The sequence below is a fragment of the Stenella coeruleoalba genome (assembly GCF_951394435.1).
Source record: "Stenella coeruleoalba genome assembly, chromosome: 11".
Taxonomy (NCBI): Eukaryota; Metazoa; Chordata; class Mammalia; order Artiodactyla; family Delphinidae; genus Stenella; species Stenella coeruleoalba.
Window position 1 is genome coordinate 11,507,431 of NC_137157.1, and position 58,552 is coordinate 11,565,982.

General features: G+C 48.4%; 2 protein-coding genes and 1 long non-coding RNA gene across 5 annotated transcripts; 2 read left to right on the plus strand and 1 right to left on the minus strand.

The window, feature by feature from the left end:
• Positions 1-5,089: 5,089 nt before the first annotated feature.
• On the plus strand, positions 5,090-21,952 carry EIF3D (eukaryotic translation initiation factor 3 subunit D). Its single transcript, XM_079937552.1, has 15 exons — positions 5,090-5,213; positions 7,556-7,688; positions 7,983-8,028; positions 8,905-9,041; positions 10,112-10,197; positions 10,737-10,809; positions 11,774-11,886; positions 13,068-13,200; positions 13,719-13,866; positions 14,627-14,757; positions 15,495-15,580; positions 15,674-15,803; positions 18,575-18,717; positions 18,913-19,196; positions 19,633-21,952. The coding sequence occupies exons 2-15, from the start codon at positions 7,566-7,568 to the stop codon at positions 19,644-19,646; spliced, it is 1,647 nt and encodes a 548-aa protein (XP_079793678.1). The 5' UTR covers positions 5,090-5,213; positions 7,556-7,565; the 3' UTR covers positions 19,647-21,952.
• A 1,422-nt stretch (positions 21,953-23,374) lies between these two features.
• On the plus strand, positions 23,375-40,243 carry FOXRED2 (FAD dependent oxidoreductase domain containing 2). Of its 3 annotated transcripts, XR_013830561.1 has the most exons (10): positions 23,375-23,445; positions 24,071-24,619; positions 26,316-26,567; positions 26,701-26,964; positions 27,323-27,489; positions 30,233-30,398; positions 32,097-32,338; positions 33,455-33,625; positions 36,451-39,325; positions 40,129-40,243. XR_013830561.1 is itself a non-coding variant. In XM_079937550.1 (9 exons), the coding sequence occupies exons 2-9, from the start codon at positions 24,072-24,074 to the stop codon at positions 36,702-36,704; spliced, it is 2,064 nt and encodes a 687-aa protein (XP_079793676.1). In that variant the 5' UTR covers positions 23,375-23,445; position 24,071; the 3' UTR covers positions 36,705-39,921. The 3 variants fall into 3 exon arrangements, 2 of the variants coding, with proteins under 2 accessions (XP_079793676.1, XP_079793677.1); XM_079937550.1 differs by lacking the exon at positions 40,129-40,243 and having other exon boundaries at positions 36,451-39,921; XM_079937551.1 differs by lacking the exons at positions 32,097-32,338; positions 40,129-40,243 and having other exon boundaries at positions 36,451-36,683.
• A 2,595-nt stretch (positions 40,244-42,838) lies between these two features.
• On the minus strand, positions 42,839-51,209 carry LOC307194462. Its single transcript, XR_013830562.1, has 3 exons — positions 51,170-51,209; positions 43,929-44,552; positions 42,839-42,976 (listed from the first exon to the last, which is right to left on the minus strand). It is a non-coding gene; the product is annotated as an uncharacterized lncRNA (long non-coding RNA).
• Between the last annotated feature and the right edge of the window lie 7,343 nt (positions 51,210-58,552).

Consider the following 58,552-nt stretch of genomic DNA (forward strand, 5'->3'; position numbering starts at 1 on the left):
GGGCAGGCTTGTGACTCGCTGGTAACCCAGGGAAGGGGCGGAATTGATGCTGTGTTACCTCTGAGGCCAGATCGTAGAAGGCCACGTAGCTCCCAGATCACTAGTCAGAACACTGCCTCTGGAAGTCTTCAGCCCCCGTATAAGTAGTCTGACTGTCCTGAGACCACCACGTGGTGAGGAAGCCCAAACTCTCCATGTGGACTCACCACATAGAGAGACCCTGAGACGAAATGGAGAGAGAGAAAGAGAGAATGGTCTGGCCAGCCCCCAGCTACTCCAGCTCCCCCGACATCTAACTACCATTGGCTGAGAGACCCCAGGCCAGAACCACCCAGCCAAGCCCTTCCCAAATTCCTGACCCACAGAAACCAAGAGAGGGAATAAACAGATTGTTGTAAACCACCAAGTTCTGGAGAGATGTTACACAGCAACAGATGACCAGAACAGAGGCCAATTTTATTTCCTTTCTGCCTAGGGTGACCATACCTCCCAATTTGCGAGGAACAGTCCCCATTTACACATTTTGTCTGGCATAATTATTGATACTGACCCCTTCTCTCCCAAAAAGTGCCCCAATTTGGATGGTAAATTATATGGTCACCCTGAATTTGGCCAAGTTCTCAGAGCATACTACAGATGCTGGCAACAACCTTCCGCCTCACAGTCTAGAATATCAAAATACATGAGATGCCACACACATAGAAAGCCTTCGAGAGATCGGTGCTGTTCTCTCATCCCTTCCCCTTCTCCCAGTTCTGTCCTGTCTGGATGCTCAGCAGTTCTGCCAGGAGACGGCTTAAGGAGCAGGCTCAGCCCCCTCACAATCTCCAGAGCGCCTTCCCCAAATAAACATACAACCCCAGTGAAAGCAGGACATCTGCTATGCAAACACAGCTTCAAGACAAGCCCGGGGCTCCCCCTTTCCACCAGATTGCTCTCACTATGCCCTTCCCATGGGGAAATTCTGGAGCTGCCACTGATATCCAGGATAAGAAGGGTTTGAGTAAATCAGAGAGCAGAGGCAAGAGACAGAAGAGTGGCGAGAAAAAGAAAACCCAAACCTCAGGAAAGCCCTTCTCCACCACCGTGGATGGGAGCTTTTTTTTTTTTTTTTTTTTTTCTGCGGTACAGGGGCCTCTCACTGTTGTGGCCTCTCCCGTTACAGAGCACAGGCTCCGGACACGCAGGCTCAGCGGCCATGGCTCACAGGCCCAGCCGCTCCGCGGCACGTGGGATCTTCCCAGACCGGGGCACGAACCCACGTCCCCTGCATCGGCAGGCGGACTCTCAACCACGGTGCCTCCAGGGAAGCCCGGGATGGGAGCTTTTAAGGGCACAAAACTGCTCTCATATCCTAGTGCAGCCACTTACTCACTGGGCCAAGTACCCAACCACGCTGAGCCTGTTTCTCCCTCCTGCATGAATGTCTCAGAGAACTCTCAGAAAGAATTGAAGAGATGACGATTTATATAAAGCACTAGCACAGCACCTGGCATATAGTACGCACTCAATAAATGCTAGTTCCCTTTTTAAAACATTGGAGGTTCCTATTAGAAAATGCATTTGTTTTATCTGGAAGGGACAGGACAGAACAGAACAGCACAAAGGGCTGATCAGAAAACAGCAATAATGGTGCCTCTTGCTTCTAGACACAACATAAGGGTATGAATATGGAGGGCCTGGCGGGCACCTATCGGTCTCCCCTTTTTAGTTTAGAAAATGCTTCTGCAGTCACTCCCTTGGCTAGAACAGCTCTTTGAAGGCAAGACTCTCACTATTGATCATTATATATACAGGGTCCTGCTGCAAAAGTGGTGGCTCTTATAATGCAAGCTGAATAAATGATCTCACACCAATTTTGATCCCTTTATTCATTGATTTAGTCAACAAATGCTTACTGGTCACCTGCTCTATGTCAGACACTGTTCTAGCAACTGAGAACACAGGCCTTACCCCCACCCCCTCGGGGTGCTCCATGTGATAGAAGAAACATACATGAACCCAGATTTACTCACGGCTGGCCTGGTCCCCTCATCCCTGTGTCTGCTCAAGAGTTATCTCCTCAATGAGATCTTCGACCACTCCTAAAACAGCTGCTTCTCTCTCCACCCCTCCTCGCCCTCCGACTCTGCTTCATTTCTTCATCGTTCTCCTCGTGCTCTGAAATATTTTTGTTTCCTTGTTTAGGCTCCATCTCTGCTTCTAGAGTGTCAGCTCTGTGAGGTAGAGGCTTTGCTGTCTCACCTAGAACAGTGCCTGGTGACACATATTTGGGGAATTGATGAATGAATGGATGGGGTTTTGTGAGAATTAAATGAGAAAATGAATATAGCACATTACCCTGGGCACATAAATAGGGACTCAATTAATGATAATGTATTCAATATCAATAGTAAGTTGTAATATGTGCTAAAATATAGGGGGAGATGTACTTTTGCTGAATTGCTCAGATCATGTCTTTTGTTTTTTGTTTTTTTTTTGCTGTGGGCCCACAGGCCATCTGCTGCAGTCTCTCTCTTGTGTCAAAGTTTCATCGTCTTTTCCATTTTGGCTGTGACGTCTCTGCCCACCCCAGATGGAGAAGGATTTGGAGTGTATGTCTCATTCTCAATTACGGGCCCCTGGGCTTGGGTGGAAGATCTTTCCTCCATTCCTTTCTCAATAGACGCCTCTGCTGCCTCTTTCTGCCTATCCAGTCTCCACAGGATGACCCTCCTTTACATTAGGGCATGACCTCCCTCCCTCCCCACTTCAAATCCTTCAGTAGCTTACCTTTATCCTGAGGATAAAATCCCATACTCTGCTCCGTGGCCTGCACATTTCTACGTGTCCACTTCCTCTTTCTGGGTCATACCCAGGCTCCTTCCTGCCTTGAGACCTTGTCACCTGCTGTTCGCTGGTGCCGGGAATACATCTCCCCTAGATCTTCATTAGCCTGTGTCCTCAACCAACCACCCCTCTGAGTAGCCTTGCCCTGTCCTCATTCACTCTTGCTCACCATGTGCCTGGTACCATTCCAAGAACTTACATTAACTCATTTAATTCTCACCACAGCCCTGTGGCATAAAAAGAAAAGCATGATTGGGAACTCCCTGGTGGGCCAGCGGTTAGGACACAGCACTTTCACTTCCGGGGCCCAAACTTGATCCCTGTTCAGAGAACTATCCTGCAAGCCATGCAGTGCGGCCAAAAATAAGCATGATAGCTAGCGGAGAGTGAGTATAAAATGGCAGGATATAAAGATGATAGGTAGCCAAGACCACACAGTCCACAGGAAGACATTTGTATTTTACTCCAGTACGTAATGGGAAGCTGCTAGAAGGTTGTGAACAGATTACTTTGATCATCATGCAGAGAAGGAACCCTAGAAGGACAAGAGTGGACACTGGGAGTCCAAGCATGAGGCTGAAGATGGTGGGGGAAAAGTGGTGGCATTCACGATGGGTTTTTTTTGGGGGGGGGGGCACGCCTTGAGGCTTGTGGGATCTTAGTTCCCCGACCAGGGATCAAACCCTTGCCCCCTGTAGTGAACTGAAAGCACAGAGTCCTAACCACTGGACAACCAGGGAATTTCCTCAAGACGTCTTGTTGTTGTTGTTGTTGTTTTTGCGGTACGCGGGCCTCTCCCTGTTGTGGCCTCTCCCGTTGCGGAGCACAGGCTCCGGACGCACAGGCCCAGTGGCCATAGCTCACGGGCCTAGCCGCTCCGCGGCATGTAGGATCTTCCCGGACTGAGGCACGAACCCGTGTTCCCTGCATTGGCAAGCGGACTCTCAACCACTGCGCCACCAGGGAAGCCCTCAAGACGTCTTTTGAAAGAAGAATAAAGAGGAGTTACTGAAGGATTGAATGTGGTGGAAAAGGGAAAAGGAGCTACCAATAATGACTACAGGGTTTTGCAGTGAGCACCATTCACTGGATAGCATGAGCAAAAAGTAGGAAAACTGGAAGATGAGCGGATTAGGAGAGTACTTATGGAAACAGATGCTGCTGTTAACATTTTCATTTTACAAATGAATAAGGTTTCAGAGAGATCGAATAACCTAAGTTTGCCCAACTGGTAAGTGGGATTCCTGAGTATTTTCACATACATTTATCTTTACCCTCACGGCACCCCCTTTTTATCTTCTCCAATTTACAGATAAGGAAACTGAGGTCCAGGGAGGTGAAGGCTACACAGCTAGAAAGTGGCAGAGCCAAGAATAGATATCTGATCTAACAGCAAATATATTTCCCAATAAAGGAGACACGCTGGGAGGCTGATAAGGAAACCTAAGAAGCCAGGTAGAAAAGAATCTGAGGTTTGAACAAAAATCGCGCGCTCAGATTCTCTTTCGATGTTTTGAAATTCCCCAGTAAGACTCCAGGACAAACTCCGTAGGCTGGGTTTCGAAAAGGACAGCACAGTTGCCATCGTAGGAAAGTGCTTCCTGGTCGCCACTTCAGAATCACAGCTGCTCATTAAAATGCAGATTCTGGGCTCCAGCTAAGACATGCTGGTATAACAATCTATGGAAAGGAGACCCGGAATCTGCATTTTTCAAATTAGCGCTCCAAAAATCTGTCAAATAATAAAGTTTGAGAACTGTGGAGGTATGGTTTGAACCCTGGCAACCACCCACTACACTAGTAGTCTGATCTACGCAGGTCACTTTGCACCTCCTGGCCTCAGTTTCCGAAAAACAGCGCGTCGCGACGATATACGCCTGAAACACTCAAACCTTCCCCTAGCAGTGAGAATCGAACAACACGATCGCTTAAAGAAGGCAGGAGCCGCGGGGCACTGTGGGATACAGAGGTGCCGAAGCGGCCCGCAAGGCATTGTGGGACACAGGGGGGCTGTTAGCCACTCTCGGCCTCCAGCTTCGACTGCAGAGCCGCCTCGTTCCAAGAAACTTGAAAACCCTCTCGGAGCGTCGCCGGGTGTCCCATGACGTAACTGTAAATATCCTCCAGTGTCTTGCAGGCTAATCGGAATAGCTCGAAAAGAACAGTGACGAACTTCCGGGTTGCCTTTGCTTTACGACTCGTGCGTTCTGCCGCCGAACCGGAAGGAAGCTGGGGAGCAGTTTACGACAGCGCCGGTTGTGTTTACGGCGCCGGCCGCTGCGCGCGCGTTTTTCCTGTTTTCCCAGGTCTTCGGTCCACAGGCGGTGGTGCGGTCTCCGGCCTGGACAATCTGTCGCCATCCGGCCCGTCTAAGGCCGTTGCAGGTGAGCAGTGTGTTTCGTAGCGTTTCGCGGACCTCCGGAGCCGAGTTGGGCGGCTCCTGGCCTTTGGGGGCCTACCGGAAGACACCTCCGTACACCCCCACCTGCCGCCGCTGTCCCTCCGCTGGGCGGGGCAGGACTCTGCCTTCGGGGTCCCAGGTCCGACCCAGTGCGGGGCAGAGCCTTGTGGCTGAGGTCTCTGGCCCTAGACTCCGTTTAGCGGCCACGGGCTGGGCGAATGTGATCATGTCACTTAACCCAGCTGGGTCTCAGGGTCTTTTTAAAGGGGCCCACGGCTCCCTGAACTGCTATGAGAGAGGTATTGGGGGTTCCAAGCTGAGCGGTGTTCGGCCCTCTCTGAGGAGTTCACGGTCCAAGTGTTTCCTTCCCTTTTCTGTGAAATGGGAGGCCAGGATGGAGTTGATTGATCTCTGATCTGAAACTCTACCCCCCAGGAATTGATGGGGAACGACCTGCAGTGGCTGCCGTAACATAGCCAGTACCGTGGCCTGCCAGCCGGAAGGCCCCTTCTGACTGCCCTGTTGGTGCCTCCTCATCCTGCCCCTGTAGCTAGTACAGCTGTCACTCCGTTTTAACTGAAAGGTTTAGTTTCTCCTGTTGGTTCCATTGTGCTCACTCTTATTTCACCTGCGTTGAAACCAGGTGACTTCCTCCCGCCCCCCCCCCAAAGAAATGCATGTCAAGCCTTGAGCCCGTTTGCCTCCAACTCTGATAAAACAAGTCGATTTTTTTAAGTGTGTTTGGAGATATCTTACTGTGTTGTCAGTAGGGGCTGAAACCCCAGATCTTTTCAGGCCGCTGCCCAGCTTATAATAGGAAGAGTGTTGGACTTAGGGCAGACGACCCTGGAAACCAAATCTGTTTTGAAATGATGGGCAAGTCAACTGCTTGATCTGGCTGAACTGCACATTTTTATCTCTAAAATGGGGGCGGAGTGGGAGGGTTAGTGGTGTCGCATCTGACACGTGTAGGAGCCTGATAAATATTTAATGTGAATTGTTTTGAGACCGCCACCGCTTCCCTCAGTCCGCTTCCTGTAGTGTAACTTAAGTTCAAGCTGCAGGATGGAGCTCCCAGGTCATTCCCTGTTGCTGTCACCCAAGTGTCCCCTCTGTAGGAAGCCTTAATCTCCCTATCGTTGAACAATTAAGAGAGTTTCCTAAATTTAGTACCCTGCGCTCTTTGATTGCTGTCCAGACTCCAGAAATGTTTGTGTAATGAATTTTCCCCTGGGAACTCAGCTTCTGAGCATTTGCAGGGGATTACAGTGGATGATAAATGCGTGAGTTTTTGATAGGACCTGTCAGGCGAACATCTGTCTGGAGCCAGTTTGCCTGGGTTCAAATTTTTCGTCCATTAGTGTTGTGACTTCGGGCAATTTCTTGATTTCTCTGTGCCTCAGTTCTTTTATCTGGAAAGTGGGGCTAATACTGGCCCTACCTTGGGATTGTTGGGAGGAGTTAATGAATTTATGTGTGGTAAGCACTAAGAACATGCCTGGTACTCATAATGTTTATGAACATTGGCTGTATGGCCACTTTTATGAACTAAGGTTTCTGGTGGCTTCCTCAGCCTTCTGGCGGGCCTTTTACCTGACCCTGTGTCTACTTGCTCTGCATAAGGATTTTCATTGACAGAAAATCAGAAGAACAACAAAGGAAAGTTACATTTCAGGATATATTCACAGACCCTTGTTTTCTTCTCAGCACTGTGTGTAAATGTATTTTTGCAAGACTCAGGAGTAATTGTGCAGCGTTTTACAATGGAATCATTTCCAAATACGTTAATAATACATACGGCTTTCACAATGATTCTCTGATAGAAATAAAACAAGGATCTTATGTATTTGACAGATGAAGAGACTGAGGCTTAGGGATTAAATATTGCATGCCTGGTGAAGGTGAGAATGAGAACTACAACATACTTGTTACACTTGAAAAAAAGTTACTACGTTTCATCAAATATGTGAGGTACCACTCATTTTAAGAAGCACAATTATTTCATGTAACACCAAGAAAGAAAAACTGCCAATTACGATATGACACCCCATCAAGCAGAAGGTGCAGACTCATTTCAGAGGTGGTACAGTGAAGAAAAAATCAATGAAATATGATACCTCAATTTTGTTAGCAGTCTTCTGAGTTTTAAGTATTCACAACATTATTTACAAGAAGACATTGAATGGGGAGTAGCTCAACAGTTGAGGGTTCTGTTTTGCATTTTTAATTTTGTCATTCGTGTCTTAGCTTACCTCAAATGCAAGGCTTTTTTTTTAGTTTGAGGCTTTTCTTCATGGAGCTGCTTATATTATTTGTATTTTTAAGGTTTTAGAAGATGGCAAAGTTCATGACACCCGTGATCCAGGACAACCCTTCAGGCTGGGGTCCCTGTGCGGTTCCCGAGCAGTTTCGGGATATGCCCTACCAGCCATTCAGCAAAGGAGATCGGCTAGGAAAGGTACTTTCCTGTCAGCAGGGGTCTGAATCTTTTAACCTGTGGCTGCTCCTCCAAGTTCGTTTCAATTTTACTCTCTCAAAAGCATCAGGGTTATAAGTATCCGTTATATAGTATATATAGTATCCATCTGGATACTTCCAGTGGTCATAGGAGAGATGGGCTCTTAAAAAGCCATCCTGAGCCAGTCCTGACACTTCCGCACACCGTGTCCTCACTTTGGGGGGTTTCTGAGTGAACAGAAACCCACCTGGCTGACCCGTGCTCCATGTCTTCTTCCCTTGTTGCTCTCACTAGGTTGCAGACTGGACGGGGGCCACGTACCAAGATAAGAGGTACACAAGTAAGTGTTCTCCGCCTGACTGCCCGGATCAGGGCCTTGGGGGATTGTTAGTTTTTCTAGTAACCTCCACCTGAAAGCATTCTAGGATGGGAACAAAAGGCTGATAATAATTCATAGTATTTCAGGGATATTCTGGACTGTGGAAACAATCCACATTCTTTTTGGAAATATCCTCAACTTAGACTGTTCGTTAAAGAGGTTCGGCCTATTATAGTGGGTTCCCCCCACACTTTTGGGGAGCCACGGCCCCTTTTACAAATCTGGTGAACATGTTCCCATTTTTCATTTCACTGCAATTTATTGACCCTACGAGGCCAGTCAATGGATCCCAGTTTTAAAACTCCGGGTTTTAAGATCCTGGTACAGTAAATTGGTTTCTTCCCTCTGTGCCAGTTGAGAGAGCTGGAAGTGGCTCCCTGGAATACCGAGTTAAGATTATCTGAGTCTGAGGTCAGCAAGAAAGTCAGTCATAGCCCATTAGCCACGTCTGCCTTGGGCACCTGATGATGACAGTGACGGTACTTAGACCGCATACTTGCCTCTCCTGAGAGTAGATTTTAACTCATATTCTTACAGACTAAGGCAGAGAGTGAAATGCGCTTGACTTAAGTTCCTCAGACTCTGTCTTGACTTAGAAAGTTCTTTGGACCAGAGCTTTTCAAACTTGAATGTGCGTATGAATCAGCTGGGGATCTTATTAAAATGCTGATTCTGATTCCGTGGGTCTGGGGTGAGGCTGTGAGTCTGTACATCTAAGATGATCCCAGCCGATGGGGCAGGTCCTGGGACCACACTTTAAGTAGCAGGCCTTTAGACCACCATGTATTTGTAAAATCTGTAGGCAGTGTTGTTACACGCTGTCACCTTTGCCTCCAGATAAGTACTCCTCTCAGTTTGGAGGTGGGAGTCAGTACGCTTACTTCCATGAGGAGGATGAAACTAGTTTCCAGCTGGTGGATACCGCACGCACACAGAAGACCGCCTACCAGCGGAATCGGATGCGATTTGCACAGGTAGGCCAAGAGCCAGCAATCTGACCGTCTTGGGGCTGTCACCTACTGCTAAAAATGCTACCGTGCAGTGCTGCTGAGAGGAGAGCATGTTATTGTGGGTCTTCTAGTGAATTCCAAGTAGCTATTCAGTGACAGTTGTGCTAAAATAAATGGGTACTAAGTCCAGAGATGCATTTAAATACTTTAGCTTTCTGTTGACCAGTAGCAAGGACATCTGTGCTAAGGATGGATGTTAGCGCTGGATTAACAAGGTGATCTGTCTGTTGCCTCACTTCATTACTATGTCCAGGATTTATTAAGTAGATCGTCCAGTTGGGCTGCATCTTCTTACGTAAAGAGGCAAACGCAACAACTCTAATAAGAGCCAGTAAACCTACTTCAGTAAAAACCCCATGTGGATATAAATCTAATTCCAAGTACAAACATACATCATTTTATTGTGCTTCGCAGATTTTTTTTTTTTTTTTTTTTTTTTAACAAATGGAAGGTTTGTGGCAACCCTGAATCGAGCAAGTCTTTTGGCGCCTTTTTTTCCAACAGCATTTGGCTCACTTCATGGCTCTGTGTCACATTTAAGTAATTCTCACGATATTTCAAACTTTTTCGTTACTATTACATTTGTTATGGTGATCTATGATCCGTGATGGCTAATGTTACTACTCACTGAAGGCTCAGATGGTGGTTAACGTTTGTTAGCAATAAAGTGTTTTTTTAATTAAGGTGTATACATTGGTTTTTTTAGAAATAGTGGTATCGCACACTAATAGTCTGCAGTGTAGTGTAAACTATACGTATAGCATAACTTTTATATGCACTGGTAAAGCAAAAGATTTGTGTGACCCGCTTTGTTGTGATACTTTATTGTGGAGGTCTGGAACCAAACCCAGAATATCTCTGAGGTATGTCTGTGCATACTTGTAACCCCCCGGATGTTGATTCTATAAAAGCAGAGTAAAATGTGCGATTTGGGTTTGCATCCTAAACTAAGTCTAATGGCCTCCCATTAGGCACTGCCAGTTGTAAGCCAGATCTCCAAGATTTTAACATGGATGTTTTTTCCTGCTTCCCAGCGGAACCTCCGCAGAGACAAGGATCGACGGAACATGTTGCAGTTCAACCTGCAGACCTTGCCTAAGAGCGCCAAGCAGAAGGAGAGGTGAGGTGCCCATCCTGCCAGAACAAGATATTCTTCCAGGACCGACTGCACTCTGACGGCAGGAGGCCAGAGCAGAATAGTCGTCTTCCCCACCGTTGCAGGAAAACCAGAAAGTCTTCCCAGGGCCAGTTAAGCCACTGTCTCAGCCCTGGGGTCATTCTCGAAGAGCTGTTAACAGCAGAGAGCATGGGCAGGAAACTTGCAGAGGATGTGACTACTGAAGGGAAGCAAAGGCAGTTAGGAGGCAACTTTGGAGCTTACCTAGGCTTGGGTCTGCTGTGGCACAACTCCGGGGAGCCCCATTCACGCTGGGGCCTGTGAGTCCCTGGAGCTGTGTAGGATAGTAGCCCTGCCCAAGCTGGGGCTGCCAGTGGACAGGTGGATAGATGGAATAAAATATATGCATAATACTGGTCAGTAGCGGGGGCAGTATGCCTCTCTAGCATGTCTAGTGTGCGCCCTGTTGGTCTGTTCTTTTTTTTAAGCCCCTGTTTTCCTTAAAAATCGGCACTGAAAGCACAGTTTTCCTGTCTTTCCAGAGAACGCATACGACTGCAGAAAAAATTCCAGAAACAATTTGGAGTGAGGCAGAAATGGGACCAAAAATCACAGGTAGTATATCCTTATCAGAATTCTGTCCAGGAATTTGATTTTGTTTGTTTGTTTGGTTGGTTTTATAACAGCTTTAGTGAGGTATAGTGCACACACTATGCACGTCACCCATTTAAAGTGTACATTTTGGTGATTTGTAGTGTATTGACAGAGTGCTGCCACCGTTACTACAGTCCATGTCAGAAGGTTTTCATCACTCTGAAGAGAAGCCTGGTACCCTGTGCCAGTCAGCCCCTCTCCTCCCCAGCCCTAGGCTGCCCCTTATCTATTCTCTGTCTCCAGGTTTGCCTGCCCAGACATTTCATATAAACGAATCACAGCGGAATGATCCTTTGTGACGGGCTCCTTTCACCAAGCGTCATGTTTTCAAGGCTAATCCATGATGTAGCGCATGTCAGCACTTCATTCCTTTTTATCGCCACGTTCCGTCAGATGGATAGACCACATTTTGTTTATCCGTTCACCACTGATGGGCACTGGGGCGGTTTTACTCTGGGGCATATTAGGAATGATGCCCCTGTGGGCATTCCTGTACAAGTGTTTGTGTGGGCGTGGTGAGAGTAGAAGACATGTAAGCAAGCGTGAAGGTACAACTGTGGAAGTTACATTTTGCTGGACATGGTGCTTGCTGTAACAGCAAGAATAAATAGCTGATACCCGGAGAGAAATATAAAGGAGCTGTTACAGCTCCTGTATAAAATGTAGGAATATAGAAGAGCTGATGTTCCCAGGGTGGCATCGTTACTGAGGAGTAGAATTCCCATTTGTTTCTGAGCTCTTGTCCCTTCGGTCCTCTTCTAGATTGTAAGCTCCTAGGAGTCAGGGACGCTGCTGGAAAACAGCCAGCACGTAGTAAATGTTCTGGATATATTTATTGAGTAAAAGCCTTCGTACCGTTAACCTGCCTTTTGCGTACGTTTTGCACTGGCTGTCATTTTTCCCCTCCAATGGTTTCCCCCAACAGAAGCCCCGAGACTCCTCGGTGGAAGTCCGCAGTGACTGGGAGGTGAAGGAGGAGATGGACTTTCCTCAGTTAATGAAGATGCGCTACTTGGAAGTGTCAGAGCCCCAGGACATGTAGGTGATGTCTTTTACTACTGTCCACCACACTCATGTGTGCACCAGCTGGTGACGACTGTCGGCCTAAGCCCTAGTATGTCCAAAGGTGTTGCGTAAGATTGACAGACAGGTTTTAAAAAGCAATGCCAGGGGGGAGCAGAAGGGAGCTGACTGACACGAAACCCTCACCTCCTCGGGAACTCCCTGGCGGCCCAGTGGTTAGGACTCCGCACTTTGACTGCCAAGGGCACGGGTTCAATCCCTAGTCGGGGGACTAGAATCCCACAGGCTGTACGGCACGGCCAAAAAGAAGAAAAAACTTCAGCTCTCTTTGAACTTCCTGGCATTGTGAGCAAAAGAAGAATTAAGTGGGCTTCCCTGGTGGCGCAGTGGTTGAGAATCTGCCTGCCAATGCAGGGGACACGGGTTCGAACCCTGGTCTGGGAAGGTCCCACTTGCCGCGGAGCAACTGGGCCCGTGAGCCACAACTACTGAGCCTGCGCATCTGGAGCCTGTGCTCTGCAGCAGGAGAGGCCGCGATAGTGAGAGGCCCGTGCACCGCGATGAAGAGTGGCCCCCGCTCACCGCAACTAGAGAAAGCCCTCGCACAGAAACGAAGACCCAACACGGCCATAAATAAATAAATTTATAAAAAGAAGAATTAAGTTACAGAACTCTTGTTGGCAGAAAGAAATTTGCTGTTAAACTCCAGATTTCTTTCCACTTCCTGAAATCCTGAGCAAAAGGAAAAATTAAGTTCTATAGCTCTGAGGGCAGAAAGAGAAAGATAGCAGTTCTTCAAGAGTCATGAAGCTTTTGCTTACATTTCAAAGAGCTCCTCATCTCAAAGGGCCAGTAGATGGAAATAACTTAGCGGGGACCTGGGGCACCAGACGGAGTCAGTGTGCCTGCCGTGGGCTCTGTAACTGCCGCTCTCCCTGTCTTGGCCTCAGCCTCCCTGTCTTGGCCTCAGCCTCCCTGTCTTTAAAATGGGGAGGCAGAGCAGAATCAGTTGTGTCCTCACTGTTCTGTGGAGCCACATCAGGAGCTGAGGGGGCAGGGCCCGGAGCAGGCACTGAGCCGAGTCAGAGAATGTTTTCATCTCTCATACTCTAGACTTTGGATCCATGGCTTAACAGAAAAGAAGTAGGTGGTCTTCTTCCCCTTCACTTAGCGCGTGTTGCCTGCTCTTCCCTCAGCGAGTGCTGCGGGGCCCTGGAGTACTATGACAAAGCCTTCGACCGCATCACCACGAGGAGCGAGAAGCCGCTGCGGAGCATCAAGCGCATCTTCCACACTGTCACCACCACGGACGACCCCGTCATCCGGAAGGTGGGCGCCCCCTGCCCCGCACCTGCCCGCCCACGGGGAGCGTTGAGGCCTCAGGACAGAGATGCGGGGATGCGTGTGAATCGGTTGGGCCTCGGAAGCCCCTGTAGATAAGACTCTTCTGAATCGACTTAGGATTAGATGAAAATAAGAGCACTTTGCTGGCCAGACCATAAGTGTTGATGTTAGGTGAAGCTGGGCCCGGGTCCCAGCTCTGCCGCGCTTCCTGGCTTCACCTCTCTGAGGCCTTAGCTTTCTTACCTGTAAATCGGGGTAAATGTACTTACCACGGGCCGCTGGGGTGAGGAGGGCAGCATCGGGCAGTGCTCTCCTGGGATACAGCAGGTGCTCAGGGAGCTGCAGTTCCTTGGACCCCAGGACACAAGTTTGCTGGCTGGCTTGCTGCGGCCTTGCTCAGACAAGGGTGTGGGTGTGAACGCGCCTTACAGAGGAGTCCTTCCCCTGCTGTGAATGGCCAGTTCAACCCTGAAGTAGCCTCATCTCTCTTCTGTCCTCTGCAGCTGGCAAAAACTCAGGGGAACGTGTTTGCCACCGATGCCATTCTGGCCACACTGATGAGCTGCACCCGCTCCGTATATTCCTGGGACATCGTCGTCCAGAGAGTCGGGTCCAAGCTCTTCTTTGACAAGAGGGACAACTCTGACTTTGGTAAGAAGCCTGTTTGGGAACGACACAGAGGTGCTGAGTGTCCTTGTTGGTTCAGAGCCATTCCCTGGTCTAGAGAATGGGTAGAAGAGGGTCTGTCTCCTCACAGGCGTCAACAGGTCAACAGCCATGTCAGAATTCCACTCAGCCTCCTCAGCGACAGGGGAAGGGACTGTCACCGCAGTCCCTCTTGGGGCGTCAGCCTTCGGAGGCCTCATGGTGCCCAAATACCGTGCTTCTAGTTTTTACTCATTTGAATAGCACTTTCCTGACTTCTGTCATCTCTCTGTACCACCTTTAGTACATACTTAATGTTTTTCTTTAGATTGATGCCTTTTTTACTTCAGCATATTTACAAAGGAAGAAATACGTACGCATGTATCTTACACCATACGTGTGTGTGTGCACACACACGATGAATGAAAACCACTCAGAAATAGCAGAGTGAAGCCAGACGTGATTATGTTGCTTCTCTTTGTTGAAAAACTAATAAAATCAAACATTCTCTTGAGGAATCCAAAAAGAAGGAAAAGGTATGGCTTTCTTCCACGTGATCGTGACTGAATTTAACGTTAGTGTCTCAAGTTATCCAGAAGCGCACCTGCTCCTCCCCAGTGTGTCCCACACTCAGGGGACCCACGTTAGCAGGTGGCGGTTCTTTGGAGGAAGGGTGTGTGTCTGGATCGCCACTGCTCCCCAGAGGGCCATGCACCTCTTCGGTGACTCTGTTTCGTGAGTGGTTGGCTGTGTCACGCTCTTGCAGACCTCCTGACGGTGAGTGAGACAGCCAACGAGCCCCCGCAAGATGAAGGCAACTCCTTCAACTCACCCCGCAACCTGGCCATGGAAGCGACCTACATCAACCACAACTTCTCCCAGCAGTGCTTGAGAATGGTGAGGCCCTGGGAGCACCTGGGCGCCCATTTCTAGCTTGTCGACTCCAGCTGCTGTCGACTGAGCATCTGCCGGGTCATCAGCCCCGGGGTTGTGGGATTGGTGAGGATAGACGGGGTCCCTGCCTGTCACAGAGGAGATCCGAGCTTGGGCTTTAAGATCAGACAGCCTGACTTTGAACCCTAGATCCACCTGTTTCTAGCTTTGTGGTGTTGGGCATGTTTCTTCTCTGTAAAATTAGAATACCAATAATACTTGTTTCACTTAGCTACATTGTGACCTTTTCTTCAAATATCTGTGTACAAGTGCACTCACTGTTTCCCAGCTGGGGGTACAGCAACCAGCCAAAGAAAGCTGCAACCCTTCAGAAGCTTTGTTACAACAGAGGAGGAAAGACAGTAAACCCTGGGTACACATATGTTGTGACAAGTGGCTGTGTGTGCCATGGAGAAAAACAAAACAGGAGGGACGAGATTGCTATTTAAATGAGACACCTAAAGCGCGTGGGCGACAAACATAAGCGCGGGCTGAACGCGAGCTGTTACATCTGTTGTGGTCCGCGGGCTGCTTGCTTGCGCTCGGAAGGGATAAAGGGATGCACAGCACGTAGTGATCCCAGAGCCCCCTCAGGAGCTAGGGACCTAGTCAGGGCTGTGACAGAGCAGAGGTGCAGGGTCTGGCTGATGGCCTTGGTGACAAGTTGCTGCCGTCTCGTGACACCTCTGTCATCCTTGCAGGGGAAGGAAAGATACAACTTCCCCAACCCAAACCCGTTTGTGGAGGATGACATGGATAAGAATGAGATTGCCTCTGTGGCCTACCGGTATGTCACCTCCCTGGTGCCCGTGCCCTGTGTGGGTGGTGCGTCTGAAATCCAGGGTCTCAGCTGACCGAAGGAGCTCCTCCTTCCTTGCAGTTACCGCAGGTGGAAGCTCGGAGACGACATTGACCTCATCGTCCGCTGTGAGCACGACGGCGTCATGACTGGCGCCAACGGGGAGGTGTCGTTCATCAACATCAAGACCCTCAACGAGTGGGACTCCAGGGTGAGTACCATCCTATGTCTGTCTGCTCCTCGCCTCACTTAGAGAGCTACCGAGATTTTGTCTTCTGAGTTTTTCCCCTACTTACTGAGAAAGAGATCGTGTGTTTGAGGTAATTACCTTCTTCCAGTGCTTTCTGTCCCTCTGTTCCAGTCCCACTTCCTGTTGATTTCTGCTCTTTGCAAGCGTGATTTTGATCTTTCCTTATGAGCCGGGCTGGCAGGTTTCCTGTACGCCGTGCAGCTCTTCTTTTTGACCTGTTCTTTCGCTTACTGCAGCCCCTACCTGGTCTTCAACCTTCGGACGCCCTTTTTCCAACTCCTTCACTTCCTGAAGTCAGAGATTCTCAGATAAGCCCAGATTTCGCTCTTCAGGGGGCATCTTGAAAGAATCACGTGTCCTTCGCTTTTCCTCCTCTTTCTGTTCTCTCTCAGGCTGGTGCACTATGATTATTGGGTTGTCATCCTTTCTGAAAGTACCTGGGCTACGTGCCTGAACTTGAAATGGGTGGCAGAGCTCCTCGGTGCTGCTGTGTAGAATAAAGGATTCTTGGTACAAGGACAGGAAGGCCGGGCCTGTGTTCAACGAGGGTCCAGTGAGATGGAGTTTGGGGGCCGTTGTGCTCTGCTTTCATTAGCGCCAAGGGATTAGCATTCCAGGCTGCTGAGTCTCACCCCCAGATGCTCCTCAGCCTCCATCACCTGCTGAGAGCACACCGGAAGGTTTGCTGTGAACTTAGCTCTGGGCCAGTGGCCTTTTCATAGACTTTCCACCATGCCCTCCCTGTAGCATATGGTGTTGTTGTATTTGTATGGCTGTTCCCTCTGTGTTAGTACCTTAATCTAGTCTTACACGTTTCTCAACTTCCTTCACGTGTTTCCTTTGCTGGTTCCCCTCCTTTTTGACCCCCAGTGGAGCCTTCTCTTAGGGTCAGTCCCCTTTGCAAGTCATTTTGCCATAATCACTTCTTTATATAGCATGTATTCATCTTCTTTGGCTCCATAACAAAGTAACGGAAACTTGGAGGCTTAAAATGACATCCATTAGCTCATAGTTTGGTAGGTCAGAAGTCTAGCATCGTGTGGCTTGGTTCTCTGCTCAGAATATCCAAGAACTAAAGTTAAGGTTTCAGCAGAACTGAGTTCTCAGCTAGAGTTTCTGGAAGAAAATCCACTTCCAAGCTCATTTTAGTTGGCAGAATTCAGTTCCTTGCAGTTGTCAGATTGAGGTCCCCCGTTCTCTTGCCAGATGTCAGCTGGGGCCGCTCAGCTCCTAGAGGCCACCCACATTTCTTTCCATGTGGTCCCCTCCACCTTCAGACCAGCAACATAAGATTCTTTTCGTGCTTGAAATCTCTGGCTTCCTCTGTGTCCGACCTCTACACCCAGATTTAAGAGACTCGCATGGTTAGGTGAGGCCCACCCAGATGGTCTTCCTGTCTTAAGGGACCTTAACTCCATCTGCAGAATCCCTTTTGACATGAGATAGCGTGATCGCGGGTATTTTATCATACTCACACGTTCTATCCAGACTCCATGGTAGCAGATTCTGCAAGAGCAGGGTCACCGGGGGTCATCTTAGAATTCTGCCTACCCCGAGCCTCATCCTTGAACTCTAAAAATGATTCCCAAAATCTATTCTGACTCCCATTCCATTGTTGGTTTTTTTCTTTTTTCTAAAATACCTTGTCCTTCCAACGTCCTTGTTTGTCGCTCCCTCTGGCTTGGCCGTCCGTCAGCTTTGTCTCTCCTGCTCTCTTCGGCTCAGAGCCTCAAACGTCTCCTCCTTTGCACTCCTGAATTCTGCTGTCAGGTGCAGTCTGTCTTCTTGCTCAGCTCTGGGTCTCACTGACATCATCCCCCTAGTTTAGGGCCCTCCTCTCCATGATGCCTATTGTTAGCTGACCTCCCTGACTCACTCCTCCCTCCCTTCAGTATCTCTGCCAGTTAATTGTCCGAAACACTGCTTCCTTCAGGAAGCACAGATTTGAGGAAAGGCCCTTAAAATGCCACAGCAAACTCACAAGGCTGCTGCAGGATAGTTTTAATTTTTGAAGAAAGCCCAGAGACATCTGTCAGAATACTGCCCCTAAGTGGTTTGGACCTAACTACTTAATAAAAGGAACTCTTTGGTATTTCTTCTGGCCTAGGGTTGCCAGGAACCAAGAAAGTTTAGGAGTCTCTGCCGTGTGCCCTTCAGCCGTCACTTCACTCTGAGGCCAGGTTCCCACATCTGCAGAAGAGGTGGTTGGAGAAGGTGGTGTCCGGGGTCTCTCTGCTTTTTGTCTGTCTCTGTGTGTGAGCACAGCACCAGACCCTGACCTCGCTCTCTGCGGGCCTCCACGCCCACCGGGGCTAAACCGGCCTGTCTCTCCCCGCATCCCTCTCAGATCACTCCACCTCCAGCTTCTGCCAATATCCTCCATGGGGGAGCTGCGAGGCTCCCATGCAAAACCCTTTCTCTCCGCGCAGCATGTGATAAACACGTGCCCTCACCACTTGTGTGGCGCTTGTTGTTTTAACTTGTGTGCGTGCGTGTCCTGGTCTGGATGAGCTCTTGTGAAGGGAGGAGTTGCGCTCTGTGGAGCACCTGCTGCACAAGGGAGGGACCGAGGCCCTGTCTCTTAAAAGATAAGCCTGACCTCTGCTTTACCTGTGGGCTCGCCCCTCCCCAGTCAGGCCCACTAAGGAGTTGCTTCTCTGCCAGAAGTGGCAGCAGGCCGTGGGCAGTGGGAGCCCACCTTGGCCCCTGTAACCGGGGCTCCCCTCCTGCAGCACTGTAATGGCGTTGACTGGCGTCAGAAGCTGGATTCTCAGCGAGGGGCCGTCATTGCCACCGAGCTGAAGAACAACAGCTACAAGTTGGCCCGCTGGACCTGCTGTGCTTTGCTGGCCGGATCCGAGTACCTCAAGCTTGGGTGAGATTCCTGTCTGGGAGCTCATCTTTGGGAGGGGGGTTCTGCAGGTTGGGAGACGAGGGCTGGCCTTTTCTCCTTTTTCTTGGGACAAGCATCAGGCCAGGTGTCAACATTTAACTGATACTCGACCCCAGGCGTCGCTGTGTCTCTGTGCCCGCCTGCCCGCCCCCATAATACTCCTCTTCCCCTCAATAGTTACGTGTCCCGGTACCACGTGAAAGACTCCTCACGCCACGTCATCCTGGGCACCCAGCAGTTCAAGCCCAATGAGTTTGCCAGCCAGATCAACCTGAGCGTGGAGAACGCCTGGGGCATCCTGCGCTGCGTCATCGACATCTGCATGAAGCTGGAGGAGGGCAAGTACCTCATCCTCAAGGACCCCAACAAGCAGGTCATCCGCGTCTATAGCCTGCCCGACGGCACCTTCAGCTCAGATGAGGACGACGAGGAGGAGGAGGAGGAAGAGGAGGAAGAAGAAGGTTTGTAGCAAGCCTCCCTCTGAAGTCTGGCATGAGCATGTGCCGGCTGGGGCCCAAGCTCTGTACGCACAGTCAACCTCGATGGAAACCTCTGGGAATTCCCTGAGATGTCACTTGGAGTAGCAGTCAGTCTGGCTCCAGAAGCTGCTTCCAGAGCCTTTAGATCACAAGACAGGGTCAGGGAGGAGAGTGGTCTTTTAGAGGCTAGGGCAAGGAAGAAGCATCTAGAGGAAGGCGCCGGAAGCCCCTGATGTTAGCCAGTGGTCTGAGGGAGGAAAGATGCTCCAGGTGGGCTACATGGGCTTTAAGCTCTCTCACCTGCTTCACCAGGAGGTGACTGAAGGAAATGTGAGCATCTGAAAGGGTTCACTTGTGAGTGAAGGTGATGAAAATCATAAGCAATTCACCAGTTTGATGTGGCTTTTGTATCTTTCAGAGGAAGAAACCTAAACCAGACAGTGATGTGGGGCTGGACTCTGTGATTCTGCCGAGCCTAGGAGCGCCTTGGATACCTGGTGGAATGTTTGTCTGATTGTTGCTCTCTGCAGCTTGACAGCTGGAGTAAAGTATAAGTCTGTCTAGTCTCTTACCTTCATCGCGTGCCTATGTTATGATTGACAGCCCTTCTCCGAGTAGCCCTTGGGAGAGGGAGGGTGAGATACAGCAGAGTCTCTCCGGAGTTCATAATCTGGGTTCCATCCTTTGTTCTTGAGCATTAGTAGTTTTACATTCCTGTTAGGAGGTGAATGCCCTGAATTTTTTTGTTCTTGAAACCCCTTGAAATTATCCTTTCCTGGGGAGTGTTGTCCATTGTGAGGTCCCCGTAGGAAGTCCATTTCCACAAGCACGAGTGTCTGCTGGCTGCGTGCCAGGCCCAGCTGCTGCCTTCAGAGAGACACATCACTGGTGAAACATGAAGCAGGGCAGCCTTTGAAGGTTGAGGTGGGATGGCTGCAGGTGCGGGAGGCTGTGGCGATCGTAACGGTTCGTAAATTGTTTTCAAGCTTGCCTTGTGCTGGTGACGGGATCTCAAGCTGGCACCCTCAAAGAACTGTGTCATGAACAAATCAGAGCAGAGCTACAGATGTTTAGTACTTGTAAACTTTTTATAAGCGGACAGTGTTCTGTCCGATGTACAGAACACTATGAAGTAATATACCGTGCCACATGTTATACTGCATGTTCTATAAATATTTCATCAGACCCTGACACAGAACTGTAATGCTGGTGGAAGTCATACCATTATACAGATGAGAAAGAGAAAACTGGCTCAGCTTTTGGGTAACAGTCCTAAAGTTAACAATTTCAATCAAAATAATTGAGCCTCAGAAAGCAAGCAAAACCTTGCTGGACTGTGTTATCGAGTTACTAGGAAAATAGAGCATAAGATGTGCTTCTTGGGGACCTTTCATTGTAGGTGGAGCGTTACAAAATTCACTTTAAAGTAGTGTGACAAGTGTCATGGGGTTTCAAGTTCGGGCTGGTACTCCCCGAGCTACCTCCTGCAGACCCATGATGCAACCCAGCAGGATTGGCTGGAGCAAGTGGGCAGGTGGAAGTTAATTTCAGTCTCATTCTCTCAAAACATCTTATATCAGCCTCCACATGCCTCATGTCTTTCATCTATCCCCTACTTCCATCTGGTCTTACTTGGGGCCACCAAGTTGACTGCTGTAAATAGTCCTGACTCTAAACTTTCAATCGCATCCTGTGGCCTACAATCCAGGCTCAGCCTAGTCTGAAGGCCCTGCCGTATTTTATCAGTCCTAATTTCCCAATACAAAATACAACCAGCAGCTGTTTTAAGTACTTAATTAATTGCCCACACCCATTCTCATAATCTTCACAACTATTAAGTAGACCTCCCTAACTTTCATTTTTGGTCTGTCTGGTTTCAGTGTTTATTCAACAGATTATTAAGGGCCTCCTGTATGTCAGATGCTGGTGGAAGCTGTGAGGTCACTATAGTGAATAAGATCATTTCTGCTCTAATGGAGCTTTTCTCTGATGCTGATATAGGCTAGGAAAAAAATAGATAAATGGCATTCCTTAGGGGGTACTTAGGTCTGAGAGCTCAAGGAAGACTTTTCTAGAGAAGTCCCAGTGATGACTTTGAATGAGAAGAAGCTCCAGCCATGCAAAGCTGGAAGATCACAGGGTTTTTCCACACTAGGCACGGCTGCCTTCCCACCAGAACCCTCAGCCCCATCTCACAGGACTACTTTAACACCCGCTTGAGGTTTCCTGTACTTGCGCTGTGTTCTACCCACGTAAATCTCATGCAGGATCCACATCCCACCTCTGGAAAGCCAGCCCTGGTCATGCAGTTCACTTGAATGGCAGTTCAGGGTCATCCTGTCATCCTCCATGTTGCCTCCACTTTGGCCACCGTTGCTGGGCATGGGCAGTGGATTTGTGTTTCAGTGTCTTTACACTGAACTGTCGTAGGCCACTTTGTTTACATTACCGATGATGAAATAAAAATTCACATTTTAAGGCAAGACAAGAAAAATTTCAACATAAAACCTTTTCTCTGTTTTTCAACCTCCTGCTCCCCTCTAGTGTGATTGTGCACCCACATTATGCATTGACCACATCTCCCCTACGGCAGAAATGCCTGCTCAACCGTAAGATCAAGTTTTCTTCTGGTGCCAGCAACTCCTTGGAAGAAAACATTCATTTCTCAATCCTGTAAGGGGTCACAGTGACCCTCCACTCGCCCTGTGCTCGCAGACATCTTTGGTGAACTTTATGTACAATGCCAATATGCTGTTTCCCTTAAAGGCAGTGATGGGGGCAGAACAGACTGGTCAGGTGACCTGGGGAGAGAACTGCCTGCACCTGATGAAAGTTCTTAGCTTAAATACTTACTTATGACCGTATTCATGTTGCTAGCTATATTACACATATTCTGCCTGTTTTGTAAGAGTATTGTTTCTTGCACTACCAAATGTGTGACAGAGCCTCCAATAAAAATAATGATGACTAGGTGACTTGAAACAATTACAAACGTACAATTCTATAAGATCAATGATTGTAATAGTCTAACTCTAGATATGGGAAGAAACAACAGGCGGGAACCATTTCCTGAACCATAACAGACTAGTAAGACAGGTGGTCCGGAGGCTTTTGGCTACTGTTAACAGGGCCTGGTCCACAGCAGCACATGGAGTGCCCTATCAGTAAATTTTGCCTGGCCTGGGAATGAGCATTCCTAGCACCAGGTGACAAATCAGTCACAGAATGCCTCCCAAACCTTGGTCGAAATTAAGACTGAAAGGGAAGCAATTGTCAAATAAAGAATGTAACCTACCGCCCAGTCCTACAAGAATCAAGTCATCAGCCACTGCAGTTGCTGACCTACAATATACCCTGAAGGAACTGAGGATGAGGAGGTGCTTTTTGCTCTAAAAGTGGCAGAACCAGCCTTCAGACGTATTTTCAAGAGAAAGTCTTCTGAACCCAGTTTCTTGCGTTTTCCCATACTTAGAGAAGAACTAAAACCATTAACTAAGCTGTTAATTCCTTCTACCAAGATGTGTGCTTGACTGCACATCCCCTTCATCAAAATCACAGCTATGCTGGCCTCCCCTACAGCTTCGTTACAGTCCTCGAGCTTTCTGGAAGAGCTCATAATTTGGAGTATAATGGGGGGTTTTAATGTCACACTCCACTTCTTAAGTGTGACCTTAAGCAAATCACCCCTAAATTCCATTTGGCCAGTCGGCTATTTACATTATATTGGAAACAATCCCTGGCCTTCCTCTTCTGGTGGAAGGTCCAGTCAGTCCTGTTTCTTAGTAAACAACAGACTGAATTTGTAGCGAACACACCAGTTAATTTGTTTTTCCGTCCTGGCTTCATCAACCTGGTTTCCGGTCCCAGAGTACTGAGTACCCAACCAGTCTTTGGCTACAGTAATGGAGTGGAACAGCTGCGATTATCTCCAAAAGTCGTCTGCTCCCGTGCCTCCCTTACACGTGGAAAGACACAGCTTTAAAGAGCCCCAAGCCACTTGCCAGATTTGATCTTCAGTCGGGCCACCACGCGCCGGCACGCGCCGGCCGGTGGAGCAGCACGTGCGCGGCTCTCGCGAGCGACCCGGAGCCCAGAACCCGACAGCCCAGCCCCTCATGACGCGCGCCGCCACGTGACCCCGCCCCCTGCCATGGGCGGGGCCGCCGCGGTGGCGCGGGCAGGCCGAGCGCGGGCTGACTTGGCTGCGGGCTGTCTACGGAGCGGCTGGGAGGTTCGAGCTCTGTGCGGGGGGGTGGACTGGCGGGCCGGGGAGGCGGGAGCTGCGGGCGTGGGCACCAAGCACGCGTGGGGAGCGGCTCCCGTATTCAGCGCGCCCGAAGGAGGGCGGCCTCGCGCTGCTCCGCGGGCAGGTGTGCTGGGGCTTCCCTGTCACGTGGCCGAAGAGACCCGGGTGTGGGACGGGGGCCTGCAGACCACACCTCCTTCAGGCTGGAGGCCGGAGCGCGGGGGCGTGGCCAAAAAGACGTGACCCGCGAGGGTCTGGCCTTGGAAGGCCCTAGGGGGGTGTTGGGCATCCCTGGAATTAGGGGAAAGTGGAGAAAACACCCAGCCTCTTTTTACCATGGCAATAAGGAGTCTGGCGCCCTTGGGAACTAAGGTCCTGAGGGAGATGGAGGGGCTCGGGACTCCTAGGAGGAGCCCAGATCCGAGCTTGAAACGATGGAGTCGGGGCAAATGAGTTCAGAGGTCCTTGGGTTCTGGTCCTGGCTGCACCCCTAGTCGCAGTGAGCGCTCCGGCAAGCCCCTGCCTTTCTGGGCCCCCAGTTCCTGGCTCACCTCCGCGGGCGTCAAGGGGCCTTCGTGGTCCGAGGCCTCACCTCTCTGGTCTGCCGTAGGATGGGTCTCTCCGCCGCGGCCCTGCTGTGGGGCCTCCCAGGGCTTCTCCTGACCATCGCCCTGCACCCGGCTCTCTCCCCGTGCCCCGCCCAGGCCTCCGTGCCCGCGCACCGGGACTACTGTGTCCTGGGTGCCGGGCCCGCGGGGCTGCAGATGGCCTACTTCCTGCAGCGGGCCGGCAGGGACTACGCCGTGTTCGAACGCGCCCCGAGACCGGGCAGCTTCTTCACGCGCTACCCGCGGCACCGCAAGCTCATCAGCATCAACAAGCGGTACACAGGCAAGGCCAACGCCGAGTTCAACCTCCGCCATGACTGGAACTCTCTGCTCAGCCACGACCCCCGGCTGCTCTTCAGACACTACTCCAACGCCTACTTCCCCGATGCCGGCGACATGGTGCGCTACCTGGGCGACTTCGCAGACCGGCTGGGGCTTCACGTGCTGTACAACACAACCATTGCCCACGTCACTCTGAACAAGGACCAACGGGCCTGGAATGGCCATTACTTCATCCTGACCGACCAGAAGGGCCAGGCATACCAGTGTAGGTAAGGAACCGGGCTCCAGGGCTCACCTGCTGAAGCCAGTGCCTTCCCTGGAAGAAGGAAACCCCTTGGTTGGCCCGTAGATGTGGGAGAAAAGAGGCATTTCTGCCCATCCTTGCTCCCACTGAAATCCAGTGCTAAGAGGTTCAGTTCAGCCATCATTTCCCAAGTGTTTCCTAGAAATGTATGTACTCAAAGATACTTGAAAATTCTGACCATTTCTTTCCTCCAGGATTTTTCAGACTTCAGTATCTTCACATTCACTGAAGGACTCCAGCATTGGGTGTTGAGCATTGTCTGAGCTTATGCACCCACAAAACTCTTTTTGTAGAGCATCTCCTAGAACTTGTGTTCCCCAAAATACAGTCTGAGAAATACTGGCAAGTGTCCAGCAAGTGTTAGACAGGCTCAGTAGGATTTCTGAACTGAATGAGAGGGAGGGCCAATAGGCAGTGCTGCCAGGATTCAGTTTTAACTCGCTTTGACTTGGGAGAAAGCTCAGCACAGTCTAGAGAACCCAAATTCAGAGTTATATGATATACCGTGCTTGTCTAATCCTCACAAGGATCCTTTGAGGGAGGTTCACTGATGCCCATTTTACGGATGAAGAACTGAGGCTCAGAGAAGTTAAGTAACCGGTGCCGTGTCACACGGCTAATAAGGGGTGCAGCTGCCACTTGAGCTCACATCTTCCTGACTCCGAAGCCTGTGTTCTTAACGCTGTGCCCGACTGCCTCTCCGTTCCCGGCCGTCAGCCTAGCACCTGGCTCCAGGCAGGTGCTCGATCACGGTTCATTTTCTCATGCCTTTTCCCAGAGGCTCAGCCTTGCTCCTTGCTTGTTACAGCCCAAGGAGAGAAGGGTTGGGCCAATTTGGACCCTCGCATCTTAGGCAGCAGTGCTACAGTGTAGGGGATTCAGATGTGAGCAAATGGACAGGCCAAAAAGCAAGGGGCCACAGAGGCTGCCCAGGCCCCTTCTCCAGGCCACCCGGTCCTGTTTTCTAAACTACCTTGTGATCAAACCATTCCTCTGCAGGCCGGCAGGGTCCGGCTCCCAGCCTGTCCACCACGGGATTGTAATCCCCACCAGTGGAAAGAGCAGGACTCTGGAATTAGGCTGACCTGTGGTCAGATTCTGCCTCTGCCGTCTAAGGAGCTCTGGAGGTCGTGGGCCCACGTGGAGCCTGCATCTCCTCACCTGTAGAGCAGGCGGAATAACACCAATGCAGAGCTGCTTTGAGCAGTAAGATGAGGCAGAAAGCACTTAGTACAGGGCCTCGCACAGAATCACCACTCAGCAGATTCTGCATCTGCCACGCAAGTAAGAAAGGGGGAAGCAGATGTCTAGTTTCTTTTTCATGACTAGGGTGGTACTTGGTGAGGCTGCCATGTTCAAAACTAAGTGAATTAATCCATTTCTCATGGTGTCACCCTCTCCAAAGTCAGAAAGTAGAACTAATTCTCACGTTTGGTATAATCCCAGGAAGGTGTAAAGGAAACTGCACCCACTGGATCACTCAGTGAGAGGCCAGGGTAAGGTCTCAGATGCACTGAATAAATGAACAACCTGCTTTCTTTTAGGAGCCAGCAGTCTGGGTGAGGCGGGCGAGCCAGGCGGCAGGTGCAAAGAGGGATTTTTCACTTCATGGTCTCATAGCTAAGAGGCTAAGCCATCCTCCCTCTGTCCCCCACCTGCAGCGTCCTTCTCGTGGCCACTGGCTTGTCAGTGCCCAACCAGGTGGACTTCCCTGGCTCCGAATACCTGGATGGCTATGAGTCCGTGTCCGTGGATCCCGAGGACTTCGTGGGTCAGAATGTGCTGATCCTGGGCCGGGGGAACTCGGCCTTTGAGACGGCGGAGAACATCTTGGGTGTCACCAACTTCATCCACATGCTGAGCCGCTCCCGGGTCCGGCTCTCCTGGGCCACCCACTACGTCGGCGACCTCAGGTATGCTGGGCAGGTACTGTGTGCGCTGTGCTGCCAGCCCCTGCCCCCCGCCCCACTAACCACCCTGGCCCCTGAGGCTTCCTTCCCCGGCACCGACTTCTTTCTCTCTCCTGACATTCCCCTTGGGCCCCAGGGCCATCAACAATGGCCTGCTGGACACCTACCAGCTGAAGTCCCTGGACGGGCTGCTCGAGTCTGACCTGACGGATTTGGCCATTGTGAAGGACCTCGAGGGCAAATTCCACGTCACCCTGAAGTTCCTCCTGGAGGAAGGCAACCGGAGTGCCGACGCCGTCCCCCTCCCCCAGGACGATAACGACAACTTCGCCTTGCGTGTGGGCTACGACCGGGTCATCCGCTGCCTGGGCTGGAACTTCGACTTCTCCATTTTCAGCAAGTGAGTCCGAACAGAGGGGAGGAGCTGGATCTCTCAGCAGAGCCCTCTGGTCAAGGCCCAGGTGGACAAGGAGACGCCAGAGGGCTTGAACAGATCCTCCTGTGCCATCAGGTCACACAGGGACCCAGAGCCCAGCCTCCAGTGCGGCTTGAATCCTGGCTCTGTCCCTGACCCACCACATCTTTAACGTGAACCTCAGCTACTCTGTCTGTGAAATGGACATCATCATACCTGCCTCCTAGGGTCACGGTGTGGTTTAAATTTGAGCAGGAATGTAAGCACTTAGCTCAGTGCCAAGCCTGTAAAAAGTGTTTCATACATAGCAGCGATTTTTATTCACAGCCCTTTCCATTCACAGGTCCCTCCGACTCTCTGCAGGGGGTGAGCTCAGCAAGAAGTACCCCCTGGTGAAAGCCAGCTATGAGTCCAAAGGTAGCCGGGGCCTCTTTGTCCTGGGGACTGCCAGCCACTCCGTGGATTACCGGAAATCTGCTGGGGGCTTCATCCATGGATTCCGATACACAGGTGAGCCCGGGAGAGAGGGCCGCTGTCCCCAGGGTCTGTAAAGAGACGCCTGATTCCCTTAAAGCAGCATTAACAGCAGTTGATCGTCATAAATTCCCTGCGGGGCAGGCAGCAGTGGGTTTTCGTGGTCTGAGGACACATCTAGAGAAGTACCAGTTAAGGTGTAAAAGTAAGTACATCTGGGGGTGGCGTGTTACCCGCATCACCATGATTGGCAAGGACTGCTAACCTGGGGAAGCAGCTGCGTGGTCTCAGGGGTGCGGCTTCATAACCTCCCTAAGCCTCTGTTGGCCCTCCCAGATGTCAGAGTTGTAAATGAGGTGAATTCTTCACCCATAGAGCTGTTGTAAGGACTAAATAAGGTAATATCTGGAGACCGTGGAGCTGTGAAGTATTACGTACACATAGACTCTTTGGGTACCAACAAATTTCAATAAAAGTTGCAACTAGATTATATCAGCTCTTTTTCAAAACTCTCAGTACTAAGGGCACCAATTTTCTGCGCTCTGGGTAGCCCACTGGATGGGTGCTTTATTGCATGACGAGTGTTACATGGGCCAGTTAATTTGACCATAAAAACACCATAAGGGGGCTTCCCTGGTGGCACAGTGGTTGAGAGTCCGCCTGCCGATGCAGGGGACACGGGTTCGTGCCCCGGTCCGGGAAGATCCCACATGCCGCGGAGCGGCTGGGCCCGTGAGCCATGGCCGCTGAGCCTGCGCGTCCGGAGCCTGTGCTCTGCAACGGGAGAGGCCACAGCAGTGAGAGGCCCGCGTACCGCAAAAAAAAAAAAAAAAAAACCACTATAAGGATCCTTCATCCTGATGTTTCTATATTTAATGTGATGCCTCACTTGCCTTAATGCTACTTTTTGCATCTCACTCTCCTTCCAGTTTGACAGGGAAATATAATCATGCTTTGCTGTTGATTTCCGGGCGATATATTTTATACCATTTGCATGTTGTCAGGGAAAGAAACCGAGAATGTTAGCTGTCTGTTTACCAAAATATTTGCAAATGGAACACACACACGTACACAGAATGGGAAGAGTCTGTCTCTCTAGCTGTGTCCCCAGCAAGAAACCCTCCTCACGTTCCCGTGCATGTCACCCTTCCTGCACCTGCTGTCCTGACAGGTACTGCCCCATCCCTCTTGCTTCCCTCTGTCCTCTCATCTTTCCCCAGCTCACATTCTTAATTCTCCCAACAGCCCCATAAGAGACATCTTGTTGTTTCAACTCCATTTTTCGTAGAAGGAAACTGGGGCACAGAGAAGTTAAGTCACTTACCCAAAGTCACCCAGCCAGTGGATGGCAGAGGTGGCATTTGAATCCACACCTGTCTGACTTTGAGGCTCCCAGCTGACCACTAAGCTTCAGGCAAATGGGAAACAATCCTGGATGGACAGGCCACCAAGGGCTGTGATCACTCCTACTAGCTGGGGACCCCACTAGAGGGAGGGGCAGTGTGGCTGTACACAGTACATCCTGTGTAGACAAGACAAGTGGAAAACCGCAAGGCAGAGGAAAGCAAGATGAAAGATGGTAACCTCAGAAGGTAGGGCCTGCTGGGAACCCTGCCCCTCCCCCTCCTGTCTCTCTCCAGTCCATCCCAGCCTCACTTGCCTGACTTGGGACCTCTTGGTCTCTCCTGACTGGTCTTCCTGCCATTGGTCCCTCTGGCTTCCCATCCAGCCACTCCGGTACCTACCAGAACACTGTTCTTTAAACAGGAAAACCTCCAGGGGCTCCCCAGCCAGGTCCTCGGCATGGTACCCAGAGTTTCGTGCAGCCGGCCCCAGCTCGCCTGCCCTCGCCTCCTTTACAGAATGTGCCAGTTTCTCGAGGTTTTATGTCTTTGCACCGATGCTTCTTTTGTCAGGCCCCCTTCCCACCCTTCCCGAGCTGTGTAATTCCTCATCCTTTCACAAAACGCAGCATAACCTTGTTTCCTCCAGAGAACCAGATGTCTGTCTGTCTGTCTCTTCCTGTGACGGTTGGTCGACCCAGCCTCCCATCGCGTGAGCTGTCTGTGTCCTCGCTGGTACTGGACTTGAGTGTTGTGTTGGTTCATTTCGAGGAGCAGGCACCTGCGTGTGGTGCCCCAGTGCCACCGCTGTGTAAGGGCAGCCCCAGGCACACAGAAGATGTCCCCCTGTTGTTGGAGGTAGCTGTTGCTTTTCTATCCTTCCAGAAATATACAGAGCATCTCAAAGTAGAACTCGGTAACAGATGTGGGTTTCGGCTGTGAACAAGAGAGAGCAGTCAGAGGGTTTCCATTTGGGAGTCTCCCATAGACATGGGGACTGTGGGGTGGGGAGAGATTGCAGAGGAAGGCTCTGGGTCTGGTTTGGACGCGTCACATGTGAGGTGACAGTGGCAGGACTTCCATATGCAGATGGCCTAAAGCAGAAGTGGGCATTCTCGGGCCTGGGGACCAAATCCAGCCGTGCCCGTTCATTTCGCGGTCCTCTATGACTGCTCTCCCACCAGAGGCAGAATTGAGTCAAGTGAGAGAGACCGTCTGGGCTGCAAAGCCAGAAACACTTCCCGTGCAGCCCCTTTCAGAACACACGTGAGGACCCTGCTCTAAAGGCACCTTCTTGGAGCCGCGCAATACAAGCGTGTCCTGAGTGCAGAGCTGCTGGGGCTCTGCGTCCCTCCCCCCCCACCCCCGGCCCCGCCCCGGAGGTGAAAGATAACACCTTAAGGGCAGCGTGCCATTCCTCCCTCTGGCCATTTCAGTGCGTGCCGTCCACCGGCTGCTGGAGCAGCGTCATCACGGCGTCACCTGGCCCTCCACCAAGCACCCCATCACACAGCTGGCCAGTGCCATCATCCGGCGCGTCAACGAGGCTTCTGGGCTCTACCAGATGTTCAGCGTGCTGGCCGACGTGGTCCTGTTGGAGGAGTGAGTAGTCAGCCCTCGCCTTCCCACTGCCCCTCCCCCTCCCACGCCGTCGTGCTCTTCTCTGCCTGTTGCATGTGTGGAAGAGCCCAGTGGTTCTTTCCTGAGATGAAGATGGCTGGTGGGGTGGGCAGGGAGGCTGGGGATCAGTCTATTCTGGGGAAACCAGTGACATCAACAGCACAAGCTCTGCTGACAGACAGACAAGACGAGTGTGACTGCAGCTTTGCCACTTTCCACCAGTGTGATCTGGGGCAAGTTACTTAGCCTCTCTGAGCCTTTCTCTCATCTGCAATATAGAGCTAATGATACCTACCTCGCAGGACTGTAGGAAGGAGTAAAGGTAACTGGTAGAAAAGCATCTGGTACCAAACAGATGAGCAGTGAACTGCAGTGATGACGGATCACCACCTGCGTGGATTTAAGAGCTCCTTGGGCCAGACCATGTCGGCTCCTTGTCAATCAAGTGATGAGCAGCAGATCACAGAGGACGCTCCCTGAGGAAGAAACCACGCAGAGCAGGGAAGGGAGAAGAGCTGGGGGCGGTGAGCAGTGGGGCTGGTTCTGAAAGGACACGGGGCAGGTGAGACGCCTCAGAGGGAACAGTCTGCTCCAAAGCCAGTGAGTGCAGCAGCGCATGGAGTTCAGGGACCTGCAGGAAACTCAGCGGTGCTCAGAGCAAAACCCCCATCACCCTTGACTCCTCTCTCTTTCATACCCATTCACAGCATCCGTAGGTCCCATCAGCTCTACCTTCAAACTGTGTCTAGAATCTGCCTCTCACTAGCCCCCCACTGCCACCTTGGTCTGGTCCGTGAGCATCTCTCACCTGCGCTAATACAGCAGCCTCTCACCTTTGACCTCATGGTCTGCTCTCAACATGGTGGCCGGAGTGATTGTTTTTTTTTTTTTTGGCTGCTGGTGCGTGCGGGCTTTTTCTAGTTGCGGCGAGTTGGGGCTACTCTTTGTTGCAGAGCACGGGCTCTCGGCTTGCAGGCTTCAGTACTTGCGGCACGCAGGCTCAGTACTTGTGGCTCGTGGGCTCTAGAGCACAGGCTCGGTAGTTGTGGCTCATGGGCTTAGTTGCTCCGTGGCATGTGGAGTCTCCCTGGACCAGGGCTCGAACCCGTGTCCCCTGCATTGGCAGGCGGATTCTTAACCACTGCGCCACCAGGGAAGATCCAGAGTGATTCTTTTAAAACTTGAATCACTAGAATTCAGTTCTGTTCACTATCTTCCCAAGGCCCGCAGCTTCCCTTCCCAGCCCAGATGACACCCGACATTCCCATCGTGGCACACATGGTCCTCCTCGACCTGCCCCCGCCGACTTCCCCTCCCCTCCCCCTTGCTCCACTCCAGCCACACTAGCCTTCTTCCTGTCCCTTGAACATGCCAAGGTGTTCACTCACTCCTAGGGCTTCTCCATCACTGGTCTCTCAGCCTGGCTCACCCTCTCCCTAGATACCCACTCAGGTTACTCAGCGTCTTCTGTCTTCCTCCCCAGTGTAAGTCAGGGCCCTGCTGTAACAGTAATATTCAAGGGAGACGCGCAGGCCTGATCAGCGTCTGTGCGCTGTTTGACGGGCGCTTCTAGGCAGGGGACGCACGCGCACGCACACACCACACGCACGCACGCCCACGTCTGGCACCTCTGCCGCAGCACTGAGGGTCTTACCCACGCCATGTTGCCCCTGTCCCCAGGAATGCCACTGCTTTTGAGTACCTGGAGGAGTTCCCCATGCAGGCGCTGGCCCAGCTGGAGGCAATCACGGGAAGAAGGGCAAGGCACGGGCTCTTCGTCATCAATATGGAGTACGGCCGGAATTTCTCTGGGCCCGACAAGGACGTCTTCTTTTATGACCGCTCTGTGGGGCACACGGAAGACGCCTGGCTGTCTAACTTCCTCCATCCTGTCATCTACTACTATAGGCACCTCCCCACCGGTGAGCTGGGTCTCCGCTCTCCCCCGAGCGAGGGCACTCCTCGGACCCCAGCGCCATTAAGCTGTCACGCAGCACCCTCAGCTGACAGAAGGGGGGCCTCTAGGGGCTCTGCCTAGAGCCTAAATGGGGCAGATGGTCCAAGAACGATAAATGCTATTCCCAGATCCTGGCCCACACATCGACCTGGGTAGGCCACGTGTGGAGCGGCCTGATCACCTCCAGGCACCACGTCGTCAGAGGGACACTGTTGTTGCCGTCTCCAAAGGAGGCTGACCGTGGAGTGGGGAGCGGGGATCTGGGGACTGACTCTTAGAAGGAACAGGAAAGGGAAGGGGAACTGGTTAGCACAGGAGGGGAGTGGGAGAGCTGGGCAGTGTTCCCAGGGCTGTCCTTTCCTCGCTGTGGGACCTTGGACCATTACTTAACCCCGCGGAGCCTCCGCTTGCTCGGATGTGAAATGGGGGTGGCCATGGTACCCTCCTTGTAGGATGAGGGTTAATGAGATGATACAGCACAACGCCAGCATGGCGCCCAGCACGGAGTAGCTACCGAATGATGACCAACCTGGGGAACACGACTCCTGCTTCCAAACTTGAAGGGATGTCCCCTGGAAGAGGATGACCTAAAACTAGAGGTCGTTCCAAAGGGCGGAGGTAGCGTCAACAGGTGGAAATGACAGGAGCGCAGGTTGACGTTCACTCTAAAGGAGCAGCGCATCGTGAAGGCTGCCGGGGGGGGATGGGCCACCTCCCAGAGTCTCCCGATGCAGGGATGGCCGTGGCTTGGTGCCCTGTGGCAGGGACACACAGAAGGGCACCCACCAGGTAGGAAACTGGACTAGAGGGGCCCTAAGACCCCTTGGATGCAGGACGCCGAGTCTCCTCACAGAAAGGCCAGTTTCAAAGCAGCCACAATAGACCTCAGCTCACGTAAGTCTTAGAAGCAAACCAAGTTCAAGTGACTGGTCCTAGTTCTGCCCGCTGACAGTGCAGGGGATGAGTGTAGTCCAGTCCCTCTCCCTCACGCCCACCCTCCAGACATTTGGAAGGACAGCTGAACAGGCTGACCATGGCCCACGCAGAGGCTCTGACATGGCGCCCTTTCTCCTCCCCACAGAGCAGGAGGTGAGGTTCCGCCCTGCAGGCTGGCCTCTGCCGCGGCCCACGGCCATCCACCACATCGTGGAAGATTTCCTGACGGACTGGACGGCCCCGGTGGGGCACATTCTGCCCCTGAGGCGCTTCCTGGAGAACTGCTTAGACACCGATCTCCGGAGCTTCTATGCAGGTAACTTAAGTTTCCCGAAGGACAAAGGGGCTGAGCTGGAGGGTGAAGACGACCAGGTAGATCCGTGCCCTGTGGAACTTTAGGATGTGCGTCTAGAAACCCAGACCCAAGACTTCCATCTCCTACGACAGGAGAACTCGGTGTTCGCAGAAACCCCCTCCCAGTACAGCACACCTGCAAACACTGAATAAAATGTCTTTTTTAAAAAACCGGCGGGAAAATAAGGGAACTCCCCAGAGGCTAAACACCAAGAAAAGCACAAACCCACCCCTGGATGAGAGATACCTGCTGGTTGTCAGTGGCCTAGAGCCCGGGTAACTGACCAGCACTTGGAGCTGGGAAGACGAGGCTGGAGCAGGGTAGGATGTCTGTACAGAGACCTTTAAATAGAGCTGGGATCTCAGTAGGTAAAGGAGAAGGCAGAAAGCACTCCCGAGAGAGAGAGAGGAGACGTGCGCTTTTTGGCTCTGGGTAGAGTGGGGGAAAATCTCCCTGAGAATTTCCATCCACTAGGCCTCACTCGTGTGAGTTTGGGGCCAAAGTTCACACTATCGTTGTGGTGCAGAAATCACAGAAGTCAATGTGAGTCTTCTGTGAGGACACATACCTTAAAACTAGGCCTCAAAGAATTCCCCCAGATAAAGTTCCCAGGAACATGAACTCCCAAGCAGAAATCACTTCACACATAAGGATACAAACTACCATGAGGGAGTGTCAGCAGAAGCAACACACTGTAGGATGAAACCTACAAAGACTGTGGGAAATGGAATGGTCAGAGAGAGGATGTAAAGTATGTCCAAAATCTGTAAGTAAATAAAAGAGAGATTACTGAAAATAGAATGAAAGGGCAGGACTACCAGAATTGACTGGGCAGATTTGAGAAATGTCCAATAGAACTTCTGGAAATGAAAATATAAATTTGTAATTGGAAACTCAATGTCAGGGTTAGTAGCACATTAGACAGAGATGAAGGGAAAATTGGTGAACTGGATGGAAGATAGCTCTGACAGTCAAACCCAGAGAGGGACTTGGGGAGAGAGAAGTCTCACGATCCCCAGGAAGAACTGACCAAAACAAGCCAAGTTTTTGTCTTTTTTTTTTAACCCCCTGAATTACCAGGATACCCACTCCTTTTTTCTGTCCAGCAAACCTCTGTTGAACAGTGATTGTATTTCACACACTATTCATATCAAACCAGGTTAGAGACGGTCAGTTCTCGGCCTATGGGTCAGAGAGCAAGTGTCCTTCTTTCATCCCTCAGTCTACCTTGAAATAAAAATGTATATATTAAGGGGGATGGCTTAAAACAATACTTCAAGTTAATAGTCTAAATGCGTGTAGATGCTCAAACAGGGGTAGTTCATAGAGCAGAGCTAAGCAGCTTTGAAGTACTAGCATTCTGCAGACATAAACTCTCACCATACACTTACACATGAAATTACCCACTGTAGATCTGGAGACCTCAGCTGCAAAACCTCTGTCTGTTTCTCGAGGTTTCAGGAGTACACGGAGATGCCAGTGCCTGTTAGGGAGTGTATTCCTACCCTGAGTTACGGCTCCTGCCGACCCATCGTCACAGGCCCTGCAGCCTCCTGGCTCCTACTCCCTAGATAGACTCAACAGTACAGGCCACCGAGTGTCACTGCCTCGAACTTGAAGGAATCCTCCCCACAAAGGGCCAGCTGGCAGAGGGTGGGCTTTCCCTCCACCCGGTTAGTGGATGTGCAGCCGCTAGTTCTGGACCCAGATCTGCTGGGCTTCTCCACCCCCGGCCCCTGCAGAAGGGGTGACGTATGTCATAGGAGGAGGTGCTTGCCGAAAGGCCACCTCACTGCCCCTCTCCATCCTCTCCCACGTCTGCCGCCGTCCCTGCTCAGAGAGGAGGGTCATGGACCATTCTGGCAGGGGCCCTCTGTACTACAAGTCAGAGGTAAGGTAGGAAATAGTTTTCCTGTAGCACCTCACAGCCTGATCACTCGTGTGAGCCTTACAGCGTCCTTTGGTAATGTGCCTATTCGCTGAGGCGAGAGACTCAAGTTGGTTTTCTGACACTCACTCCATCTTCCCATCCTGTCTAAATCCCTTAGAAGATTGAGCCCACCTCTGTTTCATCCTTTCTATTCTTTAGGTCAAAGTTATATAAGTGCTTGGCTAAAAGGCTTTTTCACCCACTTCCGCTCCCATTCCCCAGAAGGAATGACTTCTAGCTCTTCTGGTTGTCTCTTAATATTTCTAAATAACACGTATCCACAGCTCTTTCTTCATTGATCAGATTTGACCTACACACCAACTTTCTGCTGTGGCGCAGACGAGGGTCTAGCAGTTTTATCTTTACGTCCCCCATAGTGCTTAGAATCGTGCTTTACAAACAGTATCTGCAGCTCAGACATTGTTGAGGGGATAAATCTTTGCAGGGAACTCTGAGCTCAAAATGGAACTGACCACCAAGTTCCCAGCCCCCCGGGGTGGCTCCTGGAAGAGAAGGCTGAGGGGCTGCTCCTGGGTGGCCGAGCTCCCACCCTGCTAGCGCCACGCACAGCAGCATGCGGGCCTCCCACCTCTGGGAGCTGAGCCGTCTCTTTGGTTTGCTTTCCTTTCCTTTGGAGCCTTGTTTTTCCAAAATGTTGAGGCAGCCTCCCAGTCTTGGAACCTCAGGGAGGGATGAGATCCACGGCTACCCAGGTCAGACGTGAGATACCCAGAAAAGTCAGCTCCCAGGCTCAGGGGATGGAGGGAACCGGGTGAGGCCCCTGGGGCACTGGCACCCCCTCCCCTTGCACCTCTCCCCACACCTCTCAGCCCGGTCTCCTCTTGCTTTTGTGCAGAGTCCTGTTTCCTATTCGCCCTAACACGCCAGAAGCTGCCACCCTTTTGCCAGCAGGGGTACCTGAGAACACAGGGGCTCGTGGGAACTGAGAGCCTCCGCCAGCACGGCGTGGAGAGCGGGCTCCTGTGGGACTATGCCACTGTGGGCCGGGGGGTCAGCGGCCAGCAACCTGGCGACCACGGGCCAGGACAGCACCCTCTGGCTCCAGGGCCTCCGGTCTCGCCCTTCGACAGCAACAAAGAGGAGCTCTGATGGCCAGGCTTCTCCCGCCCAGGCCCACAGTCGGCCCTGCCCTTTCCCCACGGTTCAGTGCTCCCACCGACGTGATTGCCAGAGACACCTCAGATCATCGCAGTGACCACACCAAAGCCACACGGAGGGCACGGAAGGGCTGAAGGGCGGCCACTCGGTGGTCTCCCCTCCTGTTCGGTTCAGAGGTGCCTGGGAAGTGGGGACCAGAGAAAGCATCTTCTGCCAGATGGAAGGGAGCTGCCTTTCACACCAGACTTGTCTGCAAATGAGCTGTCACGGAGCACCAGGCTGGCCTCACTTCTGTCCCCATCAAGTGCCCAGTGGTTCCTTTTCCTTCCAGTTGTCGACTTAAAAAATATTCACAACCTAAAAGTTGAGAGTTATGTTTTATTCAGCGGGAATTCTTAAGACTTCAAACCCAGGAGGCAGCATCTCAAATAACCCTGAAAGAACTGCTCCGACGAGGTGAGCGGGGAGCCAGGTTATCCAGAAGTTTTGCAACCAAGGGCAGGTGGTCTGAACATCAAAAGATTATTGTTAATTAAAGAAAACCAGATATCCCAAGTTTAGGAACTTAGTGCCTTTCTGTGTATGGGAAGATGCAAGAGTCTGGGCTCACTGAAATCTTTCCTTTGCTATGCACCTCAGCTGTCTGGGGCCAATATCCTATGTTTTCACATCCTGAGTTTCCTCAGGGCTCACCGTGGGGAGTGGCTGCAGTCTGATGGCTGCTCAAAGGCAGGTATTCTTTCCTTCCTGAGCTCCCTCAGGGCTCACCAGCTCACATCAGTGGTGGCTGCCATCACTGATGAGTGTGGCATCCTTTGTTTACTGATGTAGCGGGAAATACTGCATTTCTCAGATCCTCCTCTTGGTTGGAAATTTGACCAATATTTGGGAGACATTTCATGACCAAATTTTGTCCCACGGCACTGGGAGGCGCATCCCAGATCGGGTGAACATTTTTGTTGATGTGTCACTCCAGGTGCTAGTTTCCAGATTAGGCCCTGTTGATAACTAAATTCTCTGGATCGTCTGTCTTACTAGTCTACTATGATCCAGGAAATGTTTTTCCTTTTTGCTCCTTCCCGTACCTAGAATCACACTGTTACAGTTATTCTGTAAGAGTCATAAATGTGATCTGTTTCCTCAAGATGTTTAGCCATCATCAATTTTGTTTGGAGGCCTGGTTACGCACTGGGTACTGTAAGAGACGACAATCTTATAAAATAGACAGGATATAAGTAATGCAGCTAGTAATATTGACAAAGTCTTAGTGCAGCAGGGAGACACGAAGTACAAACAATTTGGAAACAAAGAACAAATTAAAACAATTATTAGTATAACTAGTTGTAATCCAGTTGCAATAAACCATCAAGTCCACGGGAGGGCCAGCTGGAGAGCCCAAATTTTGGCAGGAACAGGTAGAGAGAAAAAGATAAATGTTTCATCTTTGTTTACAAAGGTATACCTTATCAACTTGTTGTACATCATAGCATAAGAGAAAAGGTTGTTTTTTGAAAAACAAAGATTAAAGCTAGTATATTTCCCAAAGTCATAAAGTTATAAATCATATTCATCAGTTCCTTCAGTCCCATGTAATTGATTCCTGTTGATCTGGATGAAGTAATCAGGTTTTGAGTTTTGTCATTTGTTACAGAGTTCAGTGGTATTATCTAAAGGCAATCAGAAACTTATATTTGGGGACTTCCCTCCCTGGTGGCACAGTGGTTAAGAATATGCCTGCCAATGCCGGGGACATGGGTTCGAACCCTGGTCCAGGAAGGTCCCACATGCTGCAGAGCAGCTAAGCCCATGCACCACAACTACTGAGCCTGTGCTCTAGAGCCCACGAGCCACAACTACTGAGCCTACGTGCCACCAACTACTGAAGCCTGTGCACCTAGAGCCCATGCTCTGCAACAAGAGAAGCCACTGCAATGAGAAGCCTGCGCACCGCAACGAAGAGTAGCCCCTGCTCGCCATAACTAGAGAAACCCACGTGCAGCAACGAAGACCCAATGCAGCCAAAAATAAATTAATTTTTTAAAAAAAAGAAACTTGTATTTGTTTTTTATGAGTCTTCTTAAAAATCTTCATTTTGTAAAAGCATCAGGACAAAACTTAAAATAGCATGGTTAAAGATCTGAGTACAATGCAATGGGCAGGAAACTTGGACATTTCTGTGACATAACATTTTAGGATAATAACTAGAATTACGACTGATAACATTATATCAGGGCATATCAGATGTTAGGGATTCCATATAAATTTTGGAATATCTATATTAATGACATTTATCCATACACTGTAAGCTAAGGTTCATCTCCAATCACTTGACAATGTCTCTGAAGTAATTAAACATACCCGATAAACTTAATTAGTTTAACATTCATCTCTGAGATGTCTCAGGATGTTCCTTCAAAGCATCCCAGAGTCAGCTGCAGGCTAAAAGAGCTTTGGTTGGATTTTAATATTGGGGAAGTTTGTTAAAAATATCAAAACTGTTTTAAAACACAACAGGATCACAGGTCACTGTGAATCAGTACTTACTCATTTAACCAAAGTCACAAAAAGATTAAAAAATACAGATCACTTAAGCCAGGTAGCCAGTTGTCTAGGTTTATCCAACTAGGTTTTAACCTTTGATGTGGTATTAACACATAAACCAAAGCAGTTGTCACCGTTAACAATTTTAGTGTTTTTCTAGGTATGAGAAGATGCAAGAATTTGGGCTCATGAAAATTTTTCTGAAAATATCTATCTGAAGGCCCGCTCTGCCAGTTTTTCCCAGAGCACAGAGGGCCTCATTCCTGATCTCCACCCTGAACTGCTTTCAGGGGGTGTTGAAGGTCACCAGCTGCAGTGGCCATGATTTAATCTTTGTAGAGGTAGGTGGCAAGTGCTAGTTTCTAGTCAGCAGGGCCCCTTCATGGTAATAAATTTGACCATGGTTTTGGGGCAGCATTTCATGACCATTTCATCCCACGGTGCTAGGAATGCTCATTCCCAGGTCTGGCAAAGATTTTTCTGATAGGCCACTCGATGTGCTATCACGGGACTAGGCCCTTACTAGCATCCCAAAGTCTCTGGACCACCTGTCTTCATAGTCTCTTATGGTCCAGGACAATATTCCCTCTTGTAGCTTCTTCCCATATCTAGAGTTACACTATTTCAATCATTGATCTCATATGGAACTATATATCATCGTTTTTTTGTTTTGTTTTGTTTTTTGCGGTACGCGGGCCTTTCACTGTTGCGGCCTCTCCCGTTGTGGAGCACAGGCTCTGGACGCACAGGCTCAGCGGCCACGGCTCACGGGCCCAACCTCTCCGCGCGCATGTGGGATCCTCCCGGACCGGGGCACGAACCCACGTCCCCTGCATTGGCAGGCGGACTCTCAACCACTGCGCCACCAGGGAAGCCCTGGTCTGTCTACTCTGATTGTCATCTTTTCATCCTGGTGTGAGTACAGTTTCCTCGTTTGAGCATTGTTTTAAGGTGATTTTGAGATCAGGCATCCTCTCTAAAGGTCAGTCCAGTACAGGGGTACTTTGTGAGTGAAAATTAATCCAAGAGTTAATTCCCTTTAGTTACACTGTGAATGAGCTAGTTAAGACTACCTGATAAGGGTCCTTCCATCCAGGTTGGAGATAGTCCTTTAAATTATGTCTTTTCCAGGGCTTCCCTGGTGGCGCAGTGGTTGAGAGTCCGCCTGCCGATGCAGGGGACACGGGTTTGTGCCCCCGTCCAGGAGGATCCCGCATGCCGCGGAGCGTCTGAGCCCGTGAGCCATGGCCACTGGGCCTGCGCGTCCAGAGCCTGTGCTCCGCAACGGGAGAGGCCACAACAGTGACAGGCCCACATACCGCAAAAAAAAAAAAAAAAATTATGTCTTTTCCAATATGCATAATCCCCTGGTTATAGGTCTGGAGCATCTGATTTTCACCCAAAGATAGATTACTGAGATAAGCTTTAGAAACAAACTTAAGAGTGTCCTTTAATAATTCTATTACCCTTTTTAGCAGTATAACGTAACAGCAAGGAACTATCAGAAAGTGAGTCTTGGTAAACACAGACCTTAATTAACAAAACTAGAATTTAATATTCATTGAAGCATAATTTTTTTGTTTCCATTGTGAGGGCATTAACCCTGCAGCCAGGGAAGGCTTTAACCCATCACATAAAAATGAGGTTTGTCATGGAGCTGGAAAAAGCCAAGCAGCCGTCTTGGATTTTCCATAGCCCTGACTCTGATTACAGCAATTTTTAACTCCTTTTAAATTCTCTGACTTAGGAGTAGACCATCGCCATGTTACAAAGACATCAGGATAGCAAAAGTCTGACAATGGGGGTTAATTTTTGTAGAAGCAGGATGAACTTTATCTTCATGTGCCAAAATCTTCATAGATCATTGTGAAATAATATTTACTTTACCAAAGTAACAAAAGATTTTAAAAGCAAATACAAATCACTTAAAGGCAAAGAAATTTACATAGTCTGTTATTAAAAGCAGCATTCCAAGAAAATTTTGTTCTCTTAACAGAGAGAGAGAATCAAATTTCAGTCTACTCTCAATTAACATGGCCTGATGGTTTATATAATTGTAATCGATCATACAGTCTTTTTGCTCACTGAAATTTTTATAAGGAGTCTCAGACTGAACTTTTAAAAGACCTCTCAGGACCAGGAAAGTCACACCAAGGGCTTGTCACAGATTTCGCTTACCAGATCTAGGTGAATTCCTTCCTTTTCAAGGTCCCCAAAATAACTTGAGATTTCTGTACCTGTTAGTGATGTAGCCTTCCTAATTTATCTGATAAAGCTGTTGGGAACCTAAGAGTTTCCAATCTCTGGAGGGAGCAGGCAGAGAGAAAAGACAAATGTTTCAATTCTGCTTACAAAAGTATAATTTACCAAATTACTGTAAGCCATAATTTGCTTGATGCGAAGGTTTTCCTCACACCTGGAAAACATAGATTCAAACCAGTAATTTTTCAGATAGAAACCATAAAATTATAACCATATTCACCAGTTCATTTTGTTCTTTTGTTAACTTTTTATGAAGCCATCAGGTTTTTTCTAGAATTCTTCAATTTCTTACCCAGTTCAGTACAAGTCAGAAACTTGTATTTATCAAAAGTCCTTTCTGTAAATCTTCTTGAAGAGGAAGTGTTTTTGCAAAGGCATCAGAATAAAACCATAACTGTCTATAATGATAAAAGACTTAAGAAGACACATTTAAAATCTGATTACAATGTAATGTAATTTGACAAAGTAACTTGGCTACTGCTGTGACATACAACACCTTAAGATAATAACTGGATTTATGACTGATAACATTTTACCAGGACATATCAGAACTTTAGGAATCCCATATAATTTCTAGAGTATCTATATTAGTAACATTTACCGTACAATATAACCTAAGAAGATTTATTACTCATTTGACAATACTTCCCGTGTAATTTAACATACCCAATGAACCTAATTAGTTTAATATCTCTCCTTGGGATGTTTTAGTATCTTATTTTATTTGGAAATGGCCTAGTTATTCAATAAACTTCCATCATTTAACTTAATTTAGCACAACTCTAAATTTTCAAGTTGTCGAGCATCTGGAAGGATTATTCTTAAGTTGACATTCCTAAAACATATTTATTCCTAAAAAGTTTACCCAGAGCTCTTATCTCATTTGTGTTTTCTTGTCTTAAAAATTTCTTCACATCAAGTTACTTTCATTGCTGACAAATTTGCAACAGATATAATAGGATCTTATTTAGTTCATATTGAACATAGGCACAATAAAACTATTATACTTGATGACTCTAAAGACATGTCTATATTAATTGGATCAAGAAACATTAACACCAGGTATTAATTTAATACTGAATATTTCCCAGTTCACGAGAACCTAGAATTCGGTTAGCTTAATTTCTCTTGTATTTAGAATTGTTTGATTTGTAAGCACTTACTTTTCTTTTAAGTCAATGAAATCGAGCTCATTTACAAATTAACGTCAGCAGTATTATCCAAAGACAAAGACACATACTGAGATATACACATGTATCAAGACAAACACAGATCTCATAGTTTTCCACTTGGGGCTTAAAATGTCTCTGCCCCTTTCTTTCCCCTCGCTTGAAGTTCTACTAATTAACCCAAAGCTGAAGTCTCAGGCAAACTGGGCTGTGTTTGTATCTCAAGGACATGATAAGAATTCACTTCAAGCTTTCTCCTAGGCCTATTTGTGTTCTCTCACGGTCAGGATTCTGAAAAAAAAAAATATTTCAACAAGCTAGCTTCTTCTCATTGCACATGCAAAAAGAACTGGTTTTGCAATTTCAAAAAAAGTTTATTTTAACCAATTTTCTCTGGAGTCTAAAGAATATTGTGGCCAAACTGTTAGAAATCATCTTTCTTTTTCTGTAGTCATAGTTTCATAGCTAAAATATAGACCAAATAGTGCTCAAATCGACCCTAATAACAGGGGCAGACTGGCTGATTAAATGTCCTAGCAGGGCTTGTCTCTCTGGGGAGGTGGGGTCTTAGTTTGATGAGAAGATTCTGGAGGAGTGAGGGAACTTGCAGGAGCTGGGGAAGCTTCGTTCCCTCCTGAGAGCTGGTTGAAGTTGGAAGGGGATCATTTAGAATGTTAGGAGAGATTTTTTTTGATCCCTCAGGCTTTTGATTGTTGAGCCACCTACAGCAGGATTATAATAAAGGGAAAAAGTCCTGAACATAAGGGAACCTCGGTCCATTTTCCCCATCCTGTGGCAATAAAGATCTAATTATAAGAGACCCATTTTTTTTTCCCCATTGGATCATAGCTATAGGTCGACCAGTGATTTAAACTTTTCTCCAGGTGTTCCCAGGTGGGTGTGGAACCTTAGAGGAAGCGCTTCCCATTTTAGCTCAAAAAGTTAGTAACAGATGTCTGTGCGCTCAAACCAAAGTAAACAAACCAAACCAAAACCTCGCCAGCGGGAAGTCACAAAGTAAAACAAAGAGCAAAGGGGCACCCCAAAAGGATGGCAAAGAGATGCCCAGAAATCAAAAGCCAAACGGCAAAATGCCCCAAACGTGACTTCCAAGTGACGTTTGTCCAAAACGGTGCCTTACAAACAGAATTTCCCTTCACAGTGAGAATTCCCCAAATTGGAACCAAAGTTCCCCAAATGGACAGAGTCAAAAGGCCTCAGTTGTGCGCCCTGGGGCACTTACCAAAATGCTGGCGGGCGTGTCGCGACGTAACAAATGTAATTGCGAGAATCTTCCTGATCCTCCAAGAGGATCAAAGTCTTCTCGGAGTAGAAGTCCGGGCTGGCTGGTGCGGGGAAGGGAAGAGAAGGTGTCCTTAAGGCAAAAAAAAAAAAAAAAAAAAAGCCTCTGCAGCTGCTAGGGCAACGTCCCCCCTGTTCTCCGCCACAGCTTTGGAGATCTGCAGCCTTGACGGCGGATCGGGTGAGGTGGGACATGGCCCTGCAGCAGGGAGTCCCTGGTGATCTGGCCTCAGAGAAACCCCCAGCCGTCTGCTCTCCTGAAGGAGGCTGGCAGGCTGGCATGGACAGAGATCCCCGAGCATCTAATCAAGCCAAGGGGCCCTGCGGGGCTGCCTGCCCACGGGCATATCCTGGATGAGCCCCCAAATTTTGTTGCCAGAAAAAACCACCTTGGCTCTCTGCACCAGTGCCGAACAGAAACACAGAGACAGAGTTTATGGAAGAAAAAGAAAGATCGCTTTAATTCTTTGCCAGGCAAAGGGGAAAACACAGCAGGCTAGTGCCTCCAGAACTGTGTCCCCTTCTCTGGGGAATAGGGCAAGGCTGTAGCGCTGGGACTCGTGGTCTGAGGCAGGTGATAAGGCTCAAAGTAATTAAGGTTTTGCATTTCTTTCTTTTTTTCTGCAAATTTACAGCCAAAGCTGGCGTCAGACGGCTCAGCAACCGGGTCTGGTGTCCCTGAGGTTATCTGCCCGTGACCTTTCTGAAATGAAGAATGTTACAAGGAAGAGTAGAGGGACAAGAATGCCGGGCGTGGAGTGTAATTCATACGGAGTAATTAGCTTTGCGAAGGACAAGTCTAGCTACAAGTGTTTCTTAGTCTAACAGCTAAAAAATAACCAAGATTGCTTAACTCTTTCAGGCCTGTTTAAGTTGCTTCCCTAGCCTGTTCATTGTTCCCTTGTTTTCTCTGTTTATCAGAAAAGAAAACTCTCATTTCTATTTTTGCTGCTACAAGGGTCCCAGCCAGGAGTCCCCATCCGGGTAGCCCTAAAGCCTGTCCGGCTTCACCACACTGCCTCTCCCCGCCCCCATCTCTGCTTTCAGAATCCCAGTGAGGCAGCCGGGTTGTCCTAGGCCCTCGGGCTGTCGTCAGGCCGAGATAGGACAGCTCCCTGCAGGGCTGTCTTATCTAATCAGGTCTCTCGCAAGCTGCTGTCTCCCCAGGACTGCCCTCCCTCACTTGCCTTCCACCTCTGTGTTCTCTTCTCTTTCATCCTACTCCCCTTTCCTCTGGCGTCCTGCACAGCGCCTCGCCTCTGCCCTGCCCGATCAAGTTTTGTAAAATTGTCACCGTGCTGTCTTTCAGTGGGGGATTCTTTCGGAGGTGATTCACGCCACTGTTCCGTACGGAGCCCGGCTCAGCATGTATAAGGAACCATTTATAAATGCAGTTGTAAGATAACAGTGATGAATTTAGTTTCTGGTTCCCTGAGTTGTTCTGGCTCTTTTATTGTCCTTCCTCACCAGCAATCTGTCCCTTCTTACTCTCCCATCAGACATTTTAGTCCCACTGATGAGTAAGCCATGGGAAAGCAGTTGTACATAAAATAATCATGGTGGTTTTTCAAAGCCCAGGATCACAGGTGATTGCTTTCTCACTGGTCCTTTTTTTTTTTGACTGTGTGTTGGGTCTTCATTGCTGCGCGGGCATTTCTCTAGTTGCGGCGAGTTCGGGCTACTTTTTGTTGCGGTGTGCAGGCTTCTCATTGCAGTGGCTTCTCTTGTTGCGGAGCACGGGCTCCAGGCGCACGGGCTTCAGTACTTGTGGCTCGTCGGCTCAGAGAAAGCCCGCGTGCAGCAACGAACACCCAACACAGCCAAAATTAAAATAAATAAAATTTTAAAAATAAATAAATAAATCTCTTAATTAGAACCATACCCATAATATCAAACCCTGTTACACACATCTCACCTACCCAGTTACTGAAGGCTGGCTGACCCCCTGGTTCCAATAAACTTTCGAGTTTACTGACGCCTAACCACGTGACATCTGCTGCTTTCCCCGTCATGTGCCAGATTGTTACTTCCATCAACATATCACCAGTCTTATTGTGCTTAATAAGACATGACTCAGCTCTTGCCCAGCTGATGAGAGATACACATTCCCTGGTATTCTTCCTGCCAATGAATAGTTGGCGTCAAACAAAGAACTACTTTTTCCTGTGAAGACCGTTGCTGCATTTGCTGGAGTCCTGTCCTGTCTAGAGCTTCCCTTCTAGCAACTGCCCCACCCCCGGCCTCTTTCGTAAATCCTGGCCCCTGCGGTGGCCTTACACATGCCATCTTTGGTGTCTGCTGTCTCCCCACTGTGTTGTATAAACTCACATTTCCTACTTCATTCCCTCAGTTCCTTTTCTTGTCAAGTCAGGACAGCCTTCTAGCAGATCTAGCTGTTTGCAGCCAGAACAAGTTCTTCTAGCCAAGGCTTGACTTCATTCATTCCTTCTTTTTTCAATATTATAAAGCTACTCATGCAAAACAGACAAATCAGTGAAACAATAGGCCAGAAGTAGAACCTATTCTAAGTAAGATGGAGGTGATTTTAAAAGGGAATCACAGGACTGCCCTGGTGGCGCAGTGGTTAAGAATTGCCTGCCAGTGCAGGAGACGCGGGTTTGAGCCCTGGTCCGGGAAGATCCCACGTGCCGTGGAGCAACTAAGCCTGTGCACCACAACTACTGAGCCTGTGCTCTACAGCCTGGGAGCCACGACTACTGAGCCCACGTCCCACAGCTACCAAAGCCTGCGTGCCTAGAGCTCGTGCTCCGCAACAAGAGAAGCCACCGCAATGAGAAGCCCGTGCACTGCAACAAAGAGTAGCCCCCACTCACCGCAACTAGAGAAAGCCCGCACGCAGCAACGAAGATCCAACACAGCCAAAAATAAATGCATAAATAAATTAATTTTTAAAAAAAAGAATGATGTAAAAAAATTTTAAAGTTTAAAAAAGGGAATCACAAACCAGTGGGAAAGATTGTACAGGACCGTGCAATAAGTGATGTTGGACCAATGGGTTAGTAATTGTGGGAAAGAAAATAAATCTCATTTTAGACCCTATTTCATACTATACTTCAACATTAATTCCAGGTGAATTTTTCAAAGCTATATAGAAACTGGAGGTGAAGAGGGGGTGTTATAAAAAAAAAAAACGAAAGGGCTTTCCAAGTTTAGAAGCAACAGAGTAATTCCCCAGGAGAAAAGTTTTAATATTTCTAGGTACACCATCTAGCCTGTACCAAATTAATGACTAATGTGTCTATTTTAAAGAAAATGGTAAAAATTAAAAGGTAAAATAATTTTGGCAGAATACAACACACATAAAAATAATAAATAAGCAAATATCTATTATATTAAGAACTGATTGAAATAAATGAGAAAAATGGAGAATAGTTAAGTAAACTATGGTACATTCAGCCAGTGAATATTATACAGCCCTCAAGAACTCTAAAAAGTGGTAAAGGGCTGTATAATACAAATACATGAGTGACAGTTAAGTGAAAACAGTCAGGATATAAAATTGTAGTTGCAACTGCCTATAACTATATAAAAATGGAAAATCATATACAAGGGAAACTGAAAAGAGAATATCATAAAATGTGGTAGTATTAGGTTTGTAGAGGTCTTTTTTTTTTTCCTTTTTCCTCTTTTGCCTAAATTTGGGTTTATGCTCTATGGTGAAATAAATTCCTTTATTTTTAAAAATCATCTGTGTTTGGAATGTAAAGTCACTGGGGGCAGGAGGGCCTGGGAGCCCTTCCCAGAGGGTACGCTCTGCCCCCTTGGTCCAGGTGGTCCCCGTGGCATCGTCCGTTGGCCCCAGCTGGGGAGACACTGCATTGAGTGTCAGGGGAGAAAATGTGCTTGATCCTGAGAAGTAAATGTTTTAAGTAGTGTGTGTTCCTCTCCTAGACTCTTTGGACTGACACACCCAGTACAACAGAGATCTCCGGAAGAGTTTTCCCTCCCAAGTGACAAGAAAATGAATGTCATCTCAGGGTTAATATGAGCCCCAAATTCCTCTTGCTTGATAAAAGTGGGGTGTCCCTAAAGTCTGCCTGGAAATCAACTCACCAAGATGTGAATTTGTCTGCTAAGCTCATCGTAACATCTAATCATTGATTATCTACTACGTGCCCAGAACTGTGCTGTGGTGGTTTTAAAGATATGTCCACAAATTCTTGGATACTTCTCCCGCAAAGAGGTGGAGCTTAATCCCCCTCCTGTTAGGTGTGGGTTGGACTTAGTGATTCACTTCTAGCAAATAAAATACGGCAGAAGTGACAGGATGTCATTTTCAAGATTAGGGTATAAAAAAGACTGTGGCATTCATCTATCAAGAGGCTGTGCTTTCCCTCTCTCTCTCTGGGGTCCCTCACTCTGGGGGAGGCCACCTGTCATGTTGAATTTGAAAGGACATCCAGTATGGAGAGGCCCACATGGCAAGGAACTAAGCCCTGCCACCAGCCACGGGAGTGAGCCTGGAAGCAGATTGTATTCCAGTCCAGCCTTTGAATAACTGCAGCTCTGGTCACCACCTCACACACAGCCTCATGAGAGACCCTGAGCCAGAGCCACCCAGCAAAGCAGCTCCCTGATTCATGATCCACAGAAACTTCGAGATAAATTTGTTGTTTTGAGCAGCTGAATTTGGGGGGTTATTTGTTACACAGCAATAGATAACTAATACATGCATGAAATACCTTGCCTACATTAATTATCACCACAACCCTAAGAGGTACTAGATATTACTCTCCCCATTTTACAGATGAGGAACCTGAGGCTGAAAACGATGACACAGCAAGTCAGTGGTGTGGTGTTTTGAAAATCCACCTCCTCTGAGCCATCCTCTAAATATTACACCATTAAAGCAACCATCTCCTCACCACCATCCCTATGAATTTCCTTCATGTGAACACTGGGTTACAAGAAATTAAGAGACCAAGCAATTGCCAAACCTAAGAAAGTGTGTGGTTCCCACAGGAAGGCAGAGAAGCGTTGAGATGCTGATTCCACAAAAGGTACCCTCAAAAAGAGTATTAATCCACTCCACCAAACCAGATGTCTTGTGATACAGGTAGGGTGGGATGACTCAAGATGAGAAGAGGAAAGCTCTGGAGTCTAGAGTGTCAGCCCTGATGAGGCTTCAGCCTCAATCAGGATCCTCAGTTCTCTGACCAATTACATCATCCCCAAAAGTCAAGTTAGATTCTTCCCTAGAAAAGCAACCAGAGCCTGCATCATTTCACTGCAAACACTTATATTTTTAAATACGGTAAAAATGCTGACTGGGGAAAGATTTTTGTTAGGCTGTAGGCTTTAAAGAAGTCAATCCGGCATCCCAGACGGAATGTAAATCTGCTACAAAGTGAAGTTGATGGACAAATATATGAGGTGCTTTCGCCCAAGTATTTAATCCAAGGACATCATAAAACTGATCCATCAACCCTGAAATAAAAAATAGCATGCAACAGATGTATTTAAGCGGGGAAGAAAGGACCAACAGACTGTCTCACTCCTCTCTCAATTCTGCATGAATAAGACAGATTTGCCCGCCCTTCTGGAGAAAGCCTCAAGCTTAGAGGCCAACTACAAAATCTTTCAAAAGTCTGTCACATGCTTTTTCATTCTTTTTGAGATATTCCATCTCAGACCAGTCTCTCAAGGCATTCCAAATCATGTAAATTAATTGGATGCAAAGAGTCCCACCAACAGAAAAAAAAAAAAAATGGCAATGCAGTATCAAAATATTCAGTGTGTTATAATCCACCACTGTAGTTTAGAAATAAAGCAACTACAAAAATGTATGAGATGAGCCCCTTAACACCAGCCATGTTTAAGTTTTAAATAAGTCAGTCTATCAGGAGAAGAGGTGCCCAGGAGCCTCCGCTGTGAGACACTGTGGTAGAATAAAGACGACCAAAAATTCTACAAAACTCCTATCAAGATATGAGGTCTGGGGGACTGGCGGTCCATTGGTTAGAACTTGGCGCTTTCACTGCTGCACCCCAGTTCAATCCCTGGTCGGGGAAGTAAGACCCCACAAGACATGCGATGCGGCCAAAAGAAAAAGAAAAAAGTGAGGTCTGTGTCACCTCCCCTTGAATTAGCGTGGCCTCTGGGACTGCTTTGAGCAAAAGAACATGGTGGAAGTGATGTCACACCAGTTTCTGTGTACAGAACAGTAACAGTAAAGCGTCTGTGCTGGGCATCTGGAGGTTAAAATGGAGAATAAGAGAATCAGAATCTCTTTCCTCCTGGAGCTTCCAGTCCAGCAGAGAAGATAGACATTAGACAAGCAATAAGTCCTCAGGACATAGAAAGGAGAAGTGTTGAGGGATCATATCCTGGTCCACTCCCCTCTATTCCCACCTGTGAGGTTGTGATTTATAAGAAAAAAATATATATATTGGTCTTCATCCCTGTTTCTAGCACAGAGTACCCAAAACCCTGGGAATTTCCTAAGAGAGAAGAGTGATAAAGGTGTCTGTATTAAGAACAACAAAAAAAAAGCCAATTTCTTTTCCTCCTGTGTGTCTTCTTTACTACTCACACCGAACCCTTCACCCCACCAAGCAATCCTCCACGACCCCAGGTGGTGTCCTACAATTTAACCCAATTCTGACACTGTCTGCCTGGAGACGGCGTCAGATCCCACGGGTTGAGGGCTCAGTCCCGCAAGACTGCTCCCGCCCCATTGTAGAGGCCAAGCACAAGGCCAGGCTATCACCTGTGCTTCTGACCAATTGGCTGTCGATCAGAGGCCCCAGGACTTCTCCTCAGATTTGATTAATTTGCTAGAGTGGCTCACAGATCTCAGGAAAACTGTGACTTACACTTACCAGGGTTTTTTTTGTTCGTTTGTTTTTTAATTTATTTTTGCTGTGTGTTGGGTCTTCGTTTCTGCGCGAGGGCCCCCTCTAGTTGTGGCAACCGGGGGCCACTCTTCATCGCGGTGCGTGGGCCTCCCACTATCGCGGCCTCTCTTGTTGTGGAGCACAGGCTCCAGACGCGCAGGCTCAGTAGCTGTGGCTCACGGTCCCAGTTGCTCCGCGGCATGTGGGATCCTCCCAGACCAGGGCTCAAACCTGTGTCCCCTGCATTAGCAGGCAGACTCTCCCAACCACTGCGCCACCAGGGAAGCCCCATTTACCGGTTTTTAAAGGATGTGATAAAGGATACAGATGAACAGACAGATGGAGAGAAACAAAGGACAAGGTATGTGGGGAGGGTGTGGAGCTTCCATGCTCCCTCTGAGCACCCCAATCTCCCAGCATTTCCACGCATTCACCAACCTGGAAGATGAACACATAGATGAATTCACTTGTATCTTCTTGTTTATATATGCACAAGGCATAGCTATTAAATTTTACTAAATAAATTTAAAAAGCTCTTTCAATAAGCATAAAATAAAAATTGTGATAAAAAAATTGTGTCATAGTGTAATCATTGACAGTTTTTGTTATCCTAAGTTCCATCAGAAAAACAGAAGCCACACAACATATTTCAAACGAGGAAATTTAACGTAAAGAATTTGTTATACAGGTATTGGAGGACTTAAAAGGCACAGGGGATGCTGAGATAACTCAGAGATAATAAATGCAAAATCCAGCAGCACCCCTAGGATGGTGCGGAATGTTGAGAGTGGCTGGGACCCAGACTTTGCAGAGGAGGCATTGCTTTGCTGGTGCTGGTACCTCTTGAGGGGTACGATGAATCTGGTTCTGGAGGATGGAATCAACAGCTGCTGCCCGGGTGAGGAGCCCTTGCTTCTGGACAGTCGTAAGAACAAATAGGAAGCAAATAGGAAGGAGCAAGGCCCTTCTCCTCCCTTCTGCCTACTGGTCTCCTTCGAATGACCCTTATTGGCAGAACCTAGCCAGCAGGCAGAGGCCAAGTGCAGTTCACAGATTTCTAGCCCTGTTATCGTAAAGCGGAATATAGAAGAGTGGACCTGGGGCTGAGAAACAAGAGCTCAATAACTAGCACAGCAGTGTTTTTATTTCTTAGTGACACGTAAAATAACAGTGCAACTTGTATTTGATGGTCTTGTAGGTTCTGTGAAATAAGACAGTTAAGCTATTAATATGGCTGCTGTGACAATGCCCAAAATACTAGTGACTTATACGAGATATGTTTAGTCCTCTCCCATGGCCAGTCTGGGCACGAGGGGTCTGGGGCGGGTATGCGGCTCCACAGGGTCGGGGACTCAAACTTCTACCTTATTCCTCTGCCATTTTCAACTCTGTGATCCAAAATAGTCACTCCAGTTCCAGCCAACACATCTACATTCCAGCTAGAGGGAAAGGGATGGTATTCTCCAACCTTTTAAGGCAGAGGCAGGCAAACTACCACCCAGGGACCAAATTTTAAAGCAGCTATTATAAATATACAAAAGGGCATAAAGGAGGATATGCACATAATGAATAAATGAATAGAAAATCTCAATAGAGAAATAGAAACTATTAAAAAGAACCAAATGGAAATTCTAGAACTGAAAAAGTGCAATATCTGAAATTAAAAGTTCACTAAATGGGAAAAAAAATTTCACTAGGTGGGTTTAACAGCATATTGGAGATGACACAGGAAGGTATCAATGAATTTCAAGAGAGCTCAGTAGAAAGCATTCAGTCTGAAGAACACAGAATAAAAGAATTGGAAAATCAAAGAGCCTAAGTGATCTATGAGACAATATGAAGAGCTCTAATATATGTGTAATTGGAGTTTCAAAAGAAGAGATAAGAGTAATGGAACAGGAAAAAAATTTTTGAATTTTCCCAAATGTGGTCAAAGACATAAATTTAGAGTCCAGAGTCTCAGTGATCCCCAAGCAAGATCAATACAAAGAGAAGCACATCCTAGCACATCATATAAAATCTGAAAACCACAGATAGGGAAAAAAAAAATCTTGAAAGTAACTTAGAGAAAAACAACACTTTGCACACATGTAACGACAAAACAGATAACTGCATACATCTCATTGGAAACAATGGAAACCAGAAGACAGTGAAAGGATGCCTTTAAATTGCTAACACAAATGGAAAAAAAAAACCCTATCACTCATAATGCCATATCTAATTAATTATTCTTCAAGAATTAAAGCAAATAAAGACATTTTTAGATCAACTAAAATGCAGAGAACTGATTTCCAGCATATATAAACTATAACAAAGGCTAAAATAAGTTATTCAGGCTGAAAGGAAATGATATCAGATGAAAACCTGGGTCTCTTCAAGAACTGAAGAGCACCGGAAAGGGCAAATATATGGGTAAATATTAAAGATTGTATTTTCATCATAATTTCTTTAAAATATATATATGACAGTTTAAAGCAGAAACATCAATATTATATTATAGGGTTCTTAGCCTGTAGATGTAGCACATATGAGAAAACAGCATAAAAGACAGGAAAGGATGGTAAATGGGCCAATCTAGTTGCAAGGTTCTTACATTATTTTATGTGTACAATATTAACTATGGAAAATTAAGGATGTACACTATAATCCCTAGAGTAGCTGCTAAATATAATGCAAAGAGGTATAGCTAAAAAAAAAATGGATAAATTAAAATGGAATTCTAAAAATACATATTCAATTAACGCAAACAAACTGTGGAAAGGAAGACCAGAAGAACAAAAGACACACAGAACAAACAGAAAACGCAAATACTTGAAAACTAAGAGTTGACCTAAATCAAAACATATCAATCATTATGTTAATTGTAAGCAAACTAAACATTCCATTTAAAAGGTGGAGATTGTCAAGATGTGTAAAAACGCCAGACCCAACTATATGCTGTCTATAAGAGATGCACTTATATATATAATCACAGGTAGGCTGACAGTAGAAAGATTGAAAAAGATATATCAGACAAACAGCAATCACAAGAAGGTTGGAATGGTTCTATAAATAGCAGATAAAGTAAACTTCAAGACAAAAGAGTATTGCCAGAGTTAAAGAGAGGCATTTCAAGATGAAAACACGGTCAATACATTAGGAAGATAAACAATCGTGAAGGTGTAGGCGCCTAATAACAAAGCTTCAAAATAGATGAAGCAAAAATGGACAGACTTAAAAGGAAAGTTAAAAGCAGACAGACTTAAAGGGAGAAATAAATTCACAATCATACTTGATTTTAACAGCCCTCTCTCAACAACTGATAGGATAGCTAGACTGAAAAATCAATAAAGACACAGAGAATCTAAACAACATCTGTCAACCACCTTGACCTCACTGACATTTAGAGAACATGCCACAGAGCAACTATAGAATAGATATTCTTTTCAAGTGCCCATGGTACATTCACAGACACACCACAGGGTGGGCCATAAAGCAAGCCTCAATACATTTCAAGACTGAAATCTAAGAGCGCTTACTATGAGCTCTTTACTTGCACTACCCCATTTAATTCTTCACAATAACCCTAGGATATTGGTAAGTATTATTATAAGTCCAATAATACATAAAGAAGCAAAGGCTCAGGAAACTAAGTCACTTTTATTCACTGGATTTCACTGTAACTTTTGGCAGTGACACTCTCACAAACTAAAGACAAATACACTTAACATCAGACCTAGCCCCACCACATCCTTGTAGGTCAGTGGGAAAAACTTAGGACCTGTGGTCAAATGATCTGAGATGGGCCTGCCCTTGCCTCTAACTAGCCATGTGCCCTTGGTAAGTCACTTTTCTAAAACTTGATTTGCACATTTATAAACGACATCTGAGGTACATACTGCAAGCCCCATTTTACAGATGAGAAAACCAAGCCTTCGATGGGTTACATCATACTGCATGTGAGTGGCGGAGCCAAGATTCCGATCCAGGTCCATCTGACTCCAAAGCCCATGTGTTCACCAATCTGGGCTCCACCAATCTAATGCCAACACACCTGAGACATGTCTTCCCAGCACAAGTCTGAGATTTGCACCACCAGGTGAAGCCTATAATAAGACCAACTATTTACAGGGAATTCCCTGGCGGTCCAGTGGTTAGGACTCGGCATTCTCTGCCTGGACTGCCTGGGGTCCAGGTTTGATCCCTGGTCGGAGAACTAAGATCCCGCAGGCTGCATGGTGTGGCCAAAAAAAAAAAAAGACCAAATATTTACATTAAAGGGTAACCTTTTCAAAGAGTATTTACACATTAATTTTTATCTCAAGATAATATGAAAGACATAGTAGAGCTAAGTTGTTAAGCATACATACACCTCCTGGGGCCAGTCTGCCTGGGTGAGTCTCGGCCCTGCCACCTGCTTGATTCATGATCTAGGGTAAGTTATTTATCCTTTCATGACCTCAGTTTCTCTCAGGTAAAATGTAAAATGCAAGTGTAACAGGATTTTGCTGTAAAATGTGACTAATGACAGTATTTTGCTTACTGTGAGGATACGATGAGTTGAAATGTGAAAAGTGCTAGAACATTCGGGAGGCATGTGTTCAGGACCACAGCTGTGCTGGCCGTGATTTCATTATTACGAAAGTTCTTAATCCTTCTGCAGAGTAAGCACTGTTGGAGCCTCATACAGCTAAGGAACAATGCAAGAAGGGTGGACAGATGTGCTCAAGGGCACTCAGTGGGTTAGGGGCAGAGCTAGTGAGGAAGTATATAGTTCCAGTTCTGGACCAGGGCTCATTTTTCTACCCCATATCTGCCCCTATTCAAGGATGGGAGCAGGAGAGCTCCGAAGGGTGAGGGAGGCAAAGGCATTTGGCCAAGAGGAAAGGTCCTTCTGTGGGTACCTCCGCCAGCCTCTCGCAGCTGCGAGGCTTTGCCCAGCAGAATCTGAGCCACCAGGACCCAACCAGGTGGGAACACGTGAGGAGCCTCACCCCAACAGGGGGCGGGACCCGGAATGAGCCCCGGTGCCCTGGTGCCCCGGCCCGCATGTGTCTACTGAGAGCACTGGCGGGGGCCAGGGAGATGACAGCATATGCCCCCCTACATCACAGCCACGACACTCGGATCTACCGTCCCAGGAGGGAGCAGCTGCCAATCTAGGAGTCGAGGGTCACGTCACTGTTCCAGTGCCAAGTCTTTATGTTCAGAAAGGGGTGAGGGGACATTGTGTAATTGCTGGAAACACGGCGAACACATTGTGCAATTGCTGGAAACACGGCGGAACATGAAACACAGGAAAACAGCTTCTTGAATTGCACAACGTAAATCATGGTTCCAATTGTCCTGCAACAGTGTTTCAAAACAAACCACAAAAAGCAGCAATTGCTATCAAGATGGGAACTGAAAACAAAGATACTCCGGGACAGCGCTCTCCAACCTTTTTGGCACCAGGGACCGGTTTCGTGGAGGACAGTTTTTCCACGGACGGGGGTGGGGGTGGGGAGAAGGGGGAGATGGGGAGCGGCAGGTGAAGCTTCGCTCCTTGCCCACCGCTCACCTCCTGCTGTGCGGCCCCGTCCCTAACAGGCCCCCTGCTCTAGGAGCATTACCTCTTGAAGAGAAACTCACTGTCAGCTTACACGTGGCCCACCATCTCTCTCTCTCTTGTTTTTGTTTTTTAATGGCCGCCCCACATGGCTTAGTGGGATCTTAGTTTCCTGACCAGGGATCAAACCCGGGCCCTCAGCAGTGAAAGCACAGAGTCTTAACCACTGGACCACCAGGGAATTCTGCGTTGTTGTTGTTGTTTTTTAATTTTTCATGTTTATATTTACTCTCAATTACATTTTTTAAAATAAAATTTTAAATGAATTTACCTATTTTTGGCTGCGTTGGGTCTTCGTTGCTGCACACGGGCTTTCTCTAGTTGTGGAGAGCGGGGGCTAGGGGGCTACTCTCGTTGTGGTGTGCGGGTTTCTCACTGCAGTGGCTTCTCTTGTTGCAGAGCACGGGTTCTAGGCGCACGGGCTCAGTAGTTGTGGCACGTGGGCTCAGTAGTTGTGGCTCACGGGCTCTACAGCGCAGGCTCAGTAGTTGTGGCACACGGGCTTAGTTGCTCCACAGCATGTGGGCTCTTCCCAGACCAGGGCTCGAAGCCATGTCCCCTGCATTGGCAGGTGGATTCTTAACCACTGTGCCACCAGGGAAGCCCCCTCTGGGTTTTTTGAAGGTGCCTTCCTCCAGCCGTGAAATCCTCAGACACATGGTCACTGAAATGTACCCATCCCACAGCCCTGTCCCCTGCAGACTTGAGGGAGCTGGGATCCCAGGACTGTGCCCAGCTAGTGGCCTGGCTTGCCCTGGAGGAGGCTGTGAGACCACACTGCCACCATGTGGGCACCTCCGCTTACAGCCACAGCTGAAAATCGCTGCTGCCTGCCCCGCCACCAGCTGCAAGGGTATGAGCCCCACATTGCCCTCTGGTGGCCTAGATCGGCTGGCTGGCCCTAGAGGTTGGTGGGAAAACGGCAGCAGCCTAGGGTCAAATCAGATCCTTGCTCGGGGATCTAAAGTACAACTTTAAGCTTCCACCTCCTACTATCTGGGTGACCCTGGACAAGCTACTTATCCTCTATGTGTCTCAGTTTCTCTATCCATAAGATGGGGGCTGTAACGGTAACAACCTCACAGCGTTGTAGGATTAAATGAGCTAATACATCGGGTGTTTGGAACAGTGTCAGATGTCTGGTAACTCTTCAGTAGATCAGTAGCTTTCAAACCCTTTGACCAAGATCCACAGTAAGAAATACATTCTTTATCACAACCTAGGACACACAGCTATATATATATACATAACACTAACAAATATTTCACAAAATAATACTTATAACATGCAACATACTCTGACAATTCTGATTATTTTTTTAAAAGCTGATCATAACTCAGTAAATTGATTTCTCAAACCCACTGGTGGCTCACGTCACGCAGGCTGAAAAACACTGCAATAAATAAGTAAGTAAGAGGTAGCAGAAGCTTTACCCTAGCTCAGGCTGCCAGTCCTGGCTTCCTTCCCTCCCCTTGCACCTGTGCCCTGAGCCTTCCTTGTAACTGAGCCGGAGCCAGGCCAGGTCAGCTCTGGCTGGGCAGATGAGCCACCATAGAGCTGAGGAGACCCTCTGCGGCCTACTGTGCAGCCTTCTCGCAGGTTCTCGCCCTGCAGGTGGGAAGGATATGCCTTCACTCTCACCAGGCACTAACAACATGGCAGGCCCTGTGCTCCATCCTTCCTGCAACCTCACAGCCCTCTATGAGGAAGGCGTCATTCTTCCCATTTCTCAGCTGAGAAGCCTGAGGTCAGCAGAGGTGAAGTGACTATGGACTATGGATAAACAGGACTGGTCCTCCTCTGGAATTTGGAATGTGAATTAATCAGGGAAATCGGCCTTCCAGAAAATGCTGTGAAAATGCTAAACAGGGTTAATCGGAGGCTCTGAAAGAGAAAGCACTGGAGACACAGGAAAACCGAAATGGAAAGAGGCAGGGTGGGAGTGCCCCTGCCACATGGCATCTGGCATTAGCAGGAACAGCTGCACCAAAGAACACTGACCTCAGGAGAGGCAGGGGCACCGGTGTCCCACTGTGGATCACCACTGTTGGCTCCAGTCCTCGGCCGGGGCATTGGCAAAAGGAAGAGGTCAGACAAGGTGGAGGAGACCATGCCTGCCCA

What these genes read in the sequence shown, in the direction of transcription:
- EIF3D (XM_079937552.1), top strand. Translation starts at nt 7,566, where the DNA reads ATGGCAAAGTTCATGACACCCGTGATCCAGGACAACCCTTCAGGCTGG. An exon ending in ACGACCCCGTCATCCGGAAG is followed by an intron (nt 13,201 to 13,718) that starts GTGGGCGCCCCC and finishes TGTCCTCTGCAG; the next exon opens with CTGGCAAAAACTCAGGGGAA. An exon ending in CCCAGCAGTGCTTGAGAATG is followed by an intron (nt 14,758 to 15,494) that starts GTGAGGCCCTGG and finishes TCATCCTTGCAG; the next exon opens with GGGAAGGAAAGATACAACTT.
- FOXRED2 (XM_079937550.1), top strand. Translation starts at nt 24,072, where the DNA reads ATGGGTCTCTCCGCCGCGGCCCTGCTGTGGGGCCTCCCAGGGCTTCTC. An exon ending in GGCCAGGCATACCAGTGTAG is followed by an intron (nt 24,620 to 26,315) that starts GTAAGGAACCGG and finishes CCCCACCTGCAG; the next exon opens with CGTCCTTCTCGTGGCCACTG. An exon ending in TCTCCGGAGCTTCTATGCAG is followed by an intron (nt 33,626 to 36,450) that starts GTAACTTAAGTT and finishes GCTTTTGTGCAG; the next exon opens with AGTCCTGTTTCCTATTCGCC.